We start from the raw sequence: 72,089 nt of genomic DNA on the forward strand, positions 1-72,089 counted from the left end.
GCAAATTGGTCAATTTAAAAATGGCAAAGTTTGATGTATTAGTAGAACGATTAAGATTGATATAGTAATAAATTTAGATTGATAATAAAGTTAAAACGATAACATACTAACAAAAATATATTTATGTTGAACATACATGCAATAATATTTAAAATAAATTGAATAATGATATTGACAATATATTAATTAATTAAGATTAATAATAAAGTTAACTAATACCTTAATCTAACTTTGTTATCAACAATAAACACAAATTTATTGCTACCTAGGTAGCAATTACTCTGTGTTTATTGTTAAATCAACAATGTTATTGTTATAATGTTATAAACTTTTTGTCGGGTAATTATACTAATTAATAATACATTTGAGTTCCTCAATGATGTAAGATCTATGCTTTTTTTTGGTACTCTAATTAAAAGAGATTTATAGAGATAAAGAATAGAATCAGGAGTAATAAAGTGGCAAGCATGATAAAGAGATACAAAGATCAAAAGTAAGATCTGATCCTAGAAGATAAAGGGTAGATGACTCATTACGTACATTACTGTTCATAAGTGTAGGAAGATCTAGATTTTTGTGATAAGGATTTGCTGAAAAAATTTAGTCTTATCTGAATTAGAGATGATTCTTTCTCAAAAATAAGAAAAAAATATTATTATTTTATTTTAATTGAAAAATCATAAGTTTAATTTTATAAAAAAGTTTTAAAAAATTATAACTTATGTGAAAATATGTCTCACCCATTTTAGCTCTTGATGTTTGGGTTACATGAGGGCTCCGAACCGGGACTATAGATATATTCTTGTTTATTATAAAATATATTCCTGGCTAACACCCCAACATTGCCACAAGTCAACAAATGTAAACAGTTTCAAGAACAAATTAGACAAATATTTAGTATTAAAAAAATTAACTTAATAAGTTTTAATAGTAATAAAATTTTTTAATACAAAAAGTATAAAAAATTTAAACAAAAATTACTTTTGGACTTTTAACCCTTCTAAGTCTTAAGTCTTCTAAGTAGTTTTTGTTTAAATTTTTATTATTTTTATTAGTATATACCTACATTGTCAAAAGTGAGTTGTCAAAGTGAGTTTCTAATTCATTCGCTGTTAACACATAGCTAAATTTTATATACTACTACTAATAATTGTTTTTAAGCAAGTACAATGAAAGTACATTGGTGCTCACATTTAAAAATCATAACAAAGATACTTTTAAATAGCATGTATAAAGGTCATTTAAAAATCTGCAGACTTTTTTAATATTATGTTATACATAGCATAATATAAAAAAGACATAAGCATGTAAGTTTGCTATGGAGCTATTTCACAATAATAAATAAATCTTCAAATAAATTATAATAGGAAAGACAATTTTTACCTTCAAAAATATATTGCATATTAAATGATATCTTGAAAATATTCAACATAATATTAAATGACATTTAGATGTCCATTCAAATTTATCAATAAGATATCTTGCTATACTGTAGCATAGCCTTAAGTAAAGGATAAACAATGCCTAAGTAAAGTTGGACATTACTTTAAAAATATTTAAAAAATAAAAATATATACAGTCTTGTAGGCTACATGTAGGTCTACATTGTAGATTACAAGTATAATTACTTTAAATGTGTTTAAAGTAAAATCTAACTTTACTTAAGGCATAGTAATTGATTTTCACTAGTATAACCCAATAGCTATGCTATATACTACATTATGCTATTTTAGTATACAAATATATTTACAAAATACAAATACTATAAAAGTATACTAAAATACTGCTGCCTAACCTTTACCATGATTCACTTGTATGACATAAACTTCGCCTGCCTTAGGATTATTGAGAGTAGTCGGTCTATCTTCATTATTGCTCTTGGCAATAAGATTTGCAATAAAATCTATCTTAAGATGATTTAAGCAACCTGTCAAAACTGGAGTAGTCATTTCTTTAAAAAAAAATTTAGCAATATGTTTGCAAAGGTTGAATTCGATTGCAGAAATCTAACTATTAAAAGTGCCGTGTTACTTGAATGATCCGCCCCGCTGATCCGCCCCGCCCCGCCGATTGTACCTACTCCTTCCATAACTATTTACGAATCGCCTATTGGTAATATATTTTTTTAAATTCAGCTGAATTATTTTAACCTTTCTACCATTATTTCTCAAAACATCTTGTTGCGGGAAAGATAATATAAAGAATATTTGCTAACACAAAAATACCGCCAAATCTACAAATAAATGAATTCTATTGGTTCACAAAACACGCTGGCTATCAATTAAAGTTCCAGAATATTCCGAAGAAACTTTTTGTAAAATTTCAATTAGGGGAAAGTGGTCTAAAACGGGCCCTTAAGGTGAGATGGGCCCCTATCAAATCTCTTGCTTGGACAATAATTGTTATAAATTTAACTGTAGAATATTGTGCAGCAGACATAAACATTTATGAATAATCCGTAAAATAGTTTTTTTCATTGTTATCTTTTGGCAAAAAGATTATTTGAAAGTAGTACTTTTGAAATTTTTTTGAGCTAAATATTTTTTACTATAATCGTAAAAAACACTTATGTTTATTGTGTTATTTTGATACTTTTTAAAGCTTTAACATGTTATCTTTTTATTGGCACAAGATTTTTATGATAATAGTCTAACAATTTATGTTTTTCACTAAATATCAATAACACACTCCAAACCGGTTGAAATGGACCCCGGGGCCCATTTCAATCTTAATGTTTCAACCTTAGTTTCAACAACCTTAGTTTCCTTATTTCAACCTTAGTTTCAATTTCAGCTTAGTGTCAGTTAAAAAAAGAATAAATTGGCAATATTATAAATGTAGTAACGGGTTTCATAAATATTTTTATTTGAAAAAGGTATTTGCAACGACTTCCTTTGCTATTTTTTATTGTAATTTGTATTTTTATTTTTTATTGTAATTTGTATTTGTATTTTTAAAAATTTTTCATTCATGTCATATATTTACATATATATTTGAATATTAATTATAATTTGTAATTTTTGTAAAATATTATTTAAATATACAATATTGAACTGAATCTAAATGTTATTTTATACTTTGTGTGTTTTTAATTATATTTTTAAAGAGTTTGTAATATATAATTACAAGATTATATATAGTTCTCTATATATTGTAATTATATTAAATATAATTACAATATATAGAGAGTTATATATAGTTACAAAAAAGTTTTAGTGTAAAATGTACATCCTAAGACGTTTTTTTTATAGTTTGATTGAATTGGACTGATTTTACAAGCTTTTTTTCTATCAATTCCTCTTGTTTTAGATATGGGGAAATATGTAAGAAAAACAAAAAGGCAGTGTTGGAGTGAGAGGTCTATGTCATCAGCTATTGAGGCTGTAAGAAAGAAAGAAATGGGATTAAAAAAAGCATGCAAGCAGTTCAATGTACCACGGAGTACTTTGCAAAGAAGGTGTAGACTTACCTTGAACTTTGTACAAGCCTCGTTGAAATCACTTGGATCAGTAAAATGTGTGTTTTCTATTGAAATGGAAAATATCTGGTGACTCATATTAAGCAAATGGAAGCTATGCTTTTTGGTTTAACACCTCAAGTTTTGCGTAAAGTTGCCTACCAGTTTGCTAAACTTAACAATCTTCATAAAAGGTTCAGTTCAAAAAGTGAACAAGCTGGTGCTAATTGGTTTCATGGATTTTTGACTCGGCATCCTCAATTATCTGTAAGAACACCAGAGCCAACTTCTGCAGCAAGAGCACAGGGCTTTAATCAAGCCAGTGTCGGAAAATTTTTTGATTTATTGCAAGCATTGCAGGAAAAGCATCACTTTTTTCCAGATCGTGTTTATAATGTTGATGAAACAGGCATTACTACTGTTCCAAATAAGCCATCAAAAGTGGTTGCTATTCGTGGAAAGAAACAGGTTGGATGCCTAACTTCTTGAGCATGGGCAGTTGGTTACAGAGGAAATCTGCATGAGTGCTTCAGGCAATTTTGTGCCACCTCTTTTTGTTTTTCCAAGAGTTCACATGAAACCTGAACTAATGGATGGTGCACCGCCCAGTTCAATTGCTGTTTGTCACCCATCAGGTTGGATGCAAAGTGATATATTTGTTACTTGGTTCATGCACTTTGTAAAGCATGCTAACCCAACAGAGCATGAACCTGTTTTGCTAATATTAGATGGGCATAAAACTCATACTTCAAATCTAAAAGTAATTAATCTAGCTCGTCAAAATAATGTTATTTTATTGTGTCTTCCACCACATTGTAGCCATAGACTTCAAACTTTAGATGTAGCTTTTATGAAGCCTTTAATGACTTATTATGCACAAGAGGTTGAAAATTGGCTGAGAAATCATCCTGGACGAGTTGTAACAACTTATCAAATAGCCGAACTGTTTACAAATAGCTATTTGCGAGCAGCATCTGCTATCACTGCTGTTAATGGTTTCGTTAAGACTGGCATTTTCCCGATAAATCAAAATGTTTTTACAGACAATGATTTTGCGTCAGCACTTTCAACTGATATTCCTCTGCAGTTGCTCAATAAAAAAATAACGTTAGAAGATGTTCCTGGTCAAACATTAATCTCGCCACAGCAGATTCTAGACATTGCTCAAAATGAGGATCTGCTCATTGAGCTTCAGGCCTCAAAAGTTGTAACGCCAGTAGTTAATCAAGTTCTTTCACAACGTCTCAACTTTTCAGACCCAGTTGTTCCACCAACAGTATCAAATAAAAACCAATATTTTCCCTTGACAAAAGTTTCTCCTATTCCAAAGATTATTACTCCTCGAAAAAAAAACCCATTAGCACAAGGGTTTACTGCTGTTTTGACAAGCAGTCCATACAAATATGATTTGGAAGAAAAGCAAAATATAAAGACAATAAAAATGTTATTAAAAGAAAACCGAAAGTTATTAACAGAAATCAAAAGAGCAAAAGAAAAAAAATAATTACGAAAGCCAAAAAAAAGACTTCATCAAAGAAACTTATAAAAATAAAAACCCAATAAAAAAAGACCACACTTCATCAAAGAAACTGATAAAAATAAAAAACCCAATAAAAAAAGTTATGTGCTGAAGAATAGAACAATAAAGATAATTTTTACCGCTATAAGTAATAAATAAAACTGAGGATTCATTTTATTAAATATATTTGAAAAGACCACTTTTAAATTTTGTTGAGCTAAATATTGTATTTATGTTTATTGCAATTATAAAAAGCACTTATGTTTATTATGTTTTTTGATATTTTTTAAAATTAAACATATTATCTTTTAATTTGCACAAGATTAGTTCGAGAGTTGTCACTTCAATTTAGGCACATTGAACATTCTGCCTCAGTTGAGTTTACTCAGAGTCTAATGTGAACAATGAATAGAAGATTATGTACCATCAATAAATTACAGTCAATTTTTGTTTAATAATTAGGTTTTATTCAGAAATTAAATAAGGGGCCCATTTTAGGCTACCTCAAGGGTGAAACGGGCCCTTAGCATCTCTTTGTTCAACGGTTATTTCCTAATGAAAGGCATAGCCTTTTTACATGTCAAACTCATAATTATTTTTTTTTGTTTACGCTTGTTTCTGAAGTACCAAAAGTGCATTCGGCGATTTTCACGATGTCTAATTTTGTTGAGCAAAGAAGTGCTATTAAATTTTGTTTGCGGAATGATATTTCTGCTGCTGAAACGTATCGAATGTTGCAAAAGGCCTTCGGTGAAGAGACTGTCTCAAAAAAATGTTTACAAGTGGTACAAAGACTTCAAAGAAGGCCGAGAACGTGTTGATGACTTGGAACGCTCCGGACGACCATCGACTTCGATTGATGATCGCCACATCAACAAAATCAAAGAATTGGTGCTTGCAAATCGTCGGTTAACCATTCGAGACATTGTTGACATGGTTGGAATATCATTTGGGTCGGTGCAAGCAATTTTGAAGGATCATTTGGGCCTCAGAAGACTCAAATCACGTTTGGTGCCGAAATTTCTCAATTTCTTTGAAAAAGAGCGTCGCGTTAAAGCGTTTGAAGCAATGCTTTCTGACTATCAAGACGTCTACAAACAAATTATTACTGGCGATGAGACTTGGGTCTACTCATACGACCCTGAAACAACCGACCAATCGAGTGAATACCGTGAAAAAGGCGAGGCGAGACCGAAGCAACCACGTCAAAGTCGCTCAAAAATCAAGGTCATGTTGACTGTTTTCTTTGATTATTGTGGTGTCGTGCACTACGAATTCCTTCCAACTGGCCAAACTGTCAACAAGGAATATTATTTAAGCGTTATGCGACGTTTGCTTGAAGCTATTCGCAAAAAGAGACCGGAATTATGGGCCAATAACTCTTGGATTTTGCACCACGATAATGCGCCTTCGCACACAGCACTGGTTCTTCGTGACCCATGTTGCTCCACAACCATCGTATTCGCCCGACTTAGCACCGTGTGACTTCTGGCTGTTCCCAAAGCTCAAGAGACCACTCCGGGGAAATCGTTTTGAGTCCATTGAAGAGATCCAACGTGAATCGGCACGCGCATTGAAGGCTATCCCTACCGAGGACTTTTCGGCATGCTTCGAAGACTGGAAAAAACGTTGGCAAAAGTGCATTGGGGCCGGGGGGGATTATTTTGAGGGGGACGATGCAGATTTGGAAGAATAAATAAAGATTTTTCATTTTATAAAAAAATTCACTTACTTTTTGATCACAGTAGTATATATATATGACCATTTGTAAGTGATTTTTGTGTTTTCCTATAATAGCAAATAATGTAAAACTTGATATATACCGACATAATATAATCATCTTTTCTTTGCAGTTATTCAATCTGAAAACCTGTATTTACCTGAAGCTGTAGCTGAGACTATCACCGTTGAAAATCTGCCTATTGGTGAGATATTTTATCATATTCCGTTAATCCAGATATATGTTATGATTATTACGGTAAAGCTCAATATTCATTTTACATTACAACTGGCATGAATACACATCTTCAATCATCTGGCAATGATGTAGAGATACATTCATCAGCAATTGCTTCCAATGACTTGGTTACAGGTAATATATTTCAAAATGTATTGTTTATAAAAATATCACTATAATACAATGTAAATTTGATAGTAAAATAATGTTTTGTATAATAATATATTATATTATTTATAGGAAAGAGGAAGAAGAAGTCCTTTACCCCGAAAGAGAAAACTTCAAAAAAGCAAAAATGTGAACCTGAGTCATGGAAAAAAAAGGCAGCGGCATTAGCGAGAGAGAGAGGGCAGTCTTATAAAAGTCAGGGTACGAACAAAGAAATGCCTTCTTAAATGGTTAATGAGGGCATTCTGTGCAAAGAAAATTGTCGTTGGAATTGCAGCTCAAAGATCAGTGTAGAAGATAGAGCAAGTCTTTTAGAGGCATTTCACAAATTGGATGTAAACGCAAAGAACATCCTATTGTTTAAATGCATTACTAAAACAGTCATTAAAAGAATGCGACAATTTGCAAAATCCCATAAAAGTGCTTCTTATTTCTATAAAGTATTTAAAAGTAGTGTGGAAATCCAGATATGTAAGAAAGCACTCTGCAACCTCTACCAAATTGGAATGAAGAAGTGGATATTATAAAAAGTAGGATTGATGATAACGTTTCTGCTCCACCAAAGGACTTAAGAAGGAGGCATTCAAATAGACCCCAAAAAATGCAAGATGAGGTTCTTTAAAGAATCATTGCTCACATCAAAAAATTCCCAGTAGAGGAGTCGCACTACACTAGAAATAAAAACTTTCATAAAAAGTATTTATCGCCTGTGCTCAATATTACTTTGTTGTACCAATCGTACATAGAAGAGTGTGAGAAAGAGGAATTAAGCGAAATGTATAAAATTAAAAAATGTACCTTCACAAATGTGTTTGTTACACAATTTAATTACTCGTTCGGTTATCCAAAAAGCGACACCTGTAGCACATGCGATAAAAATGGAGATAATGTGACTCACAAAGATAATGTGTCTGCAGCAATAGCTGCTATGAAGACTGATCGAGAAAAGGCAACAATCAGTACACCGACTGCATTTGCTACGATTGACTTGCAGCAAACGATGCCACTCCCTAAAATAACAACAAATAAAGTGTTCTACCTGCGCCAGATGTGGTTTTACAACTTTGGGATTCATGTAGTGTCTATGAAAGGAGAGAGGGCAGTGTTCTGCAATTGGACGGAGGACATGGCTAATAGGGGAAGCTCTGAAATAGCTAGCTGCGTATTACGGTTTGCAGAGACATGCGAGGAGAAATATGATCATCTTGTTATTTGGTCAGACTCATGTGCTGGCCAAAATAAAAATTTCAATATAATCACTTTATATCAATACCTTATTTTGAATAAGTATTTTAAAATAATTGACCACAAATTTCCTGAAGTCGGTCATACTTACATGGACTCAGACCGTGACTTCGGAAGGATTGAAAAAAAATTAAGAAAGGTAGATTCAATTTATACACCAGACCAGTATCGAGATGTGATTAGAAGTTCTGGAAAAAACAACAAAATCATAGACATGGCCCAACATTTCCGGAAATTTGATGAGTTGCCAGGAAAACTTAATATAATTAATAGGAAGAAGGATGAGCTAAACGAGCAAGTCAAATTTAGGGATGGAGTAAAATGGATAAGGGTGGAGGAATATGGCTCCTATCTTTATAAAGAGTCTTATGACGAGAGTGTCCCTTTCAAAAAAGTGGACATTATAAAAAACAAAAGAGGGGGTGTACCCAATATTTCTCATATTGAAAGGCATAATGGAAAGTATGGAACAATATCTAAGGAGAAATTGAATGATTTATCCAAATTGGTAGAATTTGTTAAACCGGAGTATAGATATTTTTATGAACAGTTGTTTTGACCATCATCTTTTATAATGATAAGCGATAATCCCACCACTAGACATCGATTTATACTTTTTATTTATATTATATTTTTTTTATTGATTGTATTATTATTGTTTTGATGTTCATAAAGAGAATAAATAAAGAAAGAATATGTCTTTTTGCTGAAATAAATACATCCCAGTACATCATTGGCCTTAATAAAAAAAAGGTTACAACTTACATGCTTACTTTATGTTTACAACACAGATATAGGTAAGTTATAACAATATAATCATGTATTAGGTTATATGATTGATATTAGTAGAATGTCCTGGAAAGATGTAGACTGAGAACAAGCAATACAGGTATTAACATTTTCATTAGAAAATAAAGTGGTTGGTAGTCCAGCGGTTACAGTCGGTAACTTCTAATCCGAAGGTCGTGGGTTCGAATCCCGTTGCCGACCATTTTTTTCTTTCACAACACAAGCATTTCCTTTCTGTGAAAGATGTCAAGAATGTATTTGTGTTCACTTCGGGTGAGCACATTCATTTTTATAAAAATAAAATAAGGGGTCTAATATAGTAAAATTATTGTGGTTATCCACGGTGTACATCAACGTCTCACAGTAAAACAGAAAATTTATTTATTTAATATTACAACATACATATAGTCATGTGTATTTTGTATTATCTTATGTGAATATTGTAATATTATTAGTGAAAAATGAATATAACACCTTCATCCACTTAGTTGTATTGCAGTCAATGTATTTTCTTAGAGTGGATGAAGGCGTTATGTGCAAATTTTCATGAAAAAAATATGTACAACACATTTTTTTCATGAAATTAAATATTACATACACAATCTTAAGTGTTTGGTTACTATATCCCTCCATAAATATTAACATATCTTTGCTATATAAAAATATCTAGAACAATATGTGTTCAAAACTTTAATTCCTGATATCTCAGTTCCATATTTGTGTAACATAACACCTTCATCCACTTATGTCTTCAAATGATAAAACAGCTTTAATAATAGTTTCACGTTGTTAATGAAAAAATATCCTCAAGTGAAGTCGTTAAAGCGCAAAAAAAAAAGTCATTAAAGCGCGAAAAAAATAATTAGTTTAAAAAAAGCTAAATATAGGGAGTTTAGGCAATATTTATAGCGAATGTAAATATTTTTTATATTAAATGCATTATATTCCTTATTATATTTCATTTTCAAAATGGTTTCAACCACCTCTGTAGCTTATTTAGTTCCAAAGATATACGTGTTTTCAATTCATAGACTTTTTATGAAATATTTTCTCGTTAAATTTTTGGCACCAAAAAAAAAAGCGTTTTTATCTTCTATTTTTGTCTTGCATAAAAAGTTGCTTAAACTAACTTATAATAAAATTTTATTAGAAATTAAATTGTAAATCCAAATTATTTAACCAATTCATAAGTAGAGTTTTTTGGAGGGTTAACGCAGACGTACCATGAAATAGTCAATTAACAGTATAATATCTTTGAATATGTTTTTAATTTTTTTGTGCAAAATAACTTTTCAAATGTTTTAATTTATAATACGCTAAGCACTGTGGACCAGAGTGACCGCCAGGTTGAGTTGTTCCCCAGGTCTAATTTTTTTTTTGCAATAGCTAGATATACATTAGTAGACACCATTTATAACATTTAGAACTTCTGGGGTGTTGAAATTTTCAAAAAAAAAATGAGACAAAAAAATCAAAAAATAGCTATACTTATCACTGTGGACCTGAGTGACCACCAGATTAAAATGTTCCCTAGGTCTGATTTTTTTTTTCAATAGTTGGGTATACACTATTTCTAACATTTTGGGAAGACACTATTTATAACATTTTGGGAAAACACTATTTATAACATTTAAAACTTCTAGGGTGTTAAAAAAAATTGAAAAAAAAAAAATTAAAAAATAGGTGTAACTTATCCTATACAAATAAAAGCACAAAGTAAAAAAGCTTTATGTTAACTAGTTATAATATAAGTCTAAATCTATAAATAATATACTTTACAATATATACTTGAAATTATAAACATTAAATTAAATTATATAATTATTCAGTTTATTTAATGTTTTTTGATGCAAACTCGACAACACTGGATTTTAGTCGTTTTGCATAATCTATATGGTTAACTCTTCGTTTGTATCTATTCCATGTTTTTTTGAATTCATGATGAATAGCTTCTCCTGTTTGCTCACAGTAAACTCCTAGGCCGCAGTCAGTAGAATGAAGAAAAGGAAGTATATGACATACTGCTATGTGAACTTTCCATGTAACACTGAGCTTGATACCCTCAAATGTGGCATGCACGTATTCAATCAAATCTGCATAGGACTTTTTAAACTCCAGAACAGCAGTGCTGATGTTATCCCCTGCTACCATACCAAATGCTTCTGCTTGAAGGCATTTAAACTTTCTAACACAGTTTACTATTGGTAGTAAGTCATATTTTCCATTGTTTATAATATCTCTTTCAAGTATATCCACCAACTTCAGGAACTTGCTTGCATTGTTTCCGTCAAGCCCTATGCCTTGGTATCCTCGAAACATGATGTAGTTTGATTGTAACCACTTCTCAAACAAAGGCCATACACTAACTAGAAGTACTGCAAGTTTATTTACTATTCCCATTAGAACATGGAGCTCAGGAACAGGAACCAACTCTTCGAGAAGAGTTTCAGGATCTTCCTCTTTGTACAAAAGTCTTGGATTTGTAACATTTTTAAAGTGTGACATTTTTGACTTCTTCTTTCCGTCAAGGGTAAAGTTGTTATAATGATCATCCAATGACCTAAGTGTTCGTTTAATTCCAGGCTCAAGAGTGCAGGATCCCTCACAATATAAACAACTGTATTTCCCAGCATGACTACTAATTCCAAACACTGAATTTGCACATTTTAGATCAAATGCAACGTAAAACTTTACATCGTTTAAATTCAGGGGCTCAATAAGCTTCCAAAGATTATCGTTAGCTTCAGAAACCCCCTCAACAATTGCTATAAGAAAGGATCTTTTTACTCCAGCATCATCTAGCTCTGAATCTGAAGAAGTTTTTTCCAGGGGATTAAACACATTTACAGTAACTTTAAGGAATCCCTGACCTGAATCCATAGCTATTCTCAATATGGAGTCATGTGGATCTATTCCTCTTTCTGTAATGACGTGCTGTATAAATGTAGATGTATCTTTTACATGAACCAATGTTCTAGTAATGGCTTCTTCTCCATCCATAAAACCTACTTCTTTAGAAGTGTAAAATTCATCTATACGGTTATGGAGAGCTTCAATTTTTTCAAAGATGTTCGCTTCAATACAGGTTTGAGTTCCCATACTAGATCTATATTTGGAACAAAAATTCTTTGTTTGATTTTTTGAAAGCTCAAGAGATTTAACCAACTCCATAACAGTACCAAAGGACACCTGTTTCAGCTCAATTCGGTCAGTTTTTTTGTCAGGAGTTCCAACCACAATGTTCAAAGGAGACCCTTGAGTAGCCAACTGAAACTTCTGTTCTCTACAAATATTTTCAGCTTCCATCTTGTGCTTAAGTATACCTGGCAACATACATAAATAAAATATGTTTATTATTTGGAATTTTAAATATGTATTTATATTAAAGAACAGCTTAATATACTTGCCTGAGGCTACCCGTTCTAAATATTTAGGTCCAAGCTGTTCTGCCGCTTCAATGAGATTGTTCACAGCTCTGCTCTCTGTACAGATATGAGCCACTCCTTGCACTAAATATTTTTGTTTGAAAACAAATGAACAAAATTTTTAATTAACTAAATATTTTATTAAGTACAATAAATTTTGTTATGTGAAGCATTATATATATGAAAAAATAAAACAACAATAATAATAAAATTCTAACCTACAAAGCCAAAGCATGTTGAACATAGTCTGGAAGACTTTGCATGTTCAGAATCATTAGAAGCACTGATTTCATCAACAATGTCTTTGATATTTGATGATCTTCTAAGATGCAATCTATCAATCTAAAATAATGGAAAAAATATTGATCAGTAAGTGATATTATTTTAGCATACTAAATGGTATTTTACTATACACTATGTAAGTTTAACTATATATACTATATAATTAAATTTTAAGCTTACACTGTAAACAGTAAATAAATAGTTAATAAATAAATAGTAATTAGTTGTTTATCTTATACAACCTTATATACATGTTTTGTATAACTAATATTTATATACTACAATGTAGTATATATGTAGTATGTATGTAGTATGTATGTAGTCTACATACATACATATTATACTCAAATACTTCCATGCATGTCATACTTAAACTAAGTATATGTATATACATATACTTATCGTGCTGTATATATAATATATAAAGTTATATACATTTTAAGTCTACGCATACAATAGAAAAACTGAAAGTTTTTTTCATAACACATGTATTATTTTTTAATACATGTATATGTATTAATAACATGTACTAAGTAAATGTTGTAATAACATGTATTAAAAAAAAAATCTGTTCTATATTTTTAGTTAAGAAACTGTGTGATTGTAAATATAACAAAGTATTAACTAGAAATTAATAATAATTATTATACATAAAAAAACAGATTAACATGAATTTTACCTTGGATATCTTCACTATCCAGTTCCCTAGGTACTCCACCTTGTTCTTGTCGAGATCATAGAGGTTTCTGTGGCAATTGTTACAAATAACCTTGGGATAGTTGGTTACATCTAAACTATACTGACTCCAGACGAAAGTTTTTATCTTTGTTTCAATTGCTGGAGTGATCTTTTGAATTTTAGATGACTTTTTCCCGAACTGTGTAAGACAAACAGCACACGTTTTATGTAAACAGTCCGCCATTGTATATACAATTTAATAATTTCGCGGACTTTCAACCGAGTTTACACCTAATTTATTAAGATTTTTATGGCTAAAAATAAATATTTTTGAGCAAATTTTTTTTGACTTTGTCCAATCACTCAGAAGTTTTTAATGTCATAAATGGTGTCTACTAATGTATACCCAACTATTGAAAAAGAAAAATCAGACCTGGGGAACAACTTAACCTGGCGGTCACTCTGGTCCACAGTGTAAGCGTAACAAAACTTTGATAATAAATATTAACTTAAATTATTTTTATTAAAATAAATTAATTTTATTTTTCTTTAATAAATTATCAATTTCAACATAAATCTAAAATTTATTTTTACGCAAACAAAAAAGATTTTAGTCAACGACTTATTAATAATTTCAGTATTATTATAAATTCAAAAAGAGATTTAACCGCTTATAGTCTACTGTTTCGTAGACTATAAGCGGTTAAATCTCTTTTTGAATTTATAATAATACGGTAGAAATATTATCGTAGATGCTGAAAACAATTTATAGTTTTCAGCACCTACGATAATATTTTATGGATAAATTTATCGTAGATAAAAGATCTACGATAAATTTCTATTTTTTAATGGGGTTAGGGCTTTTAACTTTTTTGAAAGTTTTGAAAAAAATGAATGAAAAACTCGTTGAATTGTTCTATTTTATTGTGTTTGGCTTTATTTGATTGTGTACTCGAGAGTACACAATCAAATAAAGCCAAACACAATATCATAGAACAGTCATGGAAATACTTATACTTTCCATGACTGTTAATCTATGTTATTAATACTTAACAGTCATAATAACATAGATTAACAGTCATGGAAATACTTATACGGATTATCTTATAAATTTTTTAAAGATGTCTTAAATCGTTTTTTCTTCGAAACAAATTATCGCACTATTAATGTACCCAAGTTTGACTATATGTTGCAAATTATTTGAACACAGAAATTTCAATTTTCAAAATTCATTCAAAACTTTGCAGGCATTCCATAATTTGCCTTGGCTATTCCGTTCATAAATTAGACAAAATTGTCTAACTTACATAACGAAGTGCACCAACGAGAAGGTAAGCCAGAGGACTTTGCACACCATCAGTGAGCTGTTATGTTGCCTAAGGTTAGCCCTTCATTTCTGGATTCTTTCCTTTACTTGATAGGCAGTTCATGTAAAAGTAATAATAAATTAGCCTAAGGTTAGCCCTTCATTTCTGGATTCTTTCCTTTACTTGATAGGCAGTTCATGTAAAAGTAATAGTATTTTTGCATAAACTTTTTTTTTTATTAATAATAATGCGCAGTTAAGCTGCAAATAAACAACAACAAATAAACAAAATTGGTACAGATAAACATATCAGATATGATTCATACTATTTATAAAGATAAAAACCATTGAACTCAAATGCAGTAAAAACACTTTATTGGAACATAACAATAAAATAAATAAGATTAATATATACTATAACATTATTCTAAATTTACATTAAATAAAATTACCTTGCAACCCTAGCTACAAAAGAATAAGATCACCTTTTTCAAAATTAATTAATAAAGGAAATGACCATACTTCATCAGGTTCATTATCATACTTAACAAGGTATGCAGTTCGTCTACCGTTTAATTGATCAATTAGAACCACTTGCGCACGTTCCCAAGATACTTCATGAGCATCTTCTTCTCTAACACGATGTTGTATAGAAAAACCTACAAAATCAGATGGATTGTTAATAAATTTTGATAAGGAGTGCATTTTTTGTTGCTCTATTAATTTGTTTAGTCTTGCATCTTGAATTTTTTCCATTAATTCTTTTTTTATGCTTTCAACAGCTGCATCACGTATTTTACGAGGCTTTAAATTATTACTTATATTAGTTAAAGATTGTTTGTTTGGTGTTAAATTTGCTTGAATAACAATAAGAAGATTTTGATATAATTCCTCTGAAGACAAGTTTATTCTTTTGCTTCCTTCTACCTTTGTTTTACAAAAAAGTTTTTTGTCACAATTGACATCTAAGATTATGCGATAAAAATTAAGTTGAGCAAGGAGTACTTTTGATTTCAATGGCTCTTCTATATTAGAAACTGTTTCCTCTGCTTCCTCTAATGATATCCATGCCCTTACATTTAAATTTATCAAATCATTACAAGCTGCAACTTTTTTATGCTGTAGTTTAATTTTTTCTCGATTTTTTTCTTCTTGCTTTGCTAGAAGGTGCATAGCTTTATCTTTTTTAAGAGCTTCTTTTTTTTTCATCATATTTGCTTTTCATTAATGTTACTTTAGTTCTTGAATAATCAAGTAATTGTTTTCTTTCTTCATCTGTTTTACCATTAAGCCATTCTAATGTTTGGTTCTGAGACCATATTGTCAAAGCCTGGATAGTTTGAACATTTGCATTGGGTTTTGTGCGAACCATTAAATCCAAAATGGCAAAGTCACTTTCTGATGCTTTGTTAGTGACAGGGACATTAGAAGCAGCTTCAGAAACTGAGTTAGATGGATTCCAATATTTACCACTTGGTAACTGATCAACACACTGACGTTCCAAAATAACAAGAGTCGCATGGAAAATAATTTCAAGTAATTGCACATTTAAATAATCAAACTCATCATTTTGAGTGCGTTCAAACAGTTTAGTGTAAACCACATCTTGATGAAGAAGATTAGTATCCTCAAAAATTTTTCCATTAGCAAATAATAAAGAAGATACATCCATACAAAGTGATGAAAGTCTAATTTTTAAGCGAAGTAGGTAGGGGTTTAAAAATAAAATACTATCAAGTGATTCGATAGTTCGCCACATTGGACCAGTAAGTAGTTTGTCAACAATACCTAATGCACGAACCTCAGCAATGAATACAAGACTTGGGATGTCTTCTTTAATTGCTTTTAATAAATTATTAGGGTTAGGCCAAGCATTAAGAAATTCTGTTATAGCATCTTTATGATAGTATAGGGCAGCTGCATTGTAATATAAAATATTAAAACGATTTCCAATAAATGGAACAAAAAAAGATTTATCATTACGAAAAGAAAGAAAAGAATTAAACCATGATGCAACACCAGCTTCCTCACTACCCCTTGAATGAAATGCCTTACATGTGGTACGAACTAACCTTACAGCACCACATTCTTTACCACTAAAAGCAAAAACAGTTTCATTTTGAAAATCATTTTGAAAATCATTTTGAAGCAGAATTTTTTCAAAAGAATTCAAAACCTTATCAGTTTCAGATGCAAAATTAGCAAGCAAATGAAGTTTACAGAAAAAATTACTCGTGTCCTTCACATTGTCTTTGACATCTGAAGAAAGCAAATGCCAGTTATTAATTGCAATCCGCAAAAGTTGTTATCTTAATGTTTTTAACTGTGAGTTAAAAAGAGGATTAACTGAAGATAGATCAGACATTGTTGATTTAATTGATGTTATCAACTTAGCAAAATTAATTTCTTTTTCAGTGGCTGAGTTGCTAACAACGTCACAAATGTCATCTACTTTATTAGTAAAGTTTTGCAAGACAGTTGCCGCATCTTTTCCAACCACTTCTGACAAACCAAAAGATAAAGTTTTCCCACTGGTTGTAGTAATTTGAAAATTTTGATAATGCTTATGGTATTTCTGAGTACCATCACCATGCAAACAATTGCCTATATTAGAGTTTTTATTTGTCAAATTATTTTCAAGCATTGCTTCAGCAACTTGAAATTGACCTAAAATTGAAGCTTCCTGCATTAACCTACATTTTACAGCGGCTGATGGTAGCCAAGATATGTTCTTTTTTGCTAGTTTGTTTAATACTACTTTTATGACTCCGTTGACACTATTCATACTCACGTTCATTGAAAGAAGTTTCATGATGAATGTCATTACTGTATCTGCCATCTTCAAATGTTATTACTTCCTCGTCATCTAACAAAGAAACCAATTTTTGAAGTTCTTGATTCTCCTCGTTTAAAATGTTTATCTTATTACATAACGAAACAACTTTATCCTCTAAACTTATAACATCTTTCATATTGCAGTCATTAATATAGTTGGTTTTATTTTGCAAAATAATTTTTTAATGACTCACTTTTTTTTGCAGTTTTATTTTCTTGTTTTTTAATTCAGAAATGTTTATATCGGAATTTTCAAGAACTGAAGTAATATCTTTTTTTTTTTTTTTTAATTGCGATATTTTATATTTTGTTTCATTTTTTAGTGAATTTATTTCATTTTTTTTAATTTCCAGTTGAGTATTACGATATTTTAATTTTTATTCAAATTTCTAACATTAAATGATTTATTTTTGGACTTTAATAGTTCTAATTTGTTTTCAATAATATTGAGCTTTACTTCTTTTTCACAATAAAGTTTTTTAACATTGTTTAGTTCACTTTCAATTAAAGAGTTTTTGAAATAAGTATTTGCAGATTGCTCGACATATCTTCAAAATCCTTTAGATGCTTAAAATAATCCAATTCTAAATCCATCATCGATTCAAGTTTCCTTTTTAAATTTTTATTTTCTTTTTTGAGCAATTTGTTTTCACTAATAAGGATTGTTTCAAACTTCAGAACTAATAGATGTATTATTAGGAACATTTGTCACAGGTGGAATAAAGGCTTCACTTAATAACAAATCCAACTTTTTATTTTTGCGTTGTTTCTTTAATTTTCTGATATTATCAACTAATCTATTTATCTTTGTAGCTAATTGTTTTTCATAGCAGAGGAGTTGAACATTAAAATCACTGCAAAATTTAAAATATAATGCATTGTTAGAGGTATCGTTTAACGTTAAATACCAATTATAAATTTCTTCATTAAACATTTTATCTAAACTATTTTTTCATAAATCAAGTCAAGAAAATATATAAATTTAAATCAATCTAAACATCATACCTAAATTGATATCCAAAAATTTAATGAACTATAAGGTTATTTATTTATCAAAACAATCATTGTTTTGATAAATAACCTTATAGTTAAATAAATTTATTGATATCAATTTAGGTATGATGTTAAGATTCACTGTTACAATAAAAGTAAGTTTTAAACAATATATACAATGTTATATATAAAACTTACAGGTTAGTTAAAATAATAAAAAACTTAATGATAAATATACAGATGATTTAATTAACAACACTTTAAAACTTTTTATCTACTTATCAGTAAATAAATAGTTTTATTTATTTACTGACTACAAATTTTTACCTAAATATAAAATTAGAAACAAGTTACTTCACTGAAGTAATTTGTTTCTAATATTATATTTAGTTTATATTTACTGAAGTCTTCAGTAAATGATTTAATAAATCTTATTTTGAAAGTTAATAATAAATACTTATTGAAAAATTTCAGCTAGATATATCAACCAAAATCATACTATATCAATATCAGCATTAATGCACAAAAATGTATGTATAATAATGTTCAATAAAAATAACAGATCTTTTTTTCCATATAGAAGATTAGAATGGTAGAGTAACTAAGAAATCCGCAGAAAGTTATCACTTAGTTAAGCGCAGTGCGCCTAATAAAACGGGGGTATTTCTAAAAATCACTTTAAAGAAAACAAAAAACCCACCCTATATATATATATTTTTTTTAAATCAATAAGTTATGTACATAACAAATAAATAGCTGCAGAATCTATTTTCACGTGATTCCAGATGAACTATTTTAATTAACTATTTAAATAATTCTTTGACCACGTAAATAAAAAAAGGAGAAACTGACAGTAGAAGCTCAAGTTTGATAAGTATTTTTTTACTAATTTAATACTGCTCTGTTCTTTAAGAAAATTGAGCATTTATTTCGTAAAATACTAACATATTTGATATATAAGTACATACATATATGAATGCATCAGTAGAATCAAACTGATGACGTCACACCGAAATAGGTAGCTGGGAGTACTCGCAGAATGTTATCATATACTCAAGTACCTCGATATTAAAAACTTTAATAGATGTTGATTTTTTTGGGTATAAATGTTGAACTAGCAAAATACGTAATGAGAAAAAATTCAATTACAACTTATTATAAATTATTTCATATAAGCCCAAATAACAGTTTAAGGTAATAAAAACATAAAAACAAATTAACTTATTTTAAGTATAATTTTCCCAAAACTCTGGTTCGATTCCATGTACGCATGCGCTTCATTTACGTTTGTCCAGTCAAGTACTTTGTCAATAATTGGATTTAACTTTCCAGTTCCAAAGTACGGCAATATATCATTCTCCAGTGATTTAATCAGTTCTCCCTTGTACTAAAATATGTCAAACAATTTTTAGACAAATTCAAAAAAAAGAGCTTATAAATCCGTTTTAAACAAATTTAAAAAAATTAGTCTCATTTAAATTAAAATTCACCTCAATTGATCGTGTTCTTAATGTGGTTGCAGTCAACTGCGCACGTTTTGCAAATAGTTTTAATAAAAATTTACTTTCAACATTATGACCACCTAAAAATCCATATAATATCCACTTTCCATCCATAGCAAGACTGTTTAAATTTTGACTTATATATGAACCACCTACACAGTCCAAGATAACATTAACACCATTTCCTATGAAAAACAACGTTATCATGAGAAATTAGAAAGAAAAAAAAAAAAAAACTCTTAAAGATAATAAATACATCGTTTATGTATTATGTATATACTTATTGTCAAAAGTTTATTTTTTTTTTTTTTTCTCAAGAATTTTTTACAGTTGCATATAAAGCTTTTAATCAATTATGTTCAACTGAAAATAAAGCTTTTAATCAAAAATGTTCAACTGTAGTTGAATAATTTTTTTGAAAGTGAAACTGATTTTTATTTTTTAAAAACTAGCTTTCTTTATCTTTTATAAATACTGTTGTTATGTCGTTATGTTGTTATGTCGTTATGTCGTGTCACTAAAATTTGCAATGGTAACAGCGTAACAACAGGGTAAATCAGACATTTTTACAAGACAAGTCTTTTATACAACTTTGCTCACTTTTTAAAAAATATTCACAACTTAAAAGACTCAGGTACTTGACTTTTTTGAAATTAAGAAAAAAATTGCTGAATAACTCAGATAGCAGAATTACATTAACTAAAATCATTTTATTAAAATGTCTTAATTGATGTTGTCTGTGAACCCCAAACCAGATGAAAAGCAAAAAGATTTAACTTGTCTGAAAGTATTTTGTAAAAAAATAGTATCATGTTATAAGACCACCAAAAGTTAAAAGATGTTGACAATACTATTTTTCTCTTTTAACAATAATTAAACTGTTCATAGCTCTTATGCAGATGTATGTGGGATCGTATCAACCTGATATTATCCCTGCTTGGGATTTTAAAAACATTTTATCTTGGATGAACTGGCTTTATGGAGATAAGATGTTATGGAGATAGGTTGTACTTATGGAGTAATCAAAGTTCTTTTTGTCATAAATATATTTTTTTCGGATTATTTATAACTAAAAAGTTACTTAGCTTGTAAAACTACGCTGATTTTTCTACATCATTATAGTAAAAACAAAATCTTTTTGATGACTAATTATTCATTTCATGTGAAACTTGCTGTTTAATTAAATGAAGAAAACTGTCTGGTATTAGATAACCTATCAAAATTAAAATAACTTATCAGAATAAATACAATAAAATAAATAAGATATATTTGATATAAAAAATATCATATAGTTAATTTTTTTATCTAGTGTAAATCATTTAAGTTTTTTATAGTGCTGTTACAACTATTAAATATTTCGACTGTCGACGAAATCAACTAATGTATTTTCCAAAGTCGAATAAAATTGATTAATACATTTTTGAAATCGACCAATTCGACTAAAAGTCAATTTAGTCGAAGTATGGATATCAATATATTTTTTATAAATAAATTGTAATAAAAATAATAAAGTAATTTATATTCACTTTCTATCTTTAATATCATATCATTTAAATATTAATGGAGGAGAGAAGGACCGCTCCTATAATGAGACAATATAGACCCTAATAATTTAGGTACCTTTTTACTTAAATACTTGCTATATATCAAAAAAGTCATTTTAATCATATTTACAATGTGATTGCATAGATGACATTTATATTTTGGAGATTCACAACTTAATTTTGGCCTAGGATCCCGAGCCAGCTTGGAGCCCCTTGTATGAAAGTATTTATGAAAATCACAAGCATCAAGTAAACATAAGAAAAAATCAATGAAATACATAATTGAAAGTTTAATTAGGTATAAATAATGCTAACATGCTATGAATTAGATAAAACTTTAGGAGAGTAAACAAAAAACTAGGTAAGGGGTTGTCCATAAATTATGTCACGCTTTAGGGGAAAGGGGGTTAGTGGTTTATGACAATTCATAAGGAACTTGTTAAAGTCTAAAATGGTCAAAAAATGCACGACGTAATTTGTGGATGACCCCTAATAGTTATAATAGTACAAACAAAAATTAAAGATTGAAAAGTTGAATCGAATGAAAAGATGACTTTAAGATTTTTACTCGACTAAATCAACTTTTAGTCGATTAGTAGAAAGTCCTTAGTCAATTAAATTGACTATTCGATTTTTCAAAGTCGACTAATTTTGACTTTTGACTAGTCGACTTTGAGTTGATTAAGTTAAAGTCGATAACAACACTACTTTTTTATAATCTTATTAACAAACAAATTGAATAACAGTATATACAACATTATTTTTAATTTTAAACATTTAGAAACAATTTGTAACCTATGTTAAAGTTTTATGTAAGTAAAAATGTTGATGGACAGAAAATGTTCTACCATACAACTATGTGTTCTGTTCATGCATGTTTATTAACATTCTGTTTATTAACTCATACACCGATGTGTTCTGTTCATTAACAACACCGCTAAGTTTAAGTCAGAAAATCCATAATAAACTAATATTATTAAATATTTATTTAATAATATTAGTTTCAAAATTTTAATTTGTTTAAATCAAAAATACAAATGCTCATTATAAATGTTTTTATTGAGTTTTATAAGAATCTTAAACAAAAATTCAACAATTATCTCTTAAATTATTCCTAAAAAATCATGTCACCACAAAAACTAAACATAAAAAATTATATTGATAATTTTTCATGATTTTTCGGTGGATAATACTTAATAACATTAAAGTAAAAAACCTTGTGTCCTTTTCAAGATTATTTCATCAAACTTTTGGTCTTTGTAATTTATCATTACATCACCACCAAGTTGCTTAATTTTTTCAAGCTTACTTTCTGAGCCTGCAGTTGTATAAACTGTCAGTTTAGCATGTTTAGCTAACTGAACTGCAGCTGTGCCAACTCCACTGCCCGCTGCATGAACAAGAATAGTATCACCAGCTTGAGAGTTGGATATTGTATGAATGAGTTGATATGCGGTGATCCAAACTTCAGGAATTGCAGCAGCAGAAATTAAGCTCATTGCATTTGGTACTTTAAAAAAGTTTCTTTCATCAGAGCAAACATATTCTGCATATCCTCCACCTAAATAAAAAATCATATTTATTTCATAATAAATAATAATAATTCAAATAATAACTCTATAATAACTTAAAATCAATTTTTTTCTTATTAACTTAAATAAAAACTAAATTAATTAAATTAAATCAATACTTTATTAATACAGTTCTTAAATTTTTTTTTCTTAACCTTATTTTTATTGTATCCTACTGCCTAAATGTTATATATATATATATATATATATATATATATATATATATATATATATATATATATATATATATATATATATACACACACTGTCAAGCAAAAGTTTCCAGTCACTCTGTTTTTTGTAAAAAAACATAAAAAAAAACAAGATAACTAGTTTTAATTGACTAAATATCATTACAAATAATTATAAACTACTCAACGTTTTGAAGCCTATGACTAAAATAGAGAAGTGTATGCAATATTACACAAACAACAGTTTATTTTTTTTTCATTGAAAATCCACCCTTTGCTTTCCTTACTGCACAAACAAGTTTTGGCGTAAGTTTGATTAAATTATCTAAACAAATTGGAGAAATATTATTCCACACTTGTTGCAAAATTGTCCACAAATGAGTTGTTGATGTAGGACAATCTTTTCTTACCTCATAATTAAGTTGTTCCCATAGTTACACTATTGGGTTGAGATCAGAGGATTGCCATTGTGGGGGCCATGTCATAATTTAGAGTTCTCCACAAGCTTTTTTTTTTGCAAATAGTTTGTACAGTATTTAGATGTGTATTTTGAGTCATTATCCTGTTGCATGGTAAACTCGTGGCCAATTAGACGCTTTCCACAAAGCGTGGCATGTCTATATAATATCTTATGATATCCGTTCTTATCGAGAATTCCATTTATTTTCATGAGATTACCAACCTGATTAGTAGCAAATCAGCACCACACCATTGCTGAACCTCCACTATGTCTGATAGTAGATGAAGGCTCTTTTTCTGATTTATTGCTTTTAGAAGAGGTTACAGCTATTCTACCATTCCAACAGTTTTCAATAATTAAGTTAAGTAATCTTACAGTTCTTTCTGAAATAGTTTTATTATGAGCAGCATTGAAGATGTTATTTCTTGAAAGCATTGAAGATGTTATTTCTTGAAAGCATTGAAGATGTTATTTCTTGAAAGCATTGAAGATGTTATTTCTTGGGCTGTTAATTGTTTATTTTTTTTACATGAGAGTATGATTGACTTGTCTTCATCCTTTGAAGTTTTGCAGAAATGTCCAGTTCTTTTCCTATCTTGATTTGTACCAGTACATTTAAACCGACAAATAGTATCACTCACAGTTGATTGCGGTATTTTCATTAATTTTTGAATATATCTAGTAAACGACCATCATTTGTAAGAGCAACAATTAAAGAGCGTGTTTCTAGTGATAAATTACATTTCTTTGGTATTTTATATTATTTTCTAAAATTTTAGTCTAAAAATAATCAAAATACACTTTTAAACTGGAAATTAAAAAATAATATCAAATTTAATTCAGCAATACAAAATATTTACTAAATTAATTTATTAATCCAATATATATTATTACCTTTAATGAAATTATGCTCTGATGACAAAAGAACAGTTGAACAGTTTTATTTACAAATTTTTTACTAAGTACGTTCAACCATGTTTATAATACGAAAACAAAGAAAACATAGATTTTGCATTTCAATATTAAAAATACATTAGCACATCTTAATTGAATTATTTTATGACTTATAAACAATTTTATAATTTAATATCAATTATTATAGGTAAAAAATTTCTTTAACTTTAAGTTAACGGAAACTTTTGTCGGGCAGTGTATATATATAAAATTAAATAATAATAACATAATTTATTTTTAAATAATTGATTGATAATATCATATAAAGATCATTCAGCTTGAAGTTAAAAATATTTTTTTATGAATATAGATTAAAAAAAAAACTTCTACTGCTAATATAAAGTTTATTATGTTTGACAATTAAATTTCTACTTAGAAACTTTCCAAAAACAACAATAATTATATAATTATAATCAATTTCATATAGTATTTTAATTATTATTAATTTTTAACTATTATTAATATTATACTTAATATCAATTAAATTTTAAAAGGAAAGTGTTCAGTTGGTTTACATATAAACAACTTGTCACAAACATAAAAATCTAATATCAAGAAAACCATCTTCTCAGTCTCAATGTTGCAAATGATTGACAACAAATGACTTGGTAATTTGTTGTTCTGGATAAAAATGCCACAACAAAATTGCCTACCCCATAAATACATATACTTCAAACATTGCTCAATCCCCATCCATAATTCACATTTGCTGTCGCTCATTTAACTAAAAGTTATAATTAAGCAAGAAACATTTTGTAACTTTTATTGTAAAAAAGATTATTAGAGATTATTTTCTCAAAATTGACGCCATGTAAATAGACACCATGTAAATTTTTTATGAGTTATTTTTATACATATTTTATTTTTATGAGTTATTTTTATACGTTTTATTTTTATGCATAGTTAGATGAGTGAGATGTGTGAGATGAGTAAGATGTGTGAGATGTGTGAGATGAGTGAGATGTGTGATTCATCTTATTTTTATTTTTCTATTTATCATCTTACTTTGATATTGGCCTTTAAATATTCTTTGTAAATATTATTATTTTTATTATCATTAGTTTAAATGATCATAAAATTATCATTAGTTTTAAGCTCTTTTGATATAAATATATATTTTTTATTTTTCATAATTTGATACGATTTAATGCTTTCAGTTATATAACCTCATTTGTTTTAAAGTTTCTGGTTTATGTTGTTACATTGCATTATGCATTATACCTTAATGTTGCTACCTACACCAGTCCTTAGCTCATTTCAAAACAGTTATTTTCAATACAAATACTCAATATAAGCTAATGATTGACATTAATCATTATTTTAATTATCATAAAAAAGAAAAGAAAATCACTTTCAAATATGTTTTTACACTTTAAAGAAGACTATTTATTATTAAGGTTGTTTATTATTATTTATATAAAAATGTGTTTTAAAATTCATTTGCCCTTGTTACAGCAGGGTGCTTGTTACAGCAGGGTGCTTGTTACAGCAGGGTGCAGTCAAGAAAGTGTTAAAATAAAAATATCCAAAATATAAATACTTTAATTAACCTTTAAATCATGTTGATTGTTCAAAGTCATATCATGGTCATGATCATGACTCTGAGCATACCATGATCTTTAAACATACTTTGATCATACCATGATCAAATCATACCACGCTCATGATCATGACTTTGATCATGCATGATCATGACTTTGAACAATCAGCATGTTAAACACGTCTATATAAAGTAATTAGGTAAAAACCTGCACAACAAGCACATATACTTCTGATATTGAAACCATTGAATTATTTAATAATAATTATTTTCTAAATTTCAAAATGAAAGATCTTGAATCCAATTCACTTCAAAGTATCAGTGATTGCAAAACTGAAAGTGATCTAGCACTGATAATTTATATGACTTGCCAGGTATAAGTTTCAATGTTTTAAAACATTAACTTTGGCATATGTTAATGCACATTCTAATGAACAATTTCCAAACCATGATAATCACAGAGACAAAATGGTATGCTGATCAATTTATGGAAATAAATAAAATCAAACTTAATGCCATGCCATGGTCTTAAGTGCATAAATTGAAGCAGCAAGGCCCTCTCACCATCATTAAGTTTAAGGCTTTTTTTGGACTTTTTATGAATATGGGCTTCAAAAACAAGTCTATCATGAAATCCCACTAGGAATGTACCCATTTGAGTCAGGAAACTCTTTGGTTCTTTACTCATTTCAGCCATGATCATTTTCAGATAATACTGAAACTCATTCATTTAAATGATAACAAGTTGCCTAAAAAAGCAGACTTGTTGAGGACTTATTAAAAACAGAACAGATATTAACTATTAACAACAAGTTTCTCTAACATCCAGAAAAAAAATTGGCATCAACAAGATCATGATCAGTTTCAAGGACAAATAATATTTGCACATAATTAGCTTCAAAGGCAAAAAAACTTCACCAACATATGCCCAATAAAAAACATGCAAGATTTGGCATTAAAATCAGATGTGTCAGATAGCTCTAATGGTTGTCTGTGCCAACTGGATGTATATAATAGAGTTTAGAAACAAGCCGGGCAAAAGTCTGCAAGAACTTTCACCTATGAAGTTGTTATACAACTTATGACCAAACCTAACTTTATTAACTGTTAGCATTTGGGCTTTGACAATTTTTCATCTCTGTCGAATTGAAAGAACAGGAAAATGCCACAACTACTGAAACAAAGTGAATATACAAGAGCTTCCTGAAATCTGTGTAAATAAGACAATTGAAAACAAAGAAGTACCAGCTGCCAGGAATGTTAACCTTGTCTATCAAGACAGCAGCAGAAAGCCCATTTGGCATTCAAATTCAGCCAAGGCTGAACATCATTGATACTATCAATAGCAAAAACCAAGATTTGACACCCTGTCATTCAGATATGCAACTTTGCCATGGGTAGAATGGATTTAGGAAACAAAAAGCTCTAAATGTATCTTGTGAATAAGAGGACCCTAAAGTGGACTAGTAAGGTGTTTTGGATAGGAGAACCCTTAAGTGGACCAACAAAGTGTTTTTTCTTCTTCTTGTTAGACTGATTTGAATACCTCAGACTCTGCAAAATTGTCTAGGTATTCCTATGTCATTAAAAGTTTGGTCCAACTTTTTTATGAAAAATTTGGTGTTTAGATTTTTTTGTTTTGTGAAATAAAAACGTTTGTGCTTTTTTTAATTACATAATTGTTTGTATGCTTATGTTATTGTAATTTTCAAACTCATTCATCAAAAAATGTATAAACTTAGCTATCTAAAATTAATTTCACTTGGTAATTTTCATTAAAAAAAAAAAATCTATAAGAAACATAAAAATATAAAAAAAATTTTTTTTATTAATTTTAAAAAACATCCAAGATTCAATTACCTGAAAGAATACCTGCCACACAATCTCCAACCCTAAAATATGATATTGCTTAAAAAACTTTTTAAATCAATTGTTTCTTGAAACAAACATCAAAAACAAAAAACATTTTATACTATATTTTTAGTATTTCATTTGAAATTAAGTTCAAATAAATTTAAAATGTGATATTTTATCAAAAAAAAATTCTTTATTCTTAGAAGAAAATTTGTCTTTCCATCTTGAGTAAAATTAATCAAGTGTGTGTTTTTATATATTTGATAAATTTTTTTATTTTATATATTTGATAAATTTTTTTATATTATATTTTTTTTTTTATATTTTATATTTTATTATTTTTTATTTTATATATTTGATAAATTTTTAATAAAAGTAATCAAATATATGTTTTTATATTTAATATATTTTTAAGTTATACAGGTAAAATGCTTTTATATATTTTAATTTTAATTAAAAGTTTAATTTTATATTCATTATTAAATTTGTAAACTTAAAAAATATTTAACTTTTGCTTAAAAAGCTTGAAATTTAGATTTAATAACAAATCTTGACATTTTAACTCTAATTTTGAAACCTTAAAAACTCCAAATCTAATTCTTAAATCCTAAGATTTTAATTTTATTAAAACTAAATAAAATATAATGCTTAATTTATTCTAATTTAGGTGAATATAAACAAACTGTGCATAAAAATAATTTATATATGTAATAAATAAACATTTAAACACCAATAAACTGTGCAAATGAGTTTATAATCTAGAGTATATAATCTAAAGTCTCAAAATAAACAATACTACATAAAGATAATAAATACAGTTTTGAAAATGCAATTTAAAAAAATCATTATGCTTATTTCATTATTTTAAAACAAAAGTTCATCAACTTGTCATATTTTATAACAACATGGGGTTACAAAAATGTATTGAGCTCTGAACACAAATGAACAATAATAATAACTTATGTGAGATCACAAATTGCAACTGAAATATGTAAAGATGGTTGCAGATCAATACAAATAAAGTAAATATTTTTACACATAAGATTGCCCAAATATTATCTAGATGCCAACAAACTTTGACTTTGTCATGCACAGAATTGCAAAAATTACCACAAAAAAAAAATCAACAAAATAAATTCCATCTGATTATTTGATGTTTTTGACATGTCAGCCATTAGCCAACTGCACAAGATTTGCCAAATGATACCCCTGAAGATAGAATTTTTTTAAATAGAATAACTATTTATATGTGCCTTTTTACCTGAAATATAGAATAACTTTATTCATTAAACAAATTTTGGTAGAACTCATTTTGATGACCCATAAATATCAATGAGAAAATTTTAAACTTGCTTTTGTTGAAAACAAGTTTCAAGACTGCTTAAGAAAAGACAGGCTTATTAAAGCTTTTGGGTAAAAGTTATTTAGGCAAAAAAACCTTTATACTTATTTTAAAGAGGATTTTATAATCTATTTAAATTTAATTTAATTAAGTTAAAAATATCATTTAAATATTGAAAATAAAATGGTCAAAGTAAAGGACCTTGAAAAAATTATGGAAATTTTTTTCCAAAATAATCGAGAAAAAGGTAAAGTGTTTGTTGCTAAGCAGTTTATGAAATGGAGTTTACCCAGATCAACTGCTTACGATAAAATCATAAAATTGGAGAATGGATCTCTAAAAAGAAAAGTTGGAAGTGGTCGAATCGCTAAGGTAGCTACTAAAGAAAATTTTCCAAAGATTGCTGCATTTTTTGAAAATAAGTCAGAAAGCTCATAAAAGAAAGTAGCTCAAGTTTTTAACTGTAGTCAAACTCGAATTTCCCAAGTATTAAAAACAATGACTAACATTCGAACTTTCAAAAAAACAAATCGTCCAGATCGTAGCTATCCACAGAAAAAAGCTATGCATCCTAAATGTCGTAAATTGTACAGAAATTATAAAAACTTGGATTTTGTTATGGATGATGAAAGCTATTTTACCTTAAACAATAGCACATTAGCTGGTAATGATAGGTTTTATGCTGCTGATCCTTCTCAATATTCTGACCATATAAGATACAATTTGCATAAAGAGATACTAGAAAAAACTTTACTTCCTCTAGTATCAGAATATTATAAAAAAGACAATGAGTTTATCTTCTGGCCTGATCTAGCTCAATCACATTACAAAAAGTCGGTCATTGACTTTTTAAAACTGAAAAAAACCAAAGTTGTATCCAAAGATATAAACCCAGCTAACGTTCCAGAAGCAAGACCAATTGAAAACTTTTGGGGTGATTTAAAACGGCTAGTGTACAAGAATAATTGGAGAGCTGAGAATTTGGAAGAGCTTGAAGCAAGAATTAGATATTGTTATTCAAAGATGAAAAAAGAAATTTTCCTTACTCAAATAAAACATCTTTCAAAAAAACTTTATAATATTGCTAAATATGGTATTTGAAATAATTATTTTAATATATTTATAAACAACGTATACTAACATTTTAACAGTTGAATTATTAAATAATAAAACTTATTAGTTCTTAAAATATTAATTTTTAAATTTTGTCCAAAATTTTACTTATGAGGTGTTATTGTTGAAAAATTCCAAATTTTTTAAACATAAATGCAAAATATAATTATAGAAACTTTATTGTTTGTCATTATTATTTATTATTTTTAATACTGCTATTTTTATTATTATTATTATAATTATTATACATACTATTTTTGCTGTTACTTTTGCTCTATTAATGAATAAAGTTATTATTGTAATTATTATTATTTTTTAAATTAATAATATTAATATAATTATTTGGTGCCACTCCTTTGATCAGGTTTCTGCATGAGTGACTCCTTCCTTTTCAATCAATTACTTATATTTATTCTTAATATTGATATTGATTTCCCCCCAAATTTTTGAACTCGTCAAAAGTTGTTATACTTTTGTTCAATTGAAATACATTTTAGTGCAATTGATTAATGTAGACTCTATTTTCAAATAGATTAATGTAGACTCTGCTGAGTCTAAGGCTTAATCAGTATAATATATATCATCGATATACTATTGATGAAAAAAGAATTATAACTATAAAAACAATAATAGTTAAAAAACAATAATACGCATTAATTAGCATTAATTATTATAATGTTAATATAACCTGTCAAAAGGATAGCTTGAAAAAATAGCAGCTGTTAGACATTCATAGTCAGCTCTGTGGGAAGGAAACTCTTCAAATATTTTATACATAGAAATAAGTAATTTCTTAATGTTCCAGTCTTTTCTCCAGTTTGGAAAAAATGATGAAGGGTATGGAGACTACATGTCCCAATATTATTGGGACTTTGTTTAATTCGTTTAGTATCATCTCTTTAACAAACGGGGTAACACTATGACATAAAATGTAACATTTTTTTTTCCAAATGTGAAATTTATAGCTATTTAACAGTCTGGAAACATGGAAACATGGAACAGTTAACTTTTTGATTCTGAAGAACGATACAGATATTTACATTTTAAAACTTTTAGTGACCAAATTACCTCCGCATTTAATGTATGATCTCTTGATATCATATCAATCAAATTTGCTTGCTTTTGAGTTGTTTTCTGTGGATTAGTTAGTTCAGATAGCTTTTTAAAAAAATTTGTCTTACTGCTATCAGATAGACATCTTGCCACATGTTTCTTCCCTTTAGCATGATTTTATATTTTTTATTCTGCTATTTGCAATACTGAAGGACTTTGAACAAACTTTACAAAATACACTTGTTTCATCCTTTTTATCTCTTTGCAACCAGCATTTGAACTCATCTTTAATGAGCCACAAGTCTTGAAACTTATATTCAGGCATTATTTCTACTTTTATAAACAAAACAAATAAACTCTTTATGGTGACATAACAGAAAATAACTACATTTAAACCATTTTCAACACTGAAAATTTGCTCAACTCTAATATTTTATAAGAATAATTAAAGATTTTCAAAAACACTATTGTATTTAATTTAAAAACCTGCTTCACAACAAAAACATTATTTTATACAACTAAAAAAAGTTTGTGAACCTGAAAAAAAAAGGAGTTATCCTCTTTTTTTTTTCAGGTTAAAAAAGTTAAAAATGATCACCTTTTTAACTTTTTAGAGGATGACAGAGGATTTTTGAGGAGGTTTTTGAAAAAAGAGGACTCTAGAGGATTTAACAGGAGCTGTGGCCACTCTGTAAAAACATTATATACTATTATTACTAAATCCCGTCATGATAAAAGCATACATGGGTGGCCTCCTAATATTTATGCATCCAATCATATCCAACGCCCTTTCTTTTAAGACAAATTTACTTCCAAGGCTTCAAGCCTTGAAAAAATTAGACTTAAAAATACATTTTTTAAATGTACATTTTTAAAAAGTCAAGTCAGGTTAGGATTAGGACCACCATGATCACTGGTGACATGTAATCCAGTTAAAGCTGCCTAAGGTTTTATTATACCAAAATAGGAGAATGTAATGAAGATCTTACAACTATCCTGTAATTATATAAATTTTCAGGGTAGAGAACTGCTGAATGTGTGTCTCTACAGAAAGAATTAGATTGTGCTCTTTTCTGGTTTGCTTGTTGAGGATGAAAGACTTCTAAATGATTGCTGGGAAAATTTGAAAGTGAAGTCATCAGCTAGTCCAAATATTTTGATCTTCTAAAGGTGAGTCCAATAGGCTATACCAATTGTTTTACAAATAATAGTAAAGAGCTACTTTTTACAATTGGGATGTAATGAATTACTTTTATTTTTAACTTACATTAAATTTATTTACTATATCTTTTTCACTTTTCTAGGTTAAGAAAACATTTTTTTAAACTGTCATCAGATGAATAAGCAAAATATTACCCTCATATAATGCCTATAGAAGAAGAACACCTTCAAGAGATAGCTAAATTTTCTCATGAATCTCTAAGACAATCTTTCAAACTAAAAAGTGCTGGTTGAGCTTCCTCTGCTCATAATAACTAAGGGATTTAAACTAAAGAACTTCAAGATGTGCTACACTGTGCCTTTCACAAAGCAAGCTGGAAAAATAAACTGGAAAAATACTCTGAAGATTGTGCTTTTGTCCGGATATATCAAAGAACAATTTTAAAGCTGAAATTTTACTAGCAACCAAATAAGAAAATTAGAACAACTTGTTGTCTATGCAGTTTCAGTTTATGTGCAGTGATGGCTTGTTTGTCCTGTACCAGCTAGCGCACCAGTGAATGACTTGATTTTAGTGGAAAACTTGGCAAAACTTGTTTTAAATTTTTCAAAACATGAAACTGATTTTGGACAAATTTTAGGTAAGTGAGGCAGCAGAGTGCGGTGTAAAGGTGTGTCATGCAGGGTTGGGGTCAAATACATTTGATCAAATACAAATACGTTAACTTTATATTATCATATGCAAATTCAAATACAAATTTATGCATCAACATTTTCCAAATGCAAATACAAATATTTCTACTTTAGGATAAGAAAAAATATTATGATTTTTTCATGACAAAACTGATCAAATGGTCTGATAAGTAGAAGGAAGAAAACAAGTCTTCTAACAACTATCGCTTAAAAACAAATTTTTAATTTATTTTAGTGTTAAATTTGAAGAAAAATAACAAATCTTGTGGTATTTTCCAAAAAACACCGGTTAACCTAGTTTATAGAATTCCAAATAATTTTAATCAAATACAAATACAAGTATTTAAGAAGTTTTTAATTAAATACAGTATAAATACAAATACGACAAATTAGACTATTTTTACCAAATACAAATACAAATACGTACTTGAGCCCAACCCTGGTGCCATGTCATTCTAGGTGTAATTAGGGATGAGAAGCACTTTCAAGATGTTCTCAGAGTAGTAGAATCTGATAGACAACGGATTCCTAATCAGCAAAAGCCATTCCTGCATAAAAAGAGGAAACATAATTTTAAGCCCTGGAAAACAAGTAATTTCATTTGGGACTATATGTATTCTATTTAATAAAACCTTTTTTCTAAGCCCCACCATTGTATTAGAATGTAACAAAGAGAAAAATAATGATTTTTGGGCTAAATTCCATGTTTCAAATTTGCTCATTCAATTGTAGATGAATCTTTAAAAAACTTTGTATATGTCATTTTTATAACTAAATACAATACCAAAAATATGAACAGTGTAATAAAGTCAAGGCCTTATATACATATATAATATTGGTGCTAGTAAGTGACCGGGGCACCGGCCCTGGCTAAAAATGAGACTTTTTGCAAACCTGGCCCTGGAAAATTATAAGATTTACCAGGGGTTGTTAGCCTAGGCTAAAAAAAAATTTATAATACTTTTTGTAGTATAATTTTATACTTACATTTACTATTTATTATATACTGGCATATATTTATATATTTTTAAACTCTAATTTAATTCCAACAAGATTGCAAGCAACCACTATTAAGTTATGAGTTACTTTTAAAATAGAGGATAGGTTAAAATACTAGAAAATGATTAACTGAAGACTTTTAAAGTTGTAAGATGTATTAAAAAGAAAAATATGAAGATGGGGAAGAGTTATAAAGCTTTTTTGATGTGCAAGGATTAAAACTGAATTAACGACAGTTTTTATAGAATAAAGGAACAGATACAGTAAAAGGATGCAAATTGTTGAATAAGAAGTCAAGTAAGAATGAGTTTTGGTTTATCGTAATGGAGATGATAGCTCGCTTTAGCATTGACCATGATAGCATTTGTAGAAAAAAGAAAGAAATGCAACCTTACAACAATGGGAGAGTGGTTCAAATGTACTTTAAGGCTTTGTTTGAGAGTAAGAGGGTTGTTATTCGCCAATATAGGAATGGCATCAATACTGCAATATGTTTTTACAGTAAATGAATGAGTTTTGTTGCCTAAAATAAATTGTGGATTTTAAGTCCAGAATTTAAATCCACAAGCCACTGCAAGCCTTAGGTTGTTTCAGAAGAGAGATCGGATTAAAAACCAGCTGCTTGTTCTAAGCAATCATAAAGTAACAATTTTTTGTCAAGACAAGAGAATAAAGTTGAGTCTTTAGCTAATAGAGGTACTTTAGATGTAAAATTTTCATAAAGATTGTTATTGTAGATAAGAAACATTACAGGAGCAAAGATAGAACTTTGTGGTACCCTTAAAGTTACTTTAAATAAAGAAGAGTGTAGGCCTTTAAGAATAACTTTAATACTGCAGTTAGAAAGAAATAACTTAATAATCTCAAAAACTTTATAAAAAGAAACTAATAACAGAGTGAAGACTAATTGTAGGATAGTTGGAGAGGTCAATGTATTTTCTATAGTTTTGAAAAATTGGAACCATTTAGCACTTTTTAAAAGTTTAGCAAAAAATGAAAAGAGTTCTGAAGAACACTTTTTTAAGACGATGATGGAAATCTTTTCTAGAGCACAAACTGTAGAAGCGTTTAATTTAGAATTAACTTTAGCATTAGAAGCCATAGTGATTTTAATGTTTAACAATGGGTTAATCTGTTTAAGTGGCAGGAAGAGTGTGGCTATTAGATTCAAGAGTTAAATTAGAGTAAGATTTCTTTGCAAAAAACTCTGCCTTATTCTGGGGAGAAGTAAAAAGATCAGATCCAAGAATTAGAGATTAAATGTTAGACTTACTTTAGTTAATGACACTATTGAAGACTAACCAAAAGCCTCTAGAACCTAACATCTGAGATAAGAAAAAGGATTTAGTAAACTGAGAATAACAGAGCTTAACATCAGATTGGACCATTTACATTAGCTTCTTGGAATAATAAAAAGAACATTTGTTTATAAAAGAGATGTTCTTGCGAAAAAGATGAAAAAAATTATTACTGTTTAATAAAGCAACTGCTCAAGATGGTAAAAAATGCGGATTAGAATGAGGCTTGACTTTATTAAATTGAAGAGAAGGAATAAAAGCTTCCAAGCTTTAATTCTTGAAGGAATAAAAGCTTCCAAGATGCGCTTTATGCATACATATTATGGGTATAAACAAATATGTTTGCTATTTATTAAGATGCTGGTAAACAATATCCTTTCATATTTATATAAACTTTAGTATTTACATGGTGTAGTATTTGCCAAAAGAGAAAATGATCAGATGGATGTGTAGTGTGACTCTAACACGACAAGAAAAGGAGTCTTAAACAGATTAGAAAAAAAAATTGTATCGGACAACATTTGTTAGAGAAGATTAAAGTGATTTAGGCTGATACCTAAGTTGCTACCTCTCTACATGCTGATGCATGTAGAGAGGTAGCAGCTTCAAGAGAAAATGGATGTATAAGTGTTTATGCAACTCCGGTCACAAACCCAGCCCTGGCCATATTTTATCAAATATCAAACCCGGTCACTTACTAATTGGTGCACATGCAGCATACTCATATAAGGAACATTTCTTTATTTATTGTTACATTTATTTCTTTTATTTAAAAAAACCATATTGAAAACAATGTCTTGTAATACAATTTTCTACCTTAAATGGTAGAAAATTATACCTTACTAAGGGTATATCACATACCCTACCCTAAGGTAGAAATTTCTAACTTTCTTTTTAGAGTGTACGACTAACTGATAAATATAAAATTATTACACTCTAAAATATATTAACAAATATAAAATTATTTAACTGATAAAATATAAAATTATTACACTATAAATTATTGCATAATAATTTTTTATCTAATGAATTATATATTTCAAATATTTAATACTTTTATATATTAATCACTTTTATTGTAGAGTTTTTAATTTTTGTAATAATTTATAATATACCATCATCCTATAATAATAAGAAAATTTAAAACATTTTTTATAAGTAGTAAAAACTTTTATAGCTTTTTTTATCAAATAAGTTATAAATAAATAAATTGATAGCTAGTGTGAAAACCCAACGAAAATGCTTTGATGAATAAACTTTTCATTGCGCAATAAATGACACTCATTGTGTATATATTCTTGTAACATGCTTGTAACAAGTATAAAAATTAAAGTATTTAATAAGCAATTTTTTAATGAATAAACTAATAGCTTGTGCAAAATCTAAAAACTCTCGTAAAAAGCTGTTTAGCAGAGCAGCCTGCATGGCTTGCCATGTTTATTTAAGGAGAGTTTTTCTCTGCTCTAACACTTATTTACTCCCGCCGACGTGGGAGTAAATAAGTTTATAAGAATAGATTTTTAAAAAGAAAAGTAAAACAATAGACTATGTTATACATGTTTACAAATTTAACTAGATCTTTAATGTAAATATTTAACAAAATTTAATTATTTAAAGATACTTCTAAAAATAAGTTTTTAACCAGAAAGTATTTAAAATCTTTTAATGTTGAAATTATAATAATAAAATGAATATATAATAATGGACACCAAAAAATTAAATTCTTCATCAGAAGCTGGTGCTAAATGCATCAGCTTCTGATGAAGAAATTACAAGAACTTTTAACAAGCAGGCTTATATATTTAAAAGTGAGAAACAGCTGATAATGGAGGATTAAGTTGATGGAGGTTGAATAATGGAGGATTGAGTTGATGGAGGTTGAATAATGGAGGATTAAATTGATGGAGGTTGAATAAGCAACAAATCTAAACAAGCACCACAATGGATACATAAATTACACAATCAAAATCAAAAGGATAGAGTTGAGACAAAAGAAACATTTATCCCTATTCAGAAACAATTTATGGAAATTACATGATGTTGTTACAGAAGATAAGTTGTGGTTTTGCTTAAAACAAATAGAATACAAGTCAGCTACTGCTAGTTAAATTGGTGAGTTTGAATGTCATTGAACAATGTAATACATGCCAGATTTGTAAGACAATCATGTTCTACATTTTCAAAACAAACAGGTATGATTCATTTATGATATATGTTCATTGGGGAACACCATTATTAGTCAATACTTTATCAAATGTTGTTTAAAACCTGTTATACTTGAAAGAAGTCACCAAAGTTTGTAACACAGATCCAAAATTTATTAATTATCTATTCAAAGATTATTTAAATTGATAACATGATAGCACTTCATTCCAATGTAAAAAGTAATTGTAAAGCAACTGTTTAACGCTGGAAGCTGTTTTTCCATGAGTTAGGAAGATAATTAACTCAAGTAAAATACACATTGCTTATATTCAAATGAAAATTTAACTAAATAAAACTTCTTTAAAAAAAAAAAAAGAATTTGAGCCAAACAAAAAACATGTTTTTTTTAAAATAAAAATGCTTGTTTTTTTCAACTCTAGTACCAAGGTTGAAAAAAAAACAAACTATTAAATTAAAACTATTAAAATAAAAAGAGGGTTATCTATTAAAAACTGATAACCCTCTTTTTATTTATTCTGATGATTCATCAGACTAATAAAAATTGTTTTATTTAATAAAACAGTTTTTAAGAGTTTTTTTAAACTTTTAAAATAAAAAGTTCTATCAAATTGACATGTATAAATTACTACTTTATCAAAAAGGACAGTATTAAAATACCACTACATTGATGGAGCAAGTAAATATAATTTGAATTTATAGAACAATAACAACAACAAAATAACTTTTACCAAATAAAGAAGGCACTAATTTTGAAAAAATAACAAAAAATATATTTTACTAAATATTTTGGTAACTTATTTTGGTGCTTGGTGTAATCGATTTTTTTTGGACTAAATTTCAAAAAAACAGTAAACGAAAAAGAAGCATAAAAATGTAATGAACATATCCTCATATTCTTGAAAATGCTATGTAATCCAATCATCTGTTTCCAAAAAAGCTGCAATTATTGAATTTAGGAGTAAACTATAAAAGGATATGCGAAAACCCATTTTTGCACTAAAGCAACCAATGCTTATTATATAATTAAAGTGTTATATGTTATATTAATGTGTTAAACTATGAATAGATTTATGAAAACTTTGCATTACTAGAGCAACCAAGTACTTCTCAAGTTGTCAGCATAAATTTTTATATAATTAAATTAAATTTTTATAATTTACTATTTAATATTTTATAACCATTAAACTAAAAATGTGTAAAGTACTTATTTATAAATACCCAATAAAAAGTTGACAAAACATATACTGTTAATTATAGTTTTATAATTTGTGTTCAATTTTTTTTATTTCATTATCGAAATTATTATTTTTAATGATTAGAAAAAAGATCAGAAAAGATTAGAAAATGAAATACCTAAAATATTTATGAAAAAATAAATTTAAAAAAAATTATAAAATAAATAATAGTTTATTTTTTTTATTTTCAATTCACCTCCCTAAGGCCATGAAGGCCACTACAGTCAAGGAGGCTCTAGTTGTGTTTACAACCCTCTCTCAACTCTCTAACTCTGAAACACAAATCTTGACGAACAAGGCAACTGCGCAGAGAAACAAGTTGAGCGTGGTACCAGGGATGTGATGGGATCAAACTTGGAACTACTTGCTTATGAGGCAAGGGCTCTACCACTATACCACTACTGAATATATACATAGTTAAAATTCACAAGTCACTGCAAGTCTTAAGCTGTTACAGAAGAAAGATCAGATTCAAGATCGGCTATCTATTTTAAGTGATCAAAAAGCTATGACTTTTTGTCAAGATAGGAGTATATAGTTGTGTTGTCAGTAAATAGAGATATTTTAGGTGCAAGATTGTTGGGAAGATCATTAATTTATGTCATATATACCCAACCCTCGGAATTAGCGTTGGCATTTGGCAATGCCGACCTGGAAGTGTTTGAGGTCGGCAAAAAATTGCCGACCTCATTTCTATGTTTTATGGTCAGACCTTTGTATCAAATAATTATTGCCGACCTCTACAAGATTGAGGTCGGCAAATTATTGCCGACCTCATTTTTCTTAATTCCGAGGGTTGTATACCTATATATATATGTCAAATATATATATATAAATATATCAAATATATATATACATATGTATATATATGTCAAATATATATATATATATATATATATATATATATATATATATATAATATATATATATATTATGTCAAATATATATTTCTTGAGCAACGCAATAACAATAATTGTGAATATATTTTAAAGAAAAACACGATATTTTTTAATCTTGACATGTTTTGTAGTTAACATACTACAGTTTCAAAAGAGAAATTTACAAATTTAAAACTCTGGATATAAATATAAAATCAAAATTTGAAGACATTACAGAGAAATATTAAGATAGATTTGTTATAAACCTATAAAATACCAAATAGAATTGTTATAAACCTATAAAAATTATAATACTAATTATAATACTGTAAATAGCAAAAAAATAAAAATAAAATTATAAGTAAACAAAAAATGGAAGCTTATAGTATCTTATATTATGGTTATCAATACTATTTATCACGGGTGGATTTAACTTTTTATCAACAAATAATTTAATTTCAGTATCAATTATTTTAGGTTTATTGGTTATTTTTTTTAATATTTGATAGATTTTTTATGTCCTTATCAAATCCTAGCCATGTGTTTTATACGTTCTATCAATTAAACAATGTATAAGACTAATTTTATAACAATAGGGAAAAAAACTGGAAAATTTTTGTAAAAGACCAGTATATGTTTTTCTGTGATGAACTGATGTGGAAAGCAAAACAGACTTATTGATAAGAACATCTAAAAAGGCAATTTGATTATCTTGTTCTTTTTCTATCATAAATTTTAAGTTTTTATGTTGAATATTAAGATGTGTAAAAAATTCCTGAGCTTCAAACTCTGAATTAAAAATAGCGATAATATCATCCACATAACCTTTATAGAAATCGGTATGGAGGAAGAGCAATTACTAACCCATTTTTGTTCGTGAAACCCAATAAAAATATTAGCTAAAATTGGCGCTAAAGAAGAACCCATGGCAACGCCATCTAATTGATCATAATATTTCCTGTTAAATAAGAAATGAGAACCGGATGTTGAAATTTGAAGTAATTTTTTAAACTGAGCTTTAGAAAAATATTTTAAACACGTTTCATCTTTAAAGTATAAATCAATAGCTATATTTATAGTTTCGTTAAGTGGAATATTAGTAAATATGCTTTCAACATCATAGGAAACTATATATTTGTTAGTTATATTAACTTGTTTTAGTTATATCAACTTGTTTTAATTCCTCAACAAAAGAAAAAGAATATATATGTCAAATATATATATATATATAGAATATATATATAGAATATATATATATATATATATATATATATATATATATATATATATATATATATATATATATATATATTAGGGTGTCCCAAAAATAAATTTTTTTTTGTGCGCTATCAAAAACTTGGCTCTTATATGTATAAAGACAAAATATATTAAAAATATTGTAAGAGCTTGGTGTAAAACTTGAAATTTTTAAAAAATGTCAATTTTTGTCATGTTTTTTAAGATTTTATTATTTTAATTGTACATGTGATCTAAAAAAGATGAAATTTATTCAAAAGTAGGATTTTTTAAGTATAATTTTTTAAAGTAGTCATCTTTTACTTTTATTCAATTGTATATTTCACTTTTTTTCTTGATTATTGGTATTTTATTGATCATTGCTATTTTTTACTTATAAAATTTTGATTACTTTACTATACATGTGATTTAAAACTGTTTCAAAGTTTTTAGTTTCATAATTAAATATATGGTTAAAAATAGGTTGTACAGTAAAAAAATCCAGCAAAAAAGGACCAGGGGAAAAAGAAAAGTACACTGTTCAAAGCAGTTAAAGACGATCTCTATATCTGTTAAAATATCCCATAAATGAGCTTCCAGTCAACCAGCTGCCCAGTGTCAGAAATATCCTGCAATACTTTCACTTTTTTAAATCTTCTAGGTAATTTTAATATCTAGCTTTTTTCTAATTTATTTACTTAACCTACAGTTCATGAATATAATTTTATATTTCAGTTAATTCTCTTTTATATAGGAGCACCAGATTTCACTCCAGCAAAGAAATTATTGCTTGTCCAACAAAAACAGGAACCAGAAGTCTAGTTTGCCAGCATAGAGCATGCGAAAGATCAATCAATAAATGCGTAACTTCAGCTGTCACTGATATCTGGATAAAAGCTGGTTTTACGTGCAACATTATACAGTGGAAGATCTGTTAGGTAAATTTTACACACAAAATATTATTATAGGCTTATCTTGTTTTTTAGTAACTTCAGCTATGTAATATTTTTCAGTGAAAGGATCCTAAAACTCACAGAGAAATATAACAAAATGAAAGGATGGAGTAAACTAAACTGGAGTTCAAATAAAGGGATCTGGACTCAAAAGCAAGTAGATTTCCAGGTGGAGGTTAATACCTTGTTTGATATATCTGTTCCTACAATAATTGACATGATAATAAAAGATCAGAGAAGAACTGAAGATGCAAAGAAAGAAGATGTAGCCTTCTACGAAGACTAGAGATCTAAAAGGAATATGACCATGACTGCACAGCATGATGAAGAATTTGAAATTAAGGCTCTGGGAAGAAAGCAGAGATACAAAAGAATTAGGCAATTGAATGATCAGAAAAACACTAAGGCTCAAAAAGAAAAAAGGATTTTGCAAACATTTGACAGATTGCAGAAATTAACAGATGAGAAAAATACTGACAAAGCTTTGGATGGACAAATTGAATTTGAAGATGATGTTAGCCCATTTGAAAGTTCCATTTTATGTGAAGAAAGTGATGATTCTGAATATGTATCCAAATCAAAAAAATCGAAAATAATTTTAGAGTTAACTCCAGATGAACTAATTGAAGCTACTTCTGCTGTTAGCATTCGGTATACAATCGGTGTTAGGCCCCAGGCTACTATAATTTCTGCTATCTGCAATAAACCAGGTGTTGACTTGCATGAGATTAATTTATCAAAATCTACTATACACAGAAAAAAATACAGAATTATTGAAAATCTTGGTAAATATTATTCACCTAAGTGATTAAGTTTATTTTTTTTCTTATCTCTATTATTTTAAATGTATAATTTAATTGATTTAGGAGAAACACCACGACAGGATCTTGTTGATGTTTTAAAAGGAAAAAAACTCATAGTCCATTTTGATGGGAAACTTGTCAGACAGCTGGAAGAAGAGAATGATCTGACAGTTAACTGTGAGAGAATTGCAGTTAGTGTAACTAGCCTAGATTTGGAATTTAAAGATGATCTTTTGCTTTGCATAGTGCAGGCAAAAAATTCAACTGGGTCTGAGCAGGCAAATTTAATCCTCAATCTCTTGGAAAACTATGATAATGTCGAAATTTATGTGTGCTTACAGAAGGCTTGGTCAACAATTGTTGACAAGATAGACACATCATCAGACAATCTGGTTAAGTTTAACTGGACTTCTTTAAAGATTGGATCACCTGTCTATAATAAAGCCAAGGCAGCATTAAAGTTTGGGAAAACTGCATTTCATGAAAATATTTTCAAAAGAGGAGACTACAAAAATCTTTGTCAGTAATATGTTTACTACCTTGGTGGTCATGTTCCTGCTATAAAACTTTATCAGCCAGAAGCTTGCCATGTAGCAAGATTTATGGCAGATGCAATTTATTTGCTTACATTAGAAATGGCAAAGAACATCTCAAAAATCATGAATGAAAAGGAGAAGATGGTTAAAACAACTTCTTTATTTATATCTTTAGCATACTGTCCTTGGTTTTTCAAAACCTCTCTTAGTATTAAAGCACCAGTTAATGATGTAGCAGCATTCAAAGATGTGTTTGATTTAAGTAAAGAATATCCCGTGTTTTCTCAATCAATACTGAAAAGCATGCAAAATCATACCTAGTATTTAAGTCAGCAGCTTGTTGTAATGGCTTTTAGTTAATGATTATGAGAAGAAGAATATACTCAAAAAACTGTTACAGTTTTCTGTTCCTGAAGAATTTATGAAGGGTAAACCTAAAATGACTGTAATCACACCGTCCACAACACTATCAAATTTAGTTGGTGATCAGAGCTGGATTTTGTTTTGCCTAGCCAAGGTTACCCATAACCAGGTTAAGTTAGCTGCACAAGGGGACTTGACTGTTTTAGACAACTTTGAGTTTTTTGTTAAAAATATGGTAGTCACCAATAATTGTGCAGAAAGAAATATAAAACTGATCCAAGACTTTATTATGTCATACCGAATTGAAGATATGAAGCAGAATGTTTTGTTGGTTGAATAAAAATCTGACTAAAACCCAGCTAAATCAGATTTGAAGTGCTTGTGATATTTGTTCAACATTTCTTTCCACAATTCTTCAACACATGCAACATATATTTCACATAATTTTTAATATGATAAATGTTTAACATAATTTTTTTCTAATATTTACAAGTTTTATCATAAAAATAGCAAAAAATAAAAAAAAAATAAAAAATTTGAAGTTTTACACCAAGCACTTATAACCGTTTATATTTAAAAATTCTGATATATTTGGTCATAATATACCTAGTAACCAAGTTCTAGATAGCGCATATCTCTTTTTTCTAAAGAAAAAAAAAATTTTTTATGACACCCTAATATATATATATATATATATATATATATATATATATATATATATATATATATATATATATATATACACATATATATATATTGCGGAGGCCACATTTGCGGAGGCCACATTTGGAGCCCTTTGTTACGGCTTAGGGTTTATTAGTAGTAATAAGACAATTGCTTGGGCTATTAAACAGTGTTCTGAGTACTATCTATGCTTTGAGTCAAGTTCTTCAATCTAATTTAAAAATGAATAAAGTACCAAAAACTATAAAACACAAAAAACCATCATCATCACCAAGTTCTCTAAACCTATCATTCACTAATATTCGTGGTCTTCGAAGTAACTTTTCTTCTGTTGAGTCTTATCTCTTGCAAAGTTCAACAGACCTACTTGCTCTTTTTAAGACTAATTTGAGTTCAGGTGTCTCATCTTGTGATCTTAGTGTTGATGGTTATCTTCCTCTGATTCGTAAAGACTCCAATAGTCACATGCTTGGCCTGGGCATTTACATTCATAAGAATTCACCCATTTGTCGTGAAACTAGGTTTGAATCCACAGACTATTCTTTTATGTGCTTTCGTTTAGCACCACTTCACTCTATTGCCTTTCTCTTTGTTCTATATCGCTCTCCTTCATCTCAAGACTACACAGTTTTTGACGTTATTTCTGATCATATTGACCAAGCCCTCTCTCTTTATCCAACAGCTAATATAGTTGTTGTTGGTGACTTTAATGCTCACCACTCTGAATGGCTTGGCTCTAGTGTCAGTGATTCGGCAGACATTAAAGCCCACAACTTTTGCCTTTCTCAATCCCTAACTCAAATAGTCAACTTTCCAACTCGCTTTCCAGACAACCCAAACCATTTACCTTCTCTACTCGACTTATGTCTTGTTTCTGATCCTAGTCAGTGCTCAGTTTCTCCACATTCACCCTTAGGTGCTTCTGATCACAGTTTGATCTCTCTAAAACTAATATCTCATTCTTCTTCATCACCTGAATCCCCCTATTATCGAACCTCTTAAAACTACAGTAAAGCTTACTGGGATTCTTTCCGTGATTTTCTTCGTGATGGCCCTTGGGTAGAAATCTTTCGTCTTCCTGTCAACAAATGTGCTTCTTACATAACTTCGTGGATTCAGGCTGGCATGGAATCTTTTATTCCCTCTCGACAATTCCAGGTCAAGCCTCAATCTCCTCCATGGTTTTCTTCACACTGTGCTGCTGCGATTGCCAATCGAAACTGTTACTTCCATATTTATCAGCAAAACAATTCTCCAGGAAACAGGCGTCTGTTTAGAAACAATTGTAAAAAGATTTTGTCTAACGCCAAAACCCGCTATTCTCAGGTCATGAAATCTCGTATCTCATCTCAAAAATTAGGCTCTTGTGACTTCTGGAGAATCTTTAATAATATCAATATTAAGGGCAAATCTATAATTCCACCTCTCTTGTATGGTTCAGACTTTGTCACCTCACCTAAAGACAAAGCTGAATTGTTTGCCAAAAACTTTTCATCAATATTATCTCTTGATTCCACTAGTTGCTTTCTACCTGATATTGCCAACAAACAGGTTGATCCATTGCTTGACATTCATATCACTCCAGCATCTGTATCTAAAGTGATTTCCTGCCTAGACTCTTCTACAGCTTGTGGCCCGGACAACATACCTATTATTGTCTTGCAGAAGTGTTCTCCGGAGCTGTCGTCTATACTCTCAAAACTATACCAGCCTGCGGGAAAGCGGTTATCTCTATCTTCAAAAATTCTGGAGAGCTATCTGATTCGTCTAACTACCGTCCTATTAGTCTTCTTCCTATCATAAGCAAGGTTTTTGAATCTTTAATTAACAAACACTTAATTTCTCATCTTGAATCTAATAACTTACTTTCTGACCATCAATATGGATTTCGATCTTCCCATTCTACAGCTGATTTGTTAACAGTAATAACTGACAGGTTTTATCGTGCATTAGATAAAGCTGGAGAGGTTAAGGCCATCGCTCTCGACATTTCAAAAGCTTTTGATAAAGTTTGGCATGCTGGTCTTCTCCATAAGCTTTCTTCTTATGGTGTATCCGGCAACATCTTTAAGATCATCGAGGGGCATTTGAGCTTGAAAAGGATCTCACTTCTGCTACAGCATGGGGCTCACAGTGGCTGGTGAACATTAATTCATATAAAACTCAATTTTTTTCAGCCAATCGTTATCGCAATTATTTAGATCTTCCTATATTTATGAACGGTGATGTACTCAATGAGTCACCTACTCTTCATCTTCTAGGATTAACTCTTACTTCTAATCTTTCTTGGAAACCATATATCAAATCAGTTGCAAAATTAGCATCTGCTAAGGTTGCATCTCTTTATCGAGCTCGTCACTTTCTTACTTCGGATTCTATTCTCTATCTCTATAAATCTCAAATCTGGCCTTGTATGGAATATTGTTGCCATATCTGGGGGGGATCCTCTAATGATGCCCTTTCTCTTTTAGAAGAGGTGCAAAAACGCATTGTAAACATAGTTGGAACTGCTCTTGCAGCCAACCTCCAACCATTATCACATCGTCGTTGTTCTCTTGTTGCTTGCTCAATGTTGCTTCTCTTTCTCTTTTCTACAAATTCTATAATGGGCACTGCTCTAAAGAGCTAGCGTCTCTTGTGCCATCTACTATAATTCATTCCCGTGTTACTCGTCATTCAATTAAGTGTCATCCTTTTTCTGTGACTGTTCCTAAGTGCTCCAAAAACGCTTATTCGTCTGGTTTTTTTCCTCGAACATCAGCTCTTTGGAATTCGCTTCCTTCATCTTGCTTTCCTGACTCATATAATTTGCAATCTTTTAAGTCGTCTGTCAACCGTTATCTTGCTCTACAATCTTCATCTTTTCTCTTTCAGTAACTTCCAACTTTAATTAGTGGCTGCTTGCAGCCTTGTTGGAAGCGAAGATGTTTAAAAAAAAATGTAAAATATATATAATTGGATGTTAAATAGAGAGGTCAGAGCATTTTTTTGAGTTTTTAAAAATTGAAATTACAAATTTTCCAGCATAAAGAAAGTTTGTAAAGCACTTGTTAAATAGTTTCTTGAGTATTTAAGAGTTTTGTTAAAACTTTTGTAAAACTTTGACAGGAATGTTAGCACCACAAGCTGTAGAAAAGTTTAGGCAACTAATAACTTTAGCAATGGAGCCAGGGTGATTTAGATGTCTTACAATGAATTAACCTGTTGCTCTGGGATAAAAGGATCAGACCCATGCACGAGGTGGAATGTAACTTACCTCTATCAAAATCAATAGGATTTTTAGAAATAAAAATAAAACAATGAATATATTCAGGGAAAAAAATAATTTATTTTATCCCTGTATTTAATCAATTCAAATTTTCTCTCAAAAGACTCCTAAAACTAATGGCTTTAGGCTCCTTGTTAACCTTAATATTGAAGTAGATTATATGTTATGGTGGTGAATTATCTAATATAAACAATGAGTTTTTGATATCATTTAATCAGTCAATATACTAAATAGGCTTTAAACAATTGTTTTTTTATATACAGATACATTTATTCTGATCATATTTATATGCTTATTATGTTATATTTATATTATAATATCTGCTAAAATCCTGGCAATAAAAAATAAAACTTTAATCCCCAAATGCAACAGCAATGAGTTAATGAAAAATTTTTTGTCTTAAATAAATTTGTATAAATTAGTAGATTTCAAACTATAAAAAATTTAAAAAGTTTAAAAAAATATGGCCATGTAAAATTTGTAAACCTCCCAAAATAAAAAACTTATTAAAAAAAACATTAAAAAAAAGGGGGAATTGGAATTTGAAAAGTGGTCATACAAAAACACTTTAAGATTATTAAAAGAATTTTAAAATTTAATGATTACAAATTTAGTATAACATTTTATAAATTTGTTGCATTTAGGGTAAGAGAGCTAAAACTTTATGGTTTATTTTTTCCCAGGCTTTGATGCAATGTTTTGCAAAACACCCTTTTATATAAGAATAAGCATATTAATGTTTATAGATTTCTCTATTTCAAACATCAAAAATAGTATTATTATCAGTTATTATTATTATTATTATGATCATTAGTAATATTTATTGTAATATAATAATTATCATTATTGGTTTATACTTAATGCCTCTCAAAAGTGTATTATTCTAATAACAAAATAGTCACTGAAAATAAGCAGTCACTAAAAATGTATCTCAAAAGTGTATTATTCTAATAAAAAAGCAGTCACTAAAAAGACGACTATCAAGGCAGAAGGGAACTGTAATCCTGATCTCCTCTCAATATAGAGCCTCACACAAAAAAAAAAGGAAAAAGGATCAAAATTACTAGCAAAAATGGTTATGCATCAAAAAAAAAATTCAGAGGAAGACACTTCCTTTCTGTACTGTAAAGAAATTTAATTGACTAGTGCTAAAAAATTGAGTTTCTTGAAAACTGCAGTTTTAAAAGAAAAAGATAATAGACCAAGTTTTACTAATGAACTATGAATTAACATGAAACATTGAATTTAGCCTACAACTTAAGTTATTGTTGCATTGTATACCCCATTTTGCCAATAGCATGGGGTATACAATGCGCCCCATTATAATCTGACCAACATCCTCTTTTTTCACTAATGTTATAGATTAATTAAGAAGAGTCCTTTTGTGCTAATATAAAATTTGTTAATTCAAACCAAATTCATACTTGATTAAGTAAAGGGACAACAGTTATACTATGTTTATTTGGTTGGTCTAAAGTTGTATACTTTAAATCTAGCTATCAATTTCAAATTTAATGAATAAAAAGATCTTGTATTAATCTATACTGATGAACGTGCATATAAACAAAATAATATAAACCTGAATTTCTGGCACCCAACTCCTGTTTCAACAACTATACCGGATGCTTCTAAACCCAATATCCTTGATTCGCCATTAGGAGGAGGATATAAACCTTTTCTTTGGAGAATATCTGCACGATTTATTGACGTGGCTTCAACTTTAACTAGTATATCTCGTGGTAATTTTAGTTTAACTTTTTCCACATTTTCTATAAACATTTTTGAGTCATTTACTAAAACAGCTTGCATCGTAGATTTGAATTTGAAATTTTTAAGTGATTTAGGGTTGTAGAATATTTTGAAATGACTAAATAACTTATTCATATTTTTAAAATGCTTAGTTTTAATATTAAATTAACAAAACTTCAAAATGTCAAAAATAGTAAAGAACAATCGTGAATGCAAAGTTTATAAATCTATTATTATCTTTGTTAAGCAAAACTTGCGCCGATTCCACGAAATTCCGAGAAGTGAAGACAATAAAAAAGGGTCTTTAAATTTATTTTAGCTTTTAGGATTGTTAAGCTTGAACAAAAACTTTGGAAGAAAAAAATTTACTTATGGTTATTCTAAATTAATTTTTCATTTATTTTATTTAAAAAATGCTTAACAAAAGAAAATTGTACATTTATTGGAAACGCTGCTGGTCCTTCCGGTGGCGGATCCACTTCGTTGGCGGATCCAGGTCATTCTTTTTGTTGGCTAAATACCCCCCCCCCTCTCCTAGGGAGAGGAGGGGTTTTTTGGCCAACAAAAAGAAATCCACTTTTTTTTTCTTCAGATAAACCACTGTTTTAATTGATTATTTAGAATGTTTTTAGAAAAGTTTGCTAATAAATATATTGAATGTATCTGTATATAAATATCTTGAAAAAATCAAATGTTGAAAATAAATATTTAGCATGAAATAAAAGATGGATTCATATCCTCAAGAAAACAGAAAACATTTTTGGGGCCCTAAACACTCCTAAATACCACAATTTTTTTTTCCACGATACTCCATTTAAAAATCAAGCCCGCTAAAATCATAGCGCGCAGGCCGTTGTCTTGTCTACCTATAGGTAAACCTGGCCCTGTCTGTAGTGTGCAACAAAAGACAAAATAATATCTTTAGTATATTCTTTTTTTTAATAAAGACTTTTATAAATTTAAAAAACTACAATATAAAATTGAGTTTTCTAGTTTTCGAAGATGCAAAACTATCAATAATTTTTTTGACATTTATGATGCAATCTCTATGAATATGCATCATAGCTAATCGATTTAATCGTTCTTGTCCTTTATTGAATCTTAATCAAGTTTTAAGTTTTCTTAAAACCGAGAAACTATATTCTCCCGAAGCAACGCTAACAGGAAGGGTGCAAAGCAGTTGCAAAATACATTTAATTAAAGCGAAGACATTACTACCACATTGCTTGTATGCTTCCAGCGCGCATTCAGGTAGGTCTTGTTGCTTTTTGATTGCGTCTTTCCATTTGATAGCTTCGCGCAAACCTCAATGCCAATTGAAGAGCAGTTTTCCAAAACTGGTGAAGTCAAAAAATGAAAAAAATGAGATAACTCATTTTTCTGGAAATTCTCTCTGATGTCTATTTAATCAATAAAACCGTTTCATGCAAAACTTGTTATATGGCAATATAAAGTAAGTACAAAATATTAACATTTTTACAAAACTTGGTAAGTCATGATACGAATTCTTTCCAAAACTCGTAATGTCCATGTGCATGCGCAGTGAAAGCATTTTGTTGCAATGGCGTCGAACTTCAATGTAGATGCATCGGAGCTCCTTGATGAATTCGCTTCCCCAGTAACACCCGGTAGAGGACGAAAAAGTATTAAAGAATGGCAGAAAACAAAAGATAAGAGTACAAAATATAAAAAGATCGATAAAGTGCCAATACTAAGCTGCCAACATCGTAATGGCCAGTGTAGGGCTGGTGACCTAGTTTCGATAGATTTACAAGGTTGGTCTTTTCTAATATTAGTAGATCTACTATTAGACAGTAGTCTAATAGTTATAGTTATAGTAATATAATCGAGTCTAGTTATTATTGAAAAAAATAACTTTTTGTTTTAAGGATTAGACCTATATATTTTATTATTAATATAGGCTATATTTTATTAGTTTTTAATATAGTACTATTGTTTATTATAAAAATGGTTTTATATTTATAATATTTTAATGTTAATATTTAAATTTAATATAATAAAATTGTAATATAATTTATATTATATTTAGTTTTATTTTCTTTTGTTTTTAGGATTTTTCGATGCATTTTACCAATGTGGAGAAAAGATTGAGCAAGACAAGTTCATTCTAAGGCATGTGTCGAGTAAAATGCCATCTAGAACAAGACATCGTAAGGCATTGCAGACTAAAACACGCCGGCAGATACTTAACTACACTGTGCGCAACAGTGCAGGTGACCTAGTGCCTGTATGTTCTAAATCATTTAGATCAATTACATGTTGTTCTGCAGACCGTATTCAGAGAATACAGCGCAACTACGCCCAGAATGAAAGCTCTGTTATTAAAGAGACCAGAGGTGGATCCAGACAGAGTCTCAACGATATAAGGATAACAAAAAGCATCACAGACTTCATCGCTACCTATCGATGCAGAGAAAGTCATTATGGGAGAGGCAAAAGTGTGAAGTCGTATCTTCTCCCAGAGCTGTCTATTGCCAAAATGTGGCGTACGTGGAAATCTAAGCAACATGAAAAAGCTTTGTTATCAAAGTTTACTCGAGTGTTCATTAACAAATTCAACTTAGGCTTTGGAAATCCTAGAACTGATGTCTGCTCTTTTTGTGAGACAACGAAAATAGAAATTAAGAGTGCAAGCACACCAGCTGCTAAGCAAAAGCTTATTACTGACTTGCGAGTCGACAAACTGCGTGCTTCAAAGTTTTTTGATCTGTTAAGAAATACTCAGCCTGATACAATCACTATTTCCTTTGATATGCAGCAAAATCAACCACTTCTCAAGCTTAGTGTAGGTGAAGTTTTTTATGCTCGCCAGGTATGGCTATACAACCTTACATTTGTAAGGCAGGGTGCAAAACAAGACAAACAAAATGTGGACAAATACACATGACTTGAGACTTAAAGTGGACGCGGAAGCAATCAAATAGCTTCTGCATTATTGAACTACTTAGATAAGATTGAAGATGAGTGCAGTCAAAATGAAGTGAGTCCTAAAATTATTCGCCTTTTTTCAGATGCTTGCTCATCGCAAAATAAAAACTCTGTTGTAATGAGCACTCTGATGAGTTTCATTAAAAAAAGTGAAATTTTTACAAAAATTGAACATTTTTTCCTTATACGAGGGCATAGTTATATGCCTCCAGATAGAGTGTTTGGATGAATAGAGAAAATGCTTCGGAAAAGAGAAAATATTCTATCCCCAGAGGAATATTACGATTTTTTTTCTGAATTAGGCACTTTACACATATTTGGAATAAACTGGGAAATGTTTGATTTTCAGTTGGTAACAAAAAATATTTTAAAATCAAAGCTACCATTCTTAATGAGAGAACAGCGATTGTTAACCTATATAAAAACTGCACTGTTTGTTCAGACAACCTACAATGCTGAACCAACAATGGTAATAGTTTTGGCTAAGGGGAAGAAAATTGAGGCGCTTGAAAAGGCTGTTAAATTAACCCCAGAAAACAAAGTTAAAAAAGTTAAAGCTGATGATGTGCGAAAACTTATGTCATTTTTTACTATTCCAGCTAATGCAGTTTCATTTTATAATGATGTATTGGGAGCGAATGTTGAAGGAGAAGGAGAGGAAGTTCAGATCTATGATGATATCACTGAATGTTTTTTGTAAAAATTTCCTATAACTGATGCTTGTTCTATTATTAATATTTTTGTTATATTTTTTTGAAATGTAATGTATTTTTATTTTCTGTTCATTGTATCATTTAAATTTGCTTCATTTGACATAATCCACATATTAATATTATCACTTCACTATTAAGACGTGTGTCTTGTCAACTACTATTACATGTAGATACTTTATATTTTATTGCAATTGTTAGTGTTCTTGTTTAGTGTGTTTTGGAAAACTTTTCAATAAAAAGCCTAAAATAATATATTGGAGATTTAAATTATTGCATATTGTTGTTATTAATGTTGTTATTAATGTTATTCTGTAATAATGTTGTTTAAAATTGAGCATTTTGTAATCATATTAAGCTTTCAATCACTGCATTTGAAGAATAAATGACTGTAAATAAATACAAATAAAAAGTTTAATGTGATTATCTTCAATTAAGATTATCATTAAAGGGCTTTAGTCTAAGTTCAGTTATTTTTTAAAGACAATACTTACTTTATGTAAAATTAAAAGATGTTACAACACAACAACCAACAGTTATAGAAGAGTTTTTTACCTTGTACATTTTATAGTTCAACCAAAACTTGTTAAGTCACATGGACTTACACAGTCTTGGAAAAATCAACACATATTAAAGGGCTAAAAAAGTGGCTTATAATAAACAAAGATTTACCAAAGCTTAATTATAAATGAAGTGTAAGTAATTTGAATGTTTTCAACTTATAAAAATTTACATGTGAGTTTTAGTTTTTTCATAAACAAAAAAACCTAAATATCTCAAAACTACAAAAATGGACTTAACAAGTTTTGAAAAACTGCTCTTCAATTGGCATTGAGGTTTGCGCGATAAGTTTGTTTTCCTGTAATTCGTGGAATCTTGATTTTTGAATCTAAGTCTTCTAGTAACTTTGATGCAGTCATAAATATAGCATTAAAGTTTTCTTCATTTTGTCGTCTTTTATTTAACATCTTTATGGTATGTTTAAGAATAGTTTCGGCATATTCCTTATCCAATAATTTTTTTTTGAAGAGCCTCACTTAAGGTGGTAGACGACTAATAAAAAAAAATCCTTCAAAAATTACATTTTAGAAATTATATTTATATAAGTTGATTAAAATTTACATTTTAATGACAATTTTTCTTTTTTTTGATTATTAAATGGCTTTGGAAATTTGGTCCCAAAAACCCCAAATTAGGGTTATTTCATTGCGGTGAATATCTCAAAAACTATGTATGGTATCAACTTGAAATTTTTCAGATTTGTTTTTAATATAATGAAAAAGATCCTGTACCAAAACAAAAGAAAAACATTAAACAGTTTTTTTAAATAAAAAAAACACTTCGAAAACAAAAAAGGGGCATTTTTGACCATATTTGAACTTTAATATCTTTTTATCGAGTTATCATAATGCAATAAAAGTGGTAGGGGACATCCATAATAACTAAAGGAACAACTCCTGAAAAATTTTATGAAAATCAGTCAAGAGAATCAAGAAATAATTACCGCAAAGTCGTGAATTTTAAACATTAAACACTTCAAATAAAAATATAAAAACACAAAAAAAAACCTATTGACAAGTATTATCTTATTATAAACGTGTTGTGGAGTAAAACTAACGTAAAATTAAAATAAAATATGTTTAAAAAAAGTGATAATATTAATAAACAATACTATTAATAAAGTAGTATTTCAGTTTGAAAAAAAAGTTTTTCTTTTGATTTGCGATTTAGTTTCAATTTTAACTCTTCCCACTAGGCACAACGACGTGACAAAAACGTGAATTTCACGTTATTTTGGCACGTGACATTTAGGTGACTTTTTAGTCTCCATGAACTCTCGTGATTTATGGACGTGTTTTTCACCTTACTTTTGGCACGTGATATTTAGGTGACTTTTTGGTCCCCATGAACTGTCTAAAAGACCTGCTTTTTACGTTAATTTTGGCACGTAATATTTAAGCAATAACTATGCTTTATAAAAACGAAGTGTTTGGATTCGTGTAAAGAAATAAAACTCATCTTCGAGGAAATATTTGGAATTCGAGGAAATATACATGGTTTTATGAGTCAGTATATTAGTTCTTGACATAAACATTTTGAATTTGTAATAAAAGCTGCACTTTTGTTAAAATATCCTCCTTTTATCCAATAAGTAATAAGTACAAAGTCATAGATCTGCAACTTACGAAGAGCACGCTTCAATCCACAAAGAGCACACTTCAAACTTAATCTAACGAATCAGTCGATATATTCTCCTATAAGAGCATGCATCAAACTATAACTAATGAATCAGATTGAAAAGAAACGAATAAAATCTAAAATAATAATACGATTATTTAATAATTATCTTAAATCACAAACTTTTAAAACAAATCTTACTTAGTGAGTTGCCAACTATTTTGACAACAAAATTTTCTAGTGTTGCTAATTGTTTTCTTTTATCTAAATCATTAAATAATTTTAAGAAAACAATACTAAATATAATGTAGAAAAATAAAAAAAAGTCATTTGCCTTCTAATTTTATACTCTGATTGCTAAAAAATAAATAAAGATTTAATAAAAAAAAATATAATAAAAAAGTCGACAGATAATTAAAAAAAAGAAGTACAAAATAAAAAATATAAGTTTAAAAAAATATTGTTTATCTATATATATCTATATCTAATATCTATCTATAGATATATTTATACCTATATGTAAAGTTAATAACTGATGCACATGATGAGAAAATGACCTGTACTCACCTTATGTAATAACATCTGATTAAATAATTTGTTTTCTTTGTTTTAACTGTTTCTGTATTAACTTATTCATACATTAACTCACTAGATGCAAAGGTGCCCACGAAGTTGCTTTAAAAGAGTAATCTACAAAGTTTTGAACAACATTAAATGTAATTTTAGAACGCACACAGAAAAATTAAAACAATTTAAAATGTAATAGTTACCACATAACCACACAACGTTATAGTGGGGAATTTATATCATGATTTTCCTTGCCATGGTGAGATTTTCACCTTGAGGCTACTTTTGCTGTGGAAACATTCACCACGGCTAAGGAGCCTCATCTACCCCTAATTATATATAATATAAGTATAAAACTAAAAGTATGTATAATAAAGTATTGTCAAATTAGGTCACCAATAAATACTGAGTGCTGAAAATTCAACTCAGAATCAAGTTGCTTTCTCCAACAAAATATGAACTAAATTAAATTCTTGCTACAGGGTGTAATCACAAAAGAAGACAAAGAGAGGGAAAAGTGAGTTTTCTCAAACTTTAAAAGTTAAAAGGTTATAACTACAGAATGATATTTTTAGGCAATAACATAACAATACCATTGGGTCTTCCTAGTCAATAATATTGTATGCAGATCTTATAATTTGTCATGTAGCTTAATAAATTTAATATTAAATAAGTTATAATAACTTATTTATTATTAAATTAATTACATCGACAAATTTGACAGTCTAAAATAATATATAATTGGGTAGAAAAAAAAGTATACCTTGTACTAGGGTTTGATCTTTTGCGTGTTGCGATATGAGAATTATCTGCCATAACGTTACACGATTTTGAACTAAGCTTTGTAATATATTTATTAAACCTAAATTGATAAAACTTTGATATACGATAATATAATGTTTAGATAAAATATGTGACATTTTATTTTTGTCAAAAATGCATTGCGACATTATAAAATATCTTATACCCTGTTACTTTTTTTATTAATTATTATAAGACTACAATCCAAAACAATTATATTATTATAAAAGTAAAATAAAAAGTAATTACAATAATGAATATTTAAACTACTTATTTCATATAATCATTATATTTAAAAAATCAGGAAAATTGTTTGCAGAAAATATCCTGAAAAAATTCAGAATATTTCCCCCCTCATTTTTCCCTTAATTTTGCATTCAGCCAAGCCATTTCTCAATTTTTTAAAAACTTTTCTTAATTTTTGTATAAATGATGACTAAAACAACATAAAAACAAATAAATGACAATAATATATACTTTAACTTGCATCTATGGAAAACTTTTTAGATATTTGGAAAAAGATAAATTTCATAAAAGAATATGCGGTATTCCGAGAATATCCTGAATAAGATAATCTCTGAAACTAAATTATAAAAAAGTAGTAAATAAAATAAAGAATATCTTTCCAAGTTTCTTATCATAGGTTTTTATTGTGAATAAAATAAGTTCCAAAATACACGATATTTTGGCAACGTAACCTTCACGTTTCAATCAAGTAAAATTGCCACCTGGACGAGGTCACCTAAAATATACATGATTGAAATGTGAAGAAGGAAACTGGGTAAGAGCACATATCAAACTTTATCTAATGAATAAGTTGATATTTCCTCCAATAATAGCTAGCAACACCAAATTTAGCTAAAAAGAAACAAATAAAAACTTAAACAATAATATGATTATTAAATAATTATCTTAATTAAGATTTTCTGGTGTTGCTATTTCTTTGATCTAAATCATGAAACAATTTATAATAAAGCAATGCTATACTTGAGAGAAACTTGCTTTACATATTGGAAGGTCATCAACATTGAAAGATAAGTATAATGCAGTTTCAAATACAATAGCATCATAATCATCTTTTTGTAGGGAAAACATCAAACAAATCCGCATTAATAACCTGTTTTATATTGTACATAATAACAATAGTAATAAAAATCATATAATATATATAATAATTTCATAAATATAGTTCAAATATACATATTAATCATATAATATTTAAATAATATAAAAAAATGAAATAAATAAGTATTAACCTTTTTTAACAAGTAAAGCACAACATCAAGATGTCATATATTACAAAAGGATAAAGTATTTGATAATAATATATACATATATCAATAATAAATAACATAACACATTTATTTATTGATATTATCTTGGATAAATTCTTTAACCTTGTTGATAAAAACCAAATAATAGAAGAAAATCCATTTTGGGTTTCTATCTAATCGACTCTTGAGCAATAACGTATGCAGAAGTTCTACAGACATTATCATTGCTCAAGAATCAAGAATAAGTTCTGTTAGAACTTATAAATTGTCCATGTAGCTTACTTAATTTGATATTAAATTTGTTATAACATAACTTATTTTGTACTAAATTAAGTAAGCAAAATGGACAAATTTGCAAGTCTAAAATATTATATTATAAAGTAGAAAAAAAGCATACCTTGTATTTGAGTTTAATCTTATTTGTGTGGCAAATAGGGACGCTTAGTACTGATTTATTTAACTTAATTTGATATAATTTGGATATTAGATATTACAACTTTTAGATATTTTTAGATATTACAACTGTTTTAAATTCATTGCGTTATAAGATATTATATAGACCAATTTTTTTTTTTAATTATGATAAAACTACAATAAAAATTAATTATATTATCATAAAAGTAAAATAATTATAACTAATATAATGAATACAAAAACTATCCTGTAAAAAAAAAAATAATATAATAAAAAATATTATTTCACATTTCTTATCACAGGATTTTATTAAGAATAAAAAAAAGTTCCGAAAGACGCGATATTTTGGCACGTAACTTTCACGTAACTTTCACGTAAAATTTCACGTAAAAACTTTCACGTAAAAACCTGGACGAAGTCACCAAAAATACCCGTGAAACGTGAATAAAACGTTGCGTGCCTACTGGGCGCCTCCTTCCTTACCGATGTTTTTTTTTTTTTTTTTTAGTTTTTATTTATTATATTTCCATAATATAGTTTACATAGCTTACATTTTTATCTTTATAACTTGTTTGGGGTGAAAATGTTTACTTTCAGAACTTGTGTGTCTTTAGCTAGAAATTTGTTTTTCGAGTTTTTATATCCGATTATAATTTTGTACAAAGTCACAATTATTTTTTAGTTGTTACACATCCATATCTTCAGTTTTTTAAGAAATTTATTAATCTTTTTTCCTTTCATCGTAATGTTCGTTTTTCATTTTTAATAAAATAACACTTCTTTTTTTTCTTTCTTTCTTTTTTTCTTTTTCTTCTTCTTCTTCTTCTTCTTCTTCTTCTTCTTCTTCTTCTTCTTCTTCTTCTTCTTCTTCTTCTTCTTCTTCTTCTTCTTCTTCTTCTTCTTCTTCTTCTTCTTCTTCTTCTTCTTTTAAATCGTTTCAAGTTCTTGACAATCAATAAAGCGTAGATACTAAGAAATTGCTGTTTTGACCAATGTATTCAGGTGTGATAAATTTTTTATTTTTTATTATTTTTTTTATTTTTTATTGTTTGTATGTAAACACATACATAAATACACACACTTACACACATACATATATATACACACATACATACATACACACATTTTTTATTTATATATTGTCCTCTTTTTTAAAATAAAGTTTTACGTTTACAAATATTAGAATTTTTATACTTTTAATAAATTATAATAGAGAATATAATCACCACATCAATAGGATTAAAAAAAATAAAATAACAAAAAAAAAGTTTAAATAAAAACTTGGTATCTGATAGAAGATCTAATGATCTTGTCGCCAGAACCATAAATCGTTATAATAAAATATAACTTAAGCTATTAATAAATATAAACAAATAAAAATGACAAAATACTAAGAATAGAACCTTGTGGAACACCACAGGTTATTTCAATATAGTCACTTTGAAGGCCATCATTATAGGTAACAAATTGCTTTCTATTTGATAAGTAACTATGAAACCATTTTAGCATATTGTTATTAATTCCATAATATTCGAGCTTTTTAAGCAATATTTTATGGTCAACGGTATCGAAACCCTTCGAAAGATCAATAAAGACTCCTAGGGTATATTGTTTTTTTTCGAAAGATTCTGAGATTTCCCTAACAAATTGAATAATTGCGTGCTCAGTTGAAATATTTTTTTTAAAGACAAACTGTTTGGTATATAGTATATTATTTTGGTCAAAATATTTAAATATTCTATTATATATTATTCTTTTCTAATAATTTTGAAAAAGTTGATAGAACCGAAATTGGGCGATAGTTGTTAATATTTGTTTTGTCGCCTTGTTTGTAAATTGGTATAACTTTCGCAATTTTCAATTGGTCCTTGTTTTATAGATGCATTAAATACTTTATAAAGAATATCTTTCAGACTTTCATAACAATCTATGACTATGTTACCACTTACTTCATCAGCACCAATACTTTTATTTCTTTTTAGAGATTTAAAGGCTCTATCAAGCTCGTCCTGGGATAATTCAGAAGAACACTCATTGTTATAATAAGATTTATTTATAGGACACAAGTAGTCTTCGAACGAACTCTCGGTCGTAGGAATTTTTTTAGAGAGATTGGTTCCAATTTCAGTAAAAAATTTGTTAAAAATGTATGCAATTTTGTTCGGTTCACTTATATTTACGTCATCAAATTTTATAGTTTGTGGTAAAGAACTTAAGTGATTTTTTGATTTTCCTGTTATTTCTTTTATTATTTTCCAGGTGCGCGTTGAGTTATTTTTAAATTTATTGATCAGATTAGAATAATAATTTTTTTTTAGATTTTTACGAATTTTTTCAAATAAATTTTTATAATTTTTATATATTTTTTCATTTGCGGAAGATTTAGTCTTTAAATATTTTATATACAACTTTTGCTTTATTTTTGAAGATTTTTTTAAGCTTTTTGTAATCCAAGGACTGTTAAAGGTTTTATGACTTATTAATTTTTCACAAACTGGAAAGTTTGCGTCATATACTAAGTAGAATGTTTCGAAGAATTTATTATAAATACTACTTGCATCTTCATTAAAGTTGATATGCCCCCAGTGAAGTAATGATAGTTGATGTTTAAAATCATTTATTTTTTTGTCGTTGTAAATACGTTTTTTTACAGTTCTATTTTGTTTAATTTCATTAGATAATGCTGTGTTAAAGGTTAGGAAAATAGGGAAGTGATCCGATAAATCAGTTTTTATGATACCTTTTTGAATGGAGTTATTAAAGATGTCTGTCGTAAAAATATTGTCAATGAGGGTAGTTGAATTCTTAGTTACTCTAGTTGGATGATTGATTAGGGAAACTGCGCCTGCTAAAAAAATTTCATCATTTCAAAATTTCGTCGTTATAAATAAAACAGTCCATATTAAAATCCACATTTATAAAGTTTTTTTTTCTTTCGTTGTTACCAGCGTGAACTATATTACGTTGCAAATAAGAGCTAAAATTTTCGCACGCGCCGTCAGGTGGCCTATAGCAGCTGCTTATAAGTATGTTTTTTCCTTTGTTAATAATTAATTCAATTGTTGCGATCTCTTTATCTTCGTCAGAAACGCTCAAATCGCTTCTAACTTTATACGCAAAGTTTTCTTTAACGTGTATCAAAACTCCTCCACCGCGTTTATTTGTTTGTCTTTCTAATGAGACTAATTCAAAATTCTTAAGATGAAAATTAGAATTATTTTTAAGTTCGTAAGTAGAGCACCAAGTTTCCGTAACACATATAATATTAAAAATGTTTTCAGTTTCTTCTAGAAAATGCCGAAAGTTTTCATTATTTTTGCTTAAACTCCTTATATTAATGTGGAGGATTCTGATTTTTTCACTGTTTATATCATTTATATTTTTAAAAAGAAATTCTTTAATGGTGCTGGGGTAATGATATAAACTGTCAGTGTACATATCACTAAAAAAATTTACATCTGGGTCTGCGTTTTCATCTGATATAACGTATTTTTCGTAAAAATTATAGGTTAGCGATTGAAAGTCATTCATTTTTATAATTATTTTTTCATGTGCACAGGTTTAAAGAATTTCTTTTCGTTATTGATATTATTAATCGCGTGTTATCAGTTTGTTATAGACTACTTTTGCATACTTACCTGAGGATCTTAATTCTTTGGCTTTTGCAAAGAGTATTTTTCTTTTTTTCAATCGTTCTTTCGCTGTAGTTGTCGTTGAGATATATTCGTTCATTCCAAAGCTTTAGTCGCTTGTAATGATCTAATATTTTTTCTTTATCTTTATAGTTAAGGAACTTTACAACTACTGTTTGTCGCTTTTTTTGTCCAGATTCTTTTTGTTTTCCAGTTCTGTGGGCTCTTTTTATTTGTATGTCATGTTTTATATTTAACTTTTCTTTAATAAAACATTTTACTTTCGACTCGCTTTCTTCCCATGATTCGTTTTCTTTTTCTTCAAAACCTTCGAACCTCAAGTTGTTTCTCCTTCTACGATCTTCTAATTCAGCAATTTTGTCGATAAAAAGTTCGCTTGAAATTTTTTTTTCATTTTCTTTGATATGATTTTTTAGTTTTTCATTAAGTTCGTTCGTTTCCTTTATGGTTTTTTCGTATAGTTCGTTTTGAAAATTCATCCCGTTGTTTATCAAAGCAATTTCATTTTTTAGTGATATATTTTCATTTTTTAATTGATCCATTTTTCCTTCCAATTTGTCAATTTTCTCTCCAAAGATTTTTAATAAAGTATTTTCATAGGCTTCTAATAGCTCTTTCACTTGCGTGATTGTTAAACTTTTAGCCATTTTTTTTTAAAGAAAAAGAGCGTCTTATCTCGACGAAAGCTTTACGCAAAAAAAAAATTATTATTAAAAAAAAAATTAATTATGTTGCTGCTTTTAGATACAATGCTTGAAAATGGCCATAACAAAAGTAATCTTATTAAAATAGCCTAAAACTATTCAGAACGCGTTTCAAAAAATACTACATCTAAACAATTAGATAAGCAACAACTTGTTAAACTACTTCGAATGCCTATTACTGGCCCAAAACTTCAAAAAGAATTTAAAAAACAAAAAATCAGGGTTATATTTATTTCCGCTCCCAAATTAAATATCATATTATGCAACACCAAAAAAAACTACTTCCGAACTCAAACTGTGGTGTTTACCAATTTCAATGCTCATGCGGAAGTATATATATTAGCGAGACTAAAAAGAAAATCATTTTAAGAAGAGCCTGTAAAAATTAAAAATGGTCAAGTTCAGGAGCCACGGAACATTTTAGTATATGCCGAGGAAGTTGCTTTTCCACGTTATTAAGTATAGAGATCATAACTGGTGCCTCTGTGGGGATTTAGTATTATCAGTACACAAAGTGCATGTGCTTTCTATGTCTATGGAATAGCCGCGACGACGAAAATCATTATACAGTTAAAGACTGGGCAGCAAGAACTAATCATGTAATTGGTAGATACAATGTACAAAATGAGTCTCTTGTTGATCCGACCAAAATACTACTTCCCCCTTTTCACATAAAGCTTAGACTGTTCAAAAATTTTGCGAAGACTCTGGGCAAGGATTCGGGTGGCTTCACTTATCTTCAAGAGAAGTTCAAGACCACTCTTACACCAGCAAAAATAAGTGAGGATCTGTTCATCGGACTTCAAATTCGTGAAGTCATTCGTGATCCCACCTTCAAGACACAGCTGCAGCCTGGGGTGCATTTGTAGCTGTGGTTTCTAACTTTTTGGGAAACCACAGGTCTGAGAACTATGAAGAGTTGTTTGAAAGAGTACTAACAAAATACAAGGATATGGGATAATGTCTTTAAAAATTTACTTTTTGCTCTCCCATCTCCATCTCAGTTTCTTCCCACTCAATCTAGGTGCGGTCAGCGACGAATAGAGTGAACGTTTTCACCAAGAAATAGCAATGATGGAAAACAGATATCAAGGGAGGCATGACAGCAACATGATGGGCGATATTTCTTGGTTTTTACAGCGAGTGTGTGACGCTAATTACAAAAGAAAAGCAACATCATCTAATTATTTTTGATTTCAAAATGCACTGTATTACAATTGCCTGAAGTTATTTGCACATATGATACTGTACAGTTGCTTTTGCTCTTATATTTACATAAAAATTTTAGTTATTGTATTGAAGTTTAGAAGCATTGACATTATATTTCTAATGACCATAAAGTGTTAAAATGGTAAATCAAGATTTCAATATAACTTTAAAACCTGACGTAATACACAGTTTCAATGACATATTTGGAATCAGCAGGTCATAATGGTCTTAGTACACTTAATGGATCTCAGGTAGCAAAACTGTTGTTCCCTAGTGTTATCAAACTAATAAATCTGTTGAAAAAAGGAAAAAACGGTTATTAATTTAATAATAGCTCTCACTATATGAGCCAAAATATCACGTAAATATATATATATATATATATATATATATATATATATATATATATATATATATATATATATATATTTATATATATATAGTGGCGTAGGAAGGTTTTTAAATGTTTGAAATAACCAACTTTTAAACAAAAAGAATATTCCAAACATTTTACGTTCATATGTATAACGAAAAGATTCTGCCAAAAAAAATTACTGTAATTGGATAATGGGAACAAGAAACCCTAAAATTTCAGCCTCCCTACCCTAAACGGGAGGGCAATAAGTCGAATTTTTTCATAAATTAAACTTGTTATGTATTTATCGGCAGATTTCAAATTTTATATTTAAATTGATCAGTGTTCAATTTTTATGACCGTGTAAAGTTTGTGGCACCTTCAAATTGAGGGGGAGTTATTCTTTATATGGTCATAAAAACTGAACACTGAATAATTTAAACATAAAATTTGAAATCTTTTGATGAATACATAACTAGTTTATATTTATAAAAAAATAAATAATTTGTTTTCTCGAGAATAGACCTGAATTTATCAATATAAAAAATAGATAAACTATAAAAAAACAAATGGAAAAATATAAGAACAATAATAAAATTGCACAAATCATTTTGTTTGATTGTGTAAGTTGATCAACAGTCCAATTAAGATGATCTCTTGCCCATTTTACTCTCTTACCCCTGTTTGTTTCACAGATGAACGGCTTCTTGCATGCAAAATAAAACTTGAACTCTCCAGACTCAGTAATACATCAATAAACGGTTTTAATTGACACAGGATTAGTTAAGTTGAATGATATTATGATTTCTGATCCAGTTACAAACCGATCTTTTCAAACTTCATTGATAATATGTCGACTTCGGACTTCATTGGTAATACTGTCAAACCAATACATAAGTAAACTTTGAATGAATCATTTTATTAAATATATATATATATATATATATATATATATATATATATATATATATATATATATATATATATATATATATATATATATATATATATGTTTAAAATTAGAATAAAACTAGAAAAATTACCCTAGGTGAGTTTGCGGTTTCTGATTGCTAAAGAACCAATGTAGTATGAGATTTTTATTCCCGGGTTTTTATTTATCCCCAGTAAAAACTCATACTAAGCTTTTACTTCCCAGTAAAAATTGCATATTAAATTTTACATGCTTTATGAGATTTTTACTCCCATAAAATATTTTGCCGAAAAATGTATTTTACGACTTTGTTGTATTATGACAATATTTTTTACCGTTTCAAAGTTTATGGCTTTTTGAAAAGTAGTAAAGAAACGATTCCGTTTAATATGAACATTATTTAAAACTTTTGTAACGATCAAATCAATTAACTAAATATTAAATATTATTAATAAATAAAATTTCTCCGTTGAACGCCTTAACCTAAGTCTTTGTTGGAAACTGCTTCTTCAGATCAGTCTATTTTATCAAACTGGCAATGAAGATGAACACAAATCAGTTTTGCTGAAATTTTCTAGCTGTATGCTCAACGAGATACACGAGGAAATTATTAGGTATTTAAATATTGCATAAAGATTTATTTGTTAAGATGCATCATAGTTTGTGATAATAAATTGCTTGAAGATACAACACAGGGAACTGACGAGGATATAATAGGATGTGCTTCATTTATCGGGGGTAGATATTCATATATGTACACAGTTAATATAGAGCGAAAAAAAAAAAGGCAAAAATATGGCAAACAGCAAAAAAAAAATTAAAAAACAATATTTAAAATTAGTGAAATAAATACATAAGTAAATGCAGTAGAATTTCAACTATTAATCACAGCATCAAAGTGGATTCCAGTTGTCTAGAACTGTAGAATAATCACTTAACTTATTAAGCCGTAAACTGCATGGGAAGTTCATCCATTTTGTTTTCGCTTCATATTTGTTGCATACTTGGATAACTACCGCCATAAATAAGGCACATCCAATTTTCTCCGCATCAGTTGCCCATGGCGTATCTTCAAGTATTTTAGTTTTACAAATATGCGTTAGAATTGGCATATTCAAATATCCAGTTATTTCATCCTGTATTTTTCTTACACGTATGGTTAACAACTTTGTTTCTAATTTCTTATGTTCATCTTAATTTTCAGTTATGATTAAAGAAACTGCTCTAATAAAAGCAGTTTCCTTTGGATTCCCCTAGGACAAAGAGTTAGGCTGATGTTTCCTACGGCGACATAGTCTTTCCTAAAAATTTCAAACTTTTCTGCAATTGATTTTCTAATATAAAAAATTGCACATTTTGCTATTCTTCATTTGAAAATATTTACACTACTTTCATGTTGAGTATTATCGTTCGTGTTGTTTGATTCGACTTAGATAATTAGTTTAGTTTTAAATTATCATCATTTGATAATTTTAACAATATATATGTTTCAATATTTTTGTTTATATACTCGCTTCTTTATTACTTTTCAAGAAACCACTGCAATTAAAACGTTTAAAAGTATTCACAAAATACAACGTGGTTTGCTTGCAAAAATACATTTTGCCGCAAAATATTTTATGGTAGTAAAAATCTCATAATGGAAGTAAAAATTTAATATGAGATTTTTACTGGGGATTTAAAAAAACGCGGGAGTAAAAGTCTCATATTACACCGGAAGCAGTGGCTCATTATTTCGTTCTTTTATAAAATTAAATAACAATTAAAAAAACAACCATGCTTTTAATTTATCAATTATCAAATCGTCTGTGCGAGTTGTAAGAAATACAATTGGCACAATGTATCTTGTTAATAAATATAGTAGAAACACTTGACTTGATATCTCAGTGGAATGAACGGGATTCTTCAACGAAGCCCGCATTACTGAAAAATGCAATATCTGAGCCCTTATTTATTAGTAACAACATTTTTTTCATTACCCAATGTGTTAAATACCACCGTCTCTTTAAGGTGGTAGACCACTATTAAAAATCGAAAAAATCATTTTTTCAATTTTAAAGTTTTTAAGTAATATAATTATCGTAGATTACGAATTTCATATTAGTTTTATATAAAAATAAAGCTAACCCTATTAAAATTCAGTTTTTAATAATGCGGTTTAGACATTAGACAACTTTACGATTTAAAATATTATAAAATGTAATTTATTAAGTATAGGAATGTAAAAACATAATAAATATAAAATTTTGTGCATTAATTTATTTTTACTTTAAACCTTTACATTAGTTGTATATAAACGAATAAAAATGATTGGCTTATAATAAATAATTGTGTTATAATAAATACTAGTGTATTATTTATAAACATTACTTTTATATGTTTACATTTAACTGTGAAGTAAAATTGTGTGTATTAATTAACTTCCCTTTCTGATATTTTTAAAACATCGTAGTTTTCCTTCTCGGCTTAGTTGTTCTTGGAACATCATTACAAGTTGAATCCAAAAGATAACGCTTATACCTTTTCCAGTTAATTCGTACTCAATTCACCATTTTAGGTTCACAGCTTTTGAACTATTTTTAAAAATATTATATGCATATAAAAACTTTTATAAGTGATACAAATGATGAACAACATCATTTATATCGCCAGTTAAACCTTTCAGCTTATAATGTTAATAATTTAATTATAATATTAATAATTTAATTAAAATAATAAAGTAAATATAAAAGGATTTATACACAAACTATTACATTACTTACATAATCTAATAATTCTGCTATTTAATAGTAAAGAAAAAATATAATAAATATACCTACAAGGTCTGGCCAATAACTAAATCCCTACTAGAATGGCCGCGTCAACAAAAAGACAAAAACAACTTAAGAAAACTAAAATTGAACAAAACATTTTATCATGAAATTACTTAACAAACAAAAATACTTAACAAACATTTACCATACAATAAAGTGATCTAACTTCAAACATTTTTACGCAAACTAAAGTCATTAGAAAGAAAATTCAAAAAGTTAGTACAAGTTATCTTTTGTACATTAGTTATCTAAGCTTATCCAGTACACTGCTTATCTCTGCGTATCTAATACACTGGTTATCTAATGTATTAGGTTGATGCAATATAAATGCAGGTTTTTATACCTCAACTTTAAATGAGTACAATTCAGCTTAAAACAAGTTTATTAATCAAAATAAGAATCGCTAAAATCAACACATTTTTGCCAACGCAAAACAAGTTTATATATGCCGGTAGCATAGAAATCCAAATTTCTGGAGGCGAAGGCGTTTTTAACATCGTCTTTGTTTTTTGAGCATTTCACACGGAGAAAGTTATCTAGATGTTTGAAAAAGTGGTAGTCGGTGGGCGAGAGGTCCAGTGAGTATGGAAGGTGAGACAGAGTCTCGGAGCCCAATTCGTTTAATTTCTGCAGATTCGGCTGTACGACGTGCGGCCGAGCGTTGTCATAGAGAAGAATTGGTCCTTTTCTGTTGACCGATGCTGAGCACATATGTTGAAGCTTCTAGTGCATTTTACCAATTTGTTGACAGTACATCTCTGCTGTAATCATTCGCATGGAATCAGGAAGCTATGATGGATAAGACTGGCTACAGTCATCATAACCTTCTTTTGATGCGATGCCGGCTTCGGAAAGTGTTTTTGTTGTTGATCACAGTCCAACCACTGCGCCAAACATCGCCGGTTGTTGTAAACAATCCACTTTTCATTATTGTTGTTATCGACTTTGACTAAATTGACTAAACGTTGACTATTTGAAAGACGAAATCAGTTGGCTAAGAAAAAACGAGTCGTCGATTTAATCGAATAACTTCCTACTAATCGACTAAAAGTCAATTTAGTCGAGTGAAAATTTTAAAATCTTTTTATACCTAATTAAATAAATTAAAGCTTGTTTGGGGTCCTGGGGCAAAACTAAGTTATGAAACTCCGAAATCAAAATATTTTCTAAACAATCGCATTGTAAATAAATTGTAAAGACTTTGATATATAGCAAGAATTTAAGTTAGTCCGTAAATCATTGGGGTCAGGGAATAAATTGTCCAGTTGTCGGAGCGGCTGTTCACTCATATTGTTTTGCTCCATTAACATTTAAATGATTTGATGTTAAAGTATAGAAGGCGAAAATAAATTGCTTTATTATTTTTATGACAATTTTTTTCAAAAAAATAAATTATTACCATATTTCGACTTAATCGATTTTCAAAATGTATTAGTTGATGTTTAAAGCGTTTTGAGCTGCATTACGCCTTAGCTTGAATTCATAAAAGAAAATATTGCGGAAATCGCATTTCGACATCTGCTATTAAAAGAAAAATTATTAATAGAAAAAAAATTACAATAAATTTTAAACATATTTAGATAGAGCATAAAATAAGCTTTCAAATGATATATAATACTATAGTTTAAAATATTTAATGATTTATTGAACCAATAAATCAATTTGAAACAAACTTGAGCTTAATACAAAAAATCGAAAAACCTGAAATCAAAAACCATTTAAATTACAACCTAATACATTAAAACTAAAATATTTGTGGTAAACGTTAAAACATTAATTATAAACATTAAAATAAACATTTCCAAAATTATTAAAACACAAAATAAACATTAAAAATCAAACTGATTCACTTGACATACTTGCAATACTGTTGCAAGTTATGCAAAGTCAGCAAAACTATTGGGAATAGCTAGAATAATAACGTCTAGTTGTTTATGTCGGTATCTAGTTGTTTATGTCGGTATCTAGTTGTTTATGTCGGTATGCTTAGTTTGAATCATATTAAATGTGACGGTATTTTTAAAAGGCATTTCCCATGGAAGTTCTACGGGATTTCAATTTTCATGGAAATTCCCTAATTAGGGAATTTCCAAGGGAAATGATATTTAAAAATGCCGTCGTAACAAAATTTCCATTATTTCAACCAAATTCCATGGGATTTCAATTTCCATGGAAATTATCCTATGAAAATTCCATGACATTTCAATTTTTATGGGAAAGCCATGGTTCACTCGTGGGATTTTCATGGAATTTGATGGAATATTTCCGTAAGGAAAGGAATGGTTTTTAACAATACTCGTTTCGTGTAAGATTTTTTTACGGGCTTACTAAAGGGGAGTGCATGATATACACGAACACGCGGTGCCTTTCTCATTGTAATCAACATATATTTATCCGTGGCGGATTCAAATCCCGTCAAGTCCTGCAAGGAACGGGTAAAAAAATTAATTAAGAATATTACTTCTATAAAACTTAAATTACTTTGATAAAAACGTTTCCAACTTAAAAGTTAAAGTTTCGTTAAAAAAGGTAATAATAAAAAAAAAAAGAATTCTATAGTGAGTTCTAAATTTTTTAGAATTCACACAACTTAATTGGTTTTTGGCTAGGTAAAGGTGCAAACTAATTTGTTTGGAGGGTTTGCGGCACATTTGAAATTTGGATAAATTGATTAGTCTTTCACATCTAAAATCAGCCATCTGGTTCGTTAAAAAACTTCTTTAAAGTTTTATTGGACGGCAAATTTTGCCTATTCGATTGGTTGAAACTATACTTTGCAGGATCAGGATGTTACAGAAGCATTGTCAAAAAAGCGGTCTCTTAATTCTCATTGTTAACGTTTTTAGACATAGCCTATAGTATTATAGTATATTATAATATAATAGCGATAATTATAGTATATTATAATATAATAGCGAAGATATTTTAGAAAAATTAAAGTTGATGATCTAGTTATTCTAAACATACTATACGAAAAAATTTTTTTAAAAACTTAAAATTGTCATCAAACACACAATGTGTGTATAAAATGTGCGAATAAGCAATATAGGAGTTTTTTATGGTAAATCTTTTTTTTTTTTGTTTTTTTTTTTTACTCTTTGTTTTGTTCTTAGTCATAAAATAGTCATAGCAATCTGTAATTATTGTTTTAAAAGTTTTCGAAACAAGTTGCAATAAAATTAATAAAGTAATTTTTATTCGCTCTCTATTTTTTAACATCACATCATTTAAAAAATAATGAAGCACAACAAAACAAAACGCCGACGACAGCAAAGTTATTTCCACCAACCTGACACCTGAGAGCCCAGATTCGCTCCAGAAGGATATGAATCACATCACGTCTCGGAATCTAACCTGGCGCTTACGTCTTAACTACAAAAAGTGTCTTATCGTAAGTTGATAATTTAGAAAATGTTTATTGGCTAAACCCACAAATTGGCAATCCATCTGTCCAAATAACTCGAGGACACTCTCAACGTCTCAGCAAAGAGTTATTTAGTGCTTCAGACCTCAACAACAACGTGGATGCTATCTCTACTAGACCTTATTTCTTTCCTAACAGAGTAGTCAACCGATGGAATTTACTCCCACAAACTGTAATTGACTCTCGTAACCTAAATGAATTTAAACATTGTATTGACAAACACTCTATCCAGCACTAGTTTTACGATTTATTACCGAATTGCTGCTACAACTCATTGCCTACCAACATGGAGCTAAAGGGTTGCTAC

General features: G+C 28.7%; 2 protein-coding genes and 1 long non-coding RNA gene across 3 annotated transcripts; all 3 read right to left on the minus strand.

The window, feature by feature from the left end:
• Positions 1–10,852: 10,852 nt before the first annotated feature.
• LOC136091479 (uncharacterized) lies at positions 10,853–13,994 on the minus strand. Its single transcript, XM_065819095.1, has 4 exons — positions 13,522–13,994; positions 12,779–12,902; positions 12,543–12,644; positions 10,853–12,458 (listed from the first exon to the last, which is right to left on the minus strand). Exons 1-4 carry the CDS (start codon positions 13,762–13,764, stop codon positions 10,966–10,968), a joined length of 1,962 nt encoding a protein of 653 aa, XP_065675167.1. The 5' UTR covers positions 13,765–13,994; the 3' UTR covers positions 10,853–10,965.
• Positions 13,995–19,799: 5,805 nt separating this feature from the next.
• LOC100202202 (quinone oxidoreductase PIG3) lies at positions 19,800–50,089 on the minus strand. Its single transcript, XM_065819988.1, has 5 exons — positions 49,631–50,089; positions 28,277–28,308; positions 22,917–23,261; positions 20,145–20,341; positions 19,800–20,041 (listed from the first exon to the last, which is right to left on the minus strand). Exons 1-5 carry the CDS (start codon positions 49,933–49,935, stop codon positions 19,871–19,873), a joined length of 1,050 nt encoding a protein of 349 aa, XP_065676060.1. The 5' UTR covers positions 49,936–50,089; the 3' UTR covers positions 19,800–19,870.
• Positions 50,090–54,824: 4,735 nt separating this feature from the next.
• Positions 54,825–58,801, minus strand: LOC136092200 (uncharacterized). Its single transcript, XR_010644266.1, has 5 exons — positions 58,677–58,801; positions 56,968–57,066; positions 56,205–56,327; positions 55,839–55,901; positions 54,825–55,714 (listed from the first exon to the last, which is right to left on the minus strand). It is a non-coding gene; the product is annotated as an uncharacterized LOC136092200 (long non-coding RNA).
• Between the last annotated feature and the right edge of the window lie 13,288 nt (positions 58,802–72,089).

The sequence above is a fragment of the Hydra vulgaris genome, chromosome 15, assembly GCF_038396675.1.
Source record: "Hydra vulgaris chromosome 15, alternate assembly HydraT2T_AEP".
Taxonomy (NCBI): domain Eukaryota; kingdom Metazoa; phylum Cnidaria; class Hydrozoa; order Anthoathecata; family Hydridae; genus Hydra; species Hydra vulgaris.

Coding starts and splice junctions, on each gene's coding strand:
- LOC100202202 (XM_065819988.1), bottom strand. CDS start 49,935: ATGAATAAGTTATTTAGTCATTTCAAAATATTCTACAACCCTAAATCA. Junction 23,262..28,276: donor TGTGGCAGGTATTCTTTCAG/GTAATTGAATCT, acceptor TTTTTTATTTAG/GTGGAGGATATGCAGAATAT. Junction 20,342..22,916: donor AATCTTGAAAAGGACACAAG/GTTTTTTACTTT, acceptor TGTTTTTCATAG/GAAATGGTGTTAATGTTATC.
- LOC136091479 (XM_065819095.1), bottom strand. CDS start 13,764: ATGGCGGACTGTTTACATAAAACGTGTGCTGTTTGTCTTACACAGTTC. Junction 12,903..13,521: donor GGATAGTGAAGATATCCAAG/GTAAAATTCATG, acceptor CCATTATTTTAG/ATTGATAGATTGCATCTTAG. Junction 12,645..12,778: donor AACATGCTTTGGCTTTGTAG/GTTAGAATTTTA, acceptor AAAAATATTTAG/TGCAAGGAGTGGCTCATATC.